Source organism: Cornus florida, unplaced genomic scaffold, assembly GCF_030987335.1.
Source record: "Cornus florida cultivar Cherokee Brave unplaced genomic scaffold, ASM3098733v1 CherokeeBrave_3.0.0_Hap2_Chr02, whole genome shotgun sequence".
NCBI classification, from domain to species: Eukaryota; Viridiplantae; Streptophyta; class Magnoliopsida; order Cornales; family Cornaceae; genus Cornus; species Cornus florida.
The window spans coordinates 89489065-89561153 of record NW_026775572.1 but is presented as its reverse complement, the minus strand read 5'-3'; the positions used below and the strand labels follow the sequence as shown (position 1 = coordinate 89561153).

The window sequence follows — 72089 nt, the reverse complement described above, 5'->3', positions numbered from 1 at the left end:
TTCGATTCCAACCGATTGGAATCTCGTTTTGGCCATTTCTTGAGTTCGTGTTTGAAGTCAAGTTGTGTTTTTGATGGGTCTTCCTTGGGATTCATGTTCGTGGTGTTGTCCCCGACAAAACCTAGGAGTTTTGTCGGATTCGGAGCCGATTTATTTTGGTGGGGATTTGAGATTTCATCTCAAATGGAGGTAAGGAATGTTTTAGGCTTTTGTGTGTGTTGTATTGAGTGTTTAGTATGATTATACAACATATATATGTGCCTTATATCAAATCTAGAAAGTTAGTAATTTTTATTTCTTTGTATAAGATTTAAAATTCATGATGATATATAACTTTGATTTGAATTGTGGCATGATAGAAACTCTTATTTTAATATGTTGGTTAACATATATTAATTTGGGATTAATTAAATAAAAATTGCTCTTTTTAATTCATATTTATCTTTTGTGAAAGATTTGAGTTCATGGCCATACCTTGCATGGAATTGAGTTGTATTATGCTTCTAAATTAAGTTTTGGCATGTTTGTTAACATACTTTAATTTGAGAGCATTTGGTTGAGTTTGGAAATCTAGAGACTTTAATTAAGGGAATTAATTAAAATCTATTTTGGTGGTTTCATGGGCCTAATTAAGCTTGTGTGTGAATATATGTAATGACCATGATATGCCTATTAACATATATTAAATTGGGGCCAATTGGAAATGATTTAAAATTTAGAGAGTTTAATTATTTTGATGTAATTAAATTCTATCTTGTGTATCCATGGATCTAATCATGTTTTAGAAGTTGTTTCTATTTTAAGAACATGGATTTAGACTTCTGATGTATTCACTAGATTGTGTTATATGCATTGAATAGCATTGTTGTTAAGTTTATATTCATGAGAGTATGTTTCTAATATGAATATATTGTTGGCTTGTGAATTCATAGCATTATGGATATGAAATACTTATTATGCACAATTGAGAGTTATAATGCTTACTTGTTACTATGTAGTAGTAATGTGTATAAGTTGTGAACTTATTTGGATTATTTTGGAGTTGCTTGGGACATTGTTAAGCTGTGATGGCTAGGGTTTGGCTCTAGTACGGGGACAAGAGTCCTCTAAGTTAAAAGTTCGCGCGTTGAGTTGGCTGCCTGGGGGTTAGTAGCTCTAAATTAGCCTTATAAAGTTCGTGCGTTGGGTAGGTTGCCTGGGGGTTAGTAACTCTAAATTTTCCTTGTCTCGGCGGAAATCTGAGCTTTGATGTCCAAGTCTTCCATTATTTGTTTTCGCATTCAATTCCAAGTTGATAATCATGTTTACCTTGTTGACTTGTGGTTTTGGCTATTGGCGATTTTGATGTTGTTAAATACAGCCATACTAAATTGCTATATTTAGTTGATTACACACTTTTAGATTTCTAGTTGATAACATAAAGAATCAATGTCTTGATGTGTGGTATTAGATATTCTAATTATGCTAAATTGTTATATTTAGTTGATGTTGCATTTTAGACTTTAAGTTGATAACCTTGAGAATCTATATGTTGTTCCCTTGTATAAGCATGCTTCTATGTTGTTGCTATATGTAAGCATGACCCTATGTTGCTAAAATTGCATGAATGAGGTGATTGATGCTAGAAATGATCTTAGGTAGCTATGATGCTCCTTGAGTCTCACCTTTGACATAGACATTAGGTGGAATGAACCACTATAATTAAATCATGCAAACTTGTAAAATATAGGTCGATGCATGCTTATTTCCTACGAGTAACTTTATGTTACTCACCCCTACGATACTGGGGCATATTTCAGGTACAAGAATCAAAGTTGAGGTTCTCATTATGCTTGGATAGTTTGTGGACTTGGAGACTTCCATCTTTGTGAAGGTTGGCTCGGAATGCCAATTGTAGTCTTATATGTCAACATGTGTACATTTGACTCCATATATGTAATGTGTACATGATTACACTCTTTACAATGTATTTGACATGTATGAGATGAGGCCGGAGGCCAATGACATGTAATTTGTATCCTACGTAATTTTTGACTTCATGGAGTATTATGAAAGTATTGAAAAATATTGAGTTTTTGCTTCACCATGTTTGCATTGGGTGTAGGAATTCCATTTTGATTCTTCCATTAGCATTCATTAATCATGTATGAAGTATGGCCAAGGGCCAAATGGCATTTTTGAAACCATCTCATGATTTTAAATTCCAAGTTTTCATTTCAAACTTCATTTATGGCATTTTGGCCGTTGGGGGGTCATATTTTGTATCGGCCATATTTTTGGGCCATGGACCATTGTAGCACATCTTATTAGGTAAGTTACGTTTGTGTGCATGGTCGTTTCCGGGTAAAGCTTTTTCTTTGGTGAAATGAGGATCCTACGGACTCATTTTACACTTTTGTTGCATAATCTGACCTAAGGGTATTTTGGGAATTTTCTTTGGGAAATAAATTCCGTTCTTTACATGGTCACTTAGAAAATGTGATTTTAGGGGGGGTTTCTTCTTTGTGTTTTTTCAGAAAATGTCGTTTTGGCATCGGAAATCGATCCCAAAGTTCAGCTTCTGTTTTTCCATTTAGCAGCTTTTTGGACCCTCTGGACCAATTTTTTTGGGAGGGCATTTTAGGCATTTCACATTACGTATTTTTCGATTTTTCATTTGAGTCACATAGAAAACTCGATTTTGAGGGGGGTTTCTTCTTTGTGTTTTTCCAGAAAATGTCATATAGGCCCTCAAATTTTTATTTTTTCCGGAAAAACCCCTGTTGCCAGGTTTTTGGGCTGCCCATTCTGCCTCCTTCACATGTAAACGGTTAGAAGGGGCTTCGTAACCGGTTACATGTGCATGGGCAGTGTTTTGGTCGAAAATTTTGGTCTCCTAACCGGTTAGGAAGGTTTGGTAACCAGTTAGATGTTCTTAGTTGTCACCTTTTTGACCATTTTGCACCTTCTTCTTCCATTAGCCATATCTTCTTCATCCGGACTCCGAATTAAGTGATTCTTGAGTCTAAATTCATTAATTTTTCGTTGTCTTTCCAATGGTGTGCTCGGTGGCACCCACTTTTAAGTTGAAAATGATAATTTTGCCCCTAGGTTCATTCTTGTTCGTTTTTGAAACGCTGCTTCCGCATTTGATTCATTTGGCTTCTGTGACCTCGTTGAGGGTCATAATGGTATCTTAGAGCCATGTTGTATCTCTAGAGACCGTTATTTTGTCTTTTGCTTCCGCATTTTGGATCCGTTATCGGGTCATCTTTCGGTTCATTACTGACGTACCGGGTTGAAAAACTTGGGCCGTCACATTTTGTATATTTATGAATTTTTAAATTCAAAAAGAAAAAATAAATAAATAAATAAAACAAAAAATAAATAAATAAATAAAAATTGTTAATGGGTAGTGTAGGTTGATGTTTGATTTTATTTCTATTTTATTATTATTACTATTTTTTATTTTTATTATTATTATTATTATTTTTATATATATATATTTAATTTTAGGGTATATATTTCCTTTTAGTTTTGCTTTATTCAAAAACAAAAAAATAATAATAATAAAAAATAAATAAAGAACAAGTAAAAAAAAAAAAAAAAAATGAAAAAATAGTATTAGTTCGTATAGGTTGCTTTGTGATTTTATTTCAATTTTATTTACGATTATTATTACTACTTATTTTTTTATTTTTTTTTATTTTATTTAATTTTTTCTATATTTTATTTTAGTGTATATATTCTTCTTAGTTTTGCTTTAAATAATAATAATAATAAAATAAAAAATAAAAAAAAAAACAATTGATCTCCCATTGTATATATTTAATTTTATTTTAGTATATATATATATATTCTTTTTAGTTTAGTATATTTTTCTTTGTTAAAAAAATAAAAAAAAAAAAATGAAAATTGGGGAGATCAATCCCATTATTGGCAGAGAGCAACCCAAAAAATGCCCAAGTGAATCGATCCCCCATCATTGTGGATTGATCCCATTTTACTAGGCTTTCTCATTACACAGTGAAAAGGGAATTTTTTTTTTTTTTTTCTAAAATCATCGATCCCTCAGTAAAAGGGATCGAGCGCCCCTTACCCTTGAATCCCCAAATACCTTCCTCTTTTCAATGTTCGCAATTCCATTCTTCTCCTCCCCACGAAACCCTTCACCCACCTCTAGTCCAACCCTTACGGTTCGCTCTTCTCTTCCGCGGTATCGAAGGCGTCAAATTCCGGCGCCATGGTTCTGAGTTCTTCTCCGCCGACGGTTTGAGTTCGCCGTTTGCTTCGCCTTTTATTTTTCGACGTCGCGGGTAATGTTTTCTCCAGCGATTTCGGCTGGATTTCGGCTGGTTCTTCTTCAGATCGCGGCTGTTTCTTTTCTAGCGTCGTTTCCTTCCTGGGTCGTCTTCCGGCGTCGCATCTGTTCGTCTTTCCGGTGATTTCGGCTTGGTCTCGCCGGCGATCATGGCTGGGTTCTTCTCCGGCCACGATTTGAGACTCGGCCTTCGCTTCGCTTAAACTGTAAAACGCTGAGATTTCCGACGATTTGGATTCTTCGCTTCGTTTCTCCGGCGCTTTTGACTGGCTTTTCTCCGGCGAGTTTGTGGGTAATTGCTGATTTTATGAGTTGTTGATTGGGTACTCAATCAATTGAATCATGTTCTGTATGTTGTCCATACTGCAAATGCAGTGCATCATGAATCCGCTTGGTTACGGTAGAATTTTGCTCATGCAGGGAGCTTCTGAATTAGGCTTGAGCTCGTCTCTTTAGTTTTAAAGATTTAACAAACAAGCTTGAACTAGTGGAGTCATGTGTCAATGAACAGTCCAACTCTTTTTAGATGTAATCATTGTGACTCTAATTCTAATAATTCGGGTAAGTGATGATTCATGGCTGTTGTTGGCAATGGTCATTGTAGATTGATTTATTGATTGAGTTCCCTTGCAATATAGGTTGTAGTTTTTTTAAAAAAATAAATAAATAAAATAAAATTGCAGCAATGTTACAATGATTTGAAATGGGTTGTTAATAATTTGGTTGTAATTGAGATTATTTGTTTTGGATTTGGTTTGATGATTACAAAAGGTTCCCAAAAAAAAAAATTTGAATTGATGATTAAAAAAAAAAAACAAAAAAACAAAAAATTCACAATGGCCGAATTGGGTGTTGGGTTGTGGTTGTTGAATTTGGTTTGTGAATGGGGCTTAATTTGATTAATTGTTTAGAGTTGAATGGGTGATTGGGGAAGTTTGGTTATTGAATTTTGTTAGTTGATTAGTACATTTTGCAGTATGGTTGCTAAAAATAAATAACAATAAAATAAAAAATAATAATAATAACCAATTCAGTAGATTTTGTAGTAGGTTTTTATTTATTTATTTTTATAAATAACAAAAATAAAAATTGTAAATATTATTCCGTCTTGTAGAGATGTTAAATTTAGCCTATTTTTTTTTTTTATTATTTTGTAGGTTACATATATATATATATATATATGTTCTTTTTCTTTGTTTCTTTTAAAAAAAAAAAAAAAAAAAAAAAAAAATTCAAAAATATGTGTTACCGGTATGCCCTTATGACTGGTTATGAATGTTTTCAGATTTTATCAAGGGTTTCATTTCATATCTTTTTGCATTGTGTTATACATTATTTTGAACTATATGCATTGCTTATCCCATGTGATATTTGATGTGAGTTTGTTAGTATGGTTATACAGATAGGTTTTTGCATCCAAATTTGGGGAAGACATCTTTCTTACTGGATCATTGCCGGACTTCATAGTCTTTGCCATCACGGTATACTCTTTCCATAATTTTTATTGTTCTCATTGCACATTGAGGACAATATACAGTTTAAGTTTGGAGGTAAGGTCATCATGATTCATTCTATTTTAAGTTGAGCTTTAAATGCATGATGAGATTTGAAATATATTTGGCAATGATTTCGAACTTTTGAAGCATAGTGCATTTGAAAAGCAAGTTGTTAGAGTCTAATACTTCTTGTATGCTCTAGGATATCATTTAGGGGTAAATTTTTAATTTTTGATATCATGTTTACTCTTGTGGTACACATCATCTTGTTGATTGAAAATGCTTTAAGAGTTAATTCTAAAATTCTACACTTGCACTTACGCACACTAACATTCAATTTATGGGGTACATGCTTAATTGATTATTGTCTTGGTTCATCCCAATTGAGCTAGTATGCTTTGAAAATTTTCATTCTTGATAAAATGATCTTGCAAAGAAAAGAAATAAAAGCACTCACCAAAGATGAGGAAAAAAAAAAAAAGAAACTACATTCTTTCAACATGTCAACTGATTAAAAAGGAAGACAAGGAAAGAATGTAAGATGTATGATTAGTTTGAGTTCATAACCTAGCCATTCCGAGTCATTACGCCCTTAGGAGTGTTTTACACTTAACGCCTTAAGACCATCTGGTTTGGGAGTCGTTGGCTTAACGCTTGTTACATGGGTTGATTAGAGAGCTTAAGGAACTTGAACATTGCACATAGTCATACATTAAAATAAAAAATAAAAAAAAAAAATTTGATTGAATAACAAGGTTCATTCAATGTCTTGAGGATTGGTACTATATCTGTATACTAGTTTATGGGTAAGGCTATACCATTACTTTGATTTACTAAGATAGCGACACATTTTGATGTCGGTTCACTTTAAAAGGATGATAGAATTGATTCAATTTGCATGATTAACTTACTTGATGTGTGGAGGACCATTTTTGTTTACATGATATTGAAATGTTGAGAATAGTTTAAAAATGGCAGAAATTTGCATACTTCAAGTAGTATACTTTCAACACTTGTTTGATATGTGTTGTTACTTCTCAAGTAAGAAAGAGTTGTTGATGTTTGTGGGTATCATTTCTGGAAACCCTCACGAGACTTCACTCATCCACTAGGGGTTTAAAAGGCTTGTTACATATGCTAAATGCAACCATGATCCCTACGAAAGTGGTGTTATCTTTATTTGCTTTATTAGTTCATAGTTGTATATATGTTTGTTTCATTCTCATATACTGTAGTTCATTGCTAGGGACTAGCAATATCTAAGTTTGGGGGCGTGATAAGTGCTTAAATGTTGCACATTTCAGCACCTAAATTAGGGTATTTTAGTCATTACATCTATCTTATTTTCATGTTTTAGTTCGAATTTAAGTTTTTGTCAATTTCAGGTCAATAAGGTTCAAACGGACTAATTTTGGTTTACTAAAGCCTTTTTGGAGTCAAGTAAAGACATTCAGAAAAAATTTAGAAAATGGCAAAAAGAGGTCGCAGCCCATTGCTCGTATAGTGTGTTTATTCTTCAAAAGCGGTCAATTTCGGGCCTTTGATGATGTTCCCAAAGATGAAGAAGCAAACCAATTAGCCTGAGGCCAAAATGGAGCTAAATAAGGCTTAAAGAAAATTTCCAACTCTAAGGGATCGATCCCCCACTATTCACAGAACTAAAAATGCCCTTGGGGGATCGATCCCAAAGGCTGTGGGATCAATCCCCCAGTACCTGGCAGCATTACGGGATTTTCTTATTTTGGGCTTATTTTTGTAACTTATGGGCTTTAATAGGGTTTGTTACTTAAGGCCCAGTGAGCCATTAGTTTAGGGTTAACCTTGTTTATTATGTTATGACCAAAATCCTGTTTATTATGCTTTAATAAGGTTTGTTACTTAAGGCCCAACGAGCCATTCAACTTTGTTTATTATGTTATGACCAAAATCCTGTTTTGTACTCCTAATTAATTTGCATCTTTCATGTATTTCAGACCATCTTTGTTAATCTTATGTTTAATGTGTAAGGAAATTAAGAAGAAAACCTTATGTTTAATGTGTTACTGGAACATAAACAAGACTCGAATAGAGACAGGTTTACAACATAAAGAATACTATGTCAAGATGCAATTCAAAATTTTGATCAGCTTCTTTTGAGAATTTTGATGTCATAAGTTGCCTCTCTTAGTTGAAGTTAAATATTTGTCAATGTATGGCGTAGAGAGCAAGAACTGAATCTATTATGTTCTTAAATGGTATAAACACGATAATTTTGTATGGATATATCTAGCTTCATTTGTATGGCATATGTTGCTTTTGTCATATATACACACACGTACAAATATATATATAAATATATATATATATATATATTTATATATTTTCCCTGGCAAGATAGTTGCAGTTATCATACTTAGCTGCGCATTTATGTTCAAATTGATTTTTAAATTTATTCATCAAAATAATTCGAAAATTACTATGCGGAGTTATGGAATTTTCATAGGGAAGATGAAATGGCCAATAAGTTTTAGTTGTTTGCAATGGCCATCAAGTGTATGGAACTGGATATATATATATATATAAGGTATATATAGTTGGTAGCATTGACTTGATGAATAGATGTTGATGGTGAGCAATGGAATATCTCTAGAAATAACAAAACTATTTTAAAGTGAAAGTAACAATTGACTTGGCAGAATCTATTACCTTACAGTTTTACGTACACTTTTATTCCTTTACATATTTACTAAATGAAAGTAGTGTCAAAGGAGGCTTTGAAATTGACTAGGCAGAATCTATATAAATGGTAGGTGTAACAATTGACAGAAAAGACTCACTTGATAAATATATAAATAAACAAAGGACACAAATTGATGCTTTGAACGTGATTAAATTAAAGTGATCTTTAATTTCGTTCAAAATAGTCTGCTTCTAACGATTGGGCATAAATGAGAACATTTCAGGATTTATAAATTACTGGAAGTTTATGGAATCAGTCAAACTAAACTGACGTAGAAGTGTAATTTTTGGTTGCTACTAATGGAAGGTGATGCAGAGGTAAAGTTGGAAGCATTTAGTAAATGTTTGAACTCTTTGCAGAATTTCCTAATGTTGGAATTGAATGAGTCCTTCAATGAAGCACTAAGGTTGGTCACTTCGAGTGTTTCCTGACAGGTAGCGTGGAGCGTGATAGATATTGTACTTCAAGGCTCAATTCTGCGGATTCAGCTTGTTATGTTGCCTAGTACGAAAGTATTTATTCATTCTGAACTCTCTGTATCCACTATTGTTTTGATTATCATAGTTAAATCACTGCAACCTCGAACATAATCCTAGATATTGATGTTGGGAAACGTACAAGTTTTAAAAACTTTTTGAGGGATTTTGATTCATAAATCTTGATACATCACATAGAGACAAATTTTATGTAAAAATAAAATATGATATATCATTCAATTATAGATTGAATACTTACATCAAAAGTCTGAGTAAACTTTTAAATTTTTCCTCTAAAGTGAATATTCTCACTTATTGTAAATCCCTTAACAAGATGCCTTCTCCTTGGATCTCCATCTTCTTGATAATTGTTTTGCCTTTAGGAATTACTCATAAGCCGCCTCCATGAATGACCTTGGAAAATTAGGCTTGTGGGAGCCCCCATTAGATGATAACATTAACCTAATTTTCTAAAGAGAGAAAATAGATTCCTTTTTCCATCTTCCAAAAATCACCCCCTAAAATATACATAAACCATGTATATATATAGGTAAGATAAAGATAAAGAAAAGAAAACAATAAATCATTCTCAATCTCTAATTCACATGTCTCAAATCTAATAGGATTCCAATATCAAGTTGGGCTATGAGTGAGAATCCTTTGGGTTTATTATTTTATTGGCTACAATGAATTAATAATTGGCCCGGTCCATGGACCCAATTCAATTAATTCATAAATTAATTTCTACTCCACTAAAAGAAATTAATTGAACTCCAATTAAATAATAAATAACCTCTAAGTCAATGTTGCACTTTGACCCCTCTATACATAATTAGTTTTTGGATAAATAAAGTTATCAATTCGACTACTTAATTAATATATTTATTTTGGTACCATTGATTATTTCTGACTCGATCACAATAAAACATTTATTTAACAAAAATAATAATTTAAATAAATAAATATATAATAAATTATTTTATCTAAAAACACACGAAGGCCTTCGAATTTACTTTGTGATCAACCATAATCAATACAATATAAATACAAATAGCAATGATGCAAATATTAAAAATATAACTCTCTAACTATAAATTACATAATTACCCAAAGTACTGGTCTAAGGATTCCGAAAATTCCACCGAACAAATCAAAGTAATTGCTAATTAATAAAAGAGTCTATACTTCTCTCATGTTTAAGAGTCAAATACCATGATGGTGATAGGGAGTAATTGCATACGACGGATCTTGCAATATATCTTAACCAACGCGGATCCAGTTCAAGTCTTAATTAATTATGAGTCCATCCATAATTACTGATTATGAACAATTTATGATTACTATTTATATTCATGTATTGATCGCCATCACATACATATATAAATATCTCTTATAATCAAGTGGACACTATCAATTCTATAATGAATCGAAACATAATACATTGAATTCACCAATTGTATAAAGTATAAATATTTCAGAAACGTCAAAAACATATGTCACTATAATCCAAATAAGAATTTGCTATGCCAGGGCCTATAAATCCCAACAATTGAGTGAGCCAAGTAAAATAAGTGTGTTCTTGTTGTGTTTGTTTGATCTTTTTCTTGTGTTTTTTTGTTTAATTTCACAACAATTCCGTTGCCAAATTATCATTATTTTATTTATTCTATCCTCAAACTTTTCTAATATGCCAGTATTTTACGATCCTCTTCCTCTGGTTCCAATATTGATGAATTGACATCCTTTGCCTGAATGCAAGCGCATGAGCTAAACTCTGTACCTTTTGGCAGCACAAATCAATATTGATGCATTGACATCCTTATTATTGTTGTTGTCTTAACTATGGTGTATTTCAACATATTTGTGCAGTTGATTGTTGTTAATTTGATTGCCCGTTCTGTTTTTGTCATTCATTTTCTTTTTCTTTATTTCTGGCTTCAGATTTGGGAGATTTGTTAGCACCCCTGAAATTCTCGAGAGATTTGTTACCAGATGGGTTTGGAGATGAATGATAAGGAATATGGCTCATAGTTAATAAAAAAACATAATTATAAAATCATCAAATATGACACGTTAGGTGAAGTTAAATATCACCAATAAAGATTTTACAATATATCTCCCTACTTTCCAAAATGTAAAGTTGGGAGTTCAAATCTCCTTGGAGACAAACACGGTGTGGAAGTTTACTTTTCACGAAAAATAAAAAAAGAAGTACCAAAAAATAATAATAATAAAGAAAAAAAAAGGTGGTTTTAAACAAAAGGAATAATTGATTGAGTTAATTGTGTAACTAACTCGTTGGGAAAGCTGCTAATTGATTAAACTGTGATCAGTGTTGTTAAAGGCGTGACTAGGCTCGAGGCTCAGGTTTAGCGTCTGTTGTCATCCCAGGCTCACTGATGTTTATTAGGCGCACACCTCGGTTGCGCCTCGTCCTGTTTGTGAGGTGCGCCTAGGCGCGCCTCATTGATATTTGTTCAAAAAAATACGATTGTTCTATTTCTTAAGCCAAAAAGGGTACTTTTGGCAACTTAATAAACAAAAAAGAAAGCTCAATCATACGATATAAGGAACTTTTGTTCAAAAGAATAAAAAAATAAGAAAGCCCAAGAGTCAAAGTGTTAACCTAACAACAATAGAATGAGATTGTGAAACGAAGACAAAGCCCTACGTGCAGACATGAACGACGAAACCACGTTTTTTTTTTTTTTTTTTTTTTTTTTTTTTTTTTAGTTCTCTCATCTCTTCTTATCTTTGTTTACATCTCTCTCTTCATCTAGTTCTCTCATCTCTCTGTCTTTTTTTTTTTTTTTTGCTCTGTTTTTTTTTTTCTTTTTCTTTTTTTTTTTTCTTGTTAACAATTTTTTTTTTTTTGTTAACATATTTATTTCTTTTTGTGCTTTGTTTTGCCATTCAAAAAACACATTTTGCTTTGCCTTTCAAGAAAACAAATTTGTGCTCTGTTTTATGGTTGTTGGATGCTTGTATTGTTGATGGATTTACTTTTTTTATTTCATATTAATTTTTAGAATATTGATATGACTTATGAGATATGAATGTTATTATAATAGTTTAAATTTTCAATTGTGCGCCTCACTTCACTCAGGCGCGCACCTCGCCGTGCACCTTGCACTTAGGCTCCATAGGACCTCTAGCGCCTTGGTGTGCCTTGGGCCTTTAATAACTATGACTGTGATTAACACTTTAAATGATCTAGAGAGGGTGAATAAGTCAACTTGTTCAATTTTTGTGATTGATTAAATTACCCACAATTATAACCAATTAAATATCAACAACCACAAAAATAATGACAGTAAAGTAAAACAAGTTAAATAGAGTTTGAGAGATGACACCGAGTTTTTAGCGAGAAAAACCAATTAGAAAAATCTTGAGAATTTTCACGTTGTCCCAATCGAAAAATCCATTATGTTTAAAGCAAAGTACAGTCGACTCTGACCCGGGCTCACACCTTATCGCTCTACCAAAAATCAATTGTTTACAATCCCTGACTTTGAAACTCCCCCGTCCAACAACACTCGACTTCAGGTATAACTCTTGATCTTTGTAAAAAGGTCGCCGGTAGATCAACCTGTACACACAAAATTTGTATCTGCAAATAAAAGAACGAAATATTAAGCAAATAAGTCTTTATTGATTTACCAAAAAATTGAGTACAATTCTCTGAAGTGTTCTTTACAAAAGAAAGAAAATATCATCTGATTCGATCTCCTTTGTTGGTTAGATCCAAGGGCTGTTAGAGCTTGATTTTGAATCGATTTGCTGACAATCTTTTTCAATTTGTACTTGAGGATGACTGCTGATGATTTCTGATCGAGGGCTGACGAAACTTGATTTCAAACAATATTGTTTGGTAATTCTTCAAAGTTGTTGAATCACGAGGAAGAACAACACAATTTCGGATGTGCTTGTTGTTCTTCGTTTTCAGAGATTTTGTTGCATTTAAGGAAGAACGACACAATTTTGGATGTGCTTGTTGTTCTTCGTCTTCAGATAATTTGTTAATTTGAGGAAGAATGGAACGACTATAGATGTGCTTGTTATTCTTCTTCATCAAGACTTGGGTATTGAGAGAATGTTGGGTTTAACAGAGGTTTTTGGTGTGGACCGGTTGCCGATCACAACCAAAGTGCAAGGTGGTGTGATGAAATTTGGTCAAGTTCAAATTTGTAAAATGCCACTACCACTACTAACTACTAACGTAGCAAGAGTAAGTAGGGATCGTCCCAAGGGATAGGTACGGTATTTCAGAATCAATGTTGGATTAGTAGGTCGAATGATCAAAAGAGGGGTTTGTTGGTTAAATTATACTACAATTTAAGCTAAAGCAATGCAATGTAAAACAACTAAATAAATGAGATATAGAGAATGAGAGAGGATTCTTGGGACATAGAGTTCACCACTAAGCATTGCTTTCCTAGACATTCAATATTTGATAGATTAGGGGGATTATGTGTTGTAAAAGAAAATGTGTGCCATTAATTGAAATATTAACATGGATAGCCAAGTAAGCATATATTGTCTAGTCAATCTAGTGAACAATACAACATATCAAATTAAGCCATTAATCATTCCATAAGCCCACAATTAATGCAGATTCAAGAAACTAGAGAAATATACTACTTGTATTCATAAACATAGAATATCAAATAATAAGAATGGATTGTCTACCTATTTAGGAAATTACAACAATTATACTGCAACTATGCTAATGACATGAAAAGTAAACTAATTAAACTAAAGAGGTGGCACAATCCATCAAGAAATAAGCATGAACCATTAAATAAACCACAAGAGTAATCCATTTAAGCACCATGCATTGACCATCACTAGATTCATAATATCAATACACATAGACATGCATCAATGTCATAAAATCTAGAGAAAAACACATGAACATTCATCCTAGCATACATAGACATATGGATAGAATTAAATGATCAATTGGAAGCATTAAACTACACAAATCATGTAGAAACAAGATTTATATATATAAGAGGTCAAAACAAGAATTACAACGCAAATCCCCATTAATTTCAAAACATCAAAGTCTAGGAAGCATGCTTAGGGCTATCTCTAGCCCCAAAAGAATGGTTTAGCCACACATTGATGTTATCATCCAACCCTCAAGGGCTATCTCCATGGTAGAATTTATCATCCTCCTTTGGTGTTCTTGGTAGAAACCCTAGATAAATGGAAGAACTTTCCCAAAATGTATGTTTCTCTCTCTAATCTCTAACCAATTCCATTTCTAACTAACCAACTTCTTAATAAAAATGGCCAACTTCCTTATATAGGTAGCTCAAATGTTGCACCCAATGGTCAGACCTCGTACACTAGGACCTTCAAATGATTACACCACGAGCACACCTTCAATTTGGCTTAAAATCTATTTTTCACGCAATTTGAGGCAGTTCGATCGATCATATGGTTGCTTTGATCGATCGAAGTATGGCATCGCACTTTTTGGATAAGGACAAGGCTGAGATATTTTTAGGAAAAGGAAAAAAGTGATTGGTGAGAAAAAGATCAAAAGGTTCGATCGATCGGATAAAAGGTTGGATCGATCGAATGGGAAATTTTCCTGAGGATAAGGATAAAAGGCTTGATCCATCATGGCAGGGTTGGAACAATCACAGCGTGATTGCTCATAGCTTGGTCCGATCGATCGTAGAGGAATTTTTCACCACTTTACTTCCACTAGATTTGAGATTGTTTTCTAATTCAGCTGAATTGACTTATAATGGAGATAAGTACCTGAAAAGGGAAATAACATGAAATTAGACTAAAACAAGAAAATAAGATAGAATATGGTCCTAATATATTCAAAATTAGGGAGTTTAAATGCGCATTTTTCTGCGCTTATCACACCCCCAAAATTAAACATTGCTAGTCCCTAGCAATGAACTACAAAGAAAAACAAGAAACCAATAACTATACAAAAATGCACTAAAAAGTAATAAAGAGATAAGGCCACTTTCGTAGGGAACACGATTGCATTTAGCACATGCAACAAGCCTTTTAAACCCCTAGGTTACCCCTAGTGGACGAGTGAAGTCTCGTGAGGGTTTTCAAAAATGATACCCACAAACATTAAGCTCTTTCTCACTAAAGATGCACCAATATTCCAAACAAGCATTGAAAGAAAACTACCTCAAGTATGCAATTTTTCAACCATTTCTAAGAAATCTCCCAAAATTTCAACATCAAACAAGCAAGTATGGTCCTCCACACATCAAAACAATGATTATGCAAATCAAAACAACTCTAGAATCCTTTTTAAGTGAACCGGCATCAAATATGTTATTATCTAAGCCAACTAAAAAAATGATCACATCCGGTCTCAAGCTTGCACACAAATCGAGTACCAATCATCAAGATAAAGAATGGACCTTTTATTATAGTTTTATTCAACTAGGTGCACTTATTCTTTTCACTCGATTTTTTTTTTAACCCTAAGGATCAAAGATGGAAGCATAGTGTAATGTGTTAATCTATTAAGTTTTCTAGCGATCCATAAGGTCAAGCGTTAGGTCAATGACTCCCAAACCGGATGGCTTTAGGGTATTATGTGTTTAAACACCCTTAAGGACTTACAAGCTCGAATCAATTAGGCTACAAATCAAAACAATATCCATATAATCATTTACCACTTCTCACCTTTTAGGAGAAGTCCTCACTTTTTTATTTGCTTTTTATTTATTTATTTATTTATTTTTAACCTAGAGTTTGGGCCCTCTACCTTTCGGCGCGAGAAATTCAATGCTTGATAAAGTTAGAATCCCGGCTACTTAGTAAAAGGGTTTGTTATCCACCTTTATCAAGAATGAAAGCTTTCAATGCACTACTAGCTCAATTGGGATATAACCAAATCAATAATCAACAAAGCATGTACCCCACAAATGAATGCTAGTGTGCGCTTGTACTAGTGTAGAATCTTAGAGTGAATCTCAAAACAATCACAAAATCAAGATGATATGGACCACAAGTGCAAGCAAGATATCAATCTTTCAAAAAAATTACTCCTAAATGGCATCCATAAGACATACAAAGAGTATTGGACTCTCAAGTCAAGTAATTTTTAAATTCTAAGTAACATAGACCTTAAAAGATCAAAATCATAGCCAACATGGACCAATCATAGTAAATCTCTCAAATACACAAGGCATGCTTAAAATTTTGAATTGAATGCAAAGAACACACATTACCCCCAAACTTAAACCGCACAATGTCCTCAATGTGCAATAAGAACAGAAGAAAGATGAAAGACTATACTAGTGTAGCTATGGCGATAAATGTGCGGGACACAAGTATCCAAAGTGGGTGGTATAACCCCCCCAAACTTGGGATTAACTGTGGTCCTGAAAAGATAGTACTAGCTATGGCGATGAATGTGCGGGACACAAGTATCCAAAGTGGGTGGTATAACTCCCCCAAACTTGGGATTAACTGTGGTCCTGAAAAGATGGCACTTGGGATAAACTCTCATCAAATAACAAAATAGGATAAATAATGGTGCACAGTGGGCATGCTAGTGTAAGTGGGATAGTAAATAAAAGAGAGAGAGGGATAAGAATGGTCCTAAAAAATATGGGCTGCACCTGATAATCAAAATATAAACAGGACATCCAAAATATCCAAAAGTAATGAAAATATACTGTACATCACAGATACCAAGCCAACAGATTGGCCACAAAGATATAGTAAAAGTATCATAAAGAACAGTCTAAGATCAGAAATATAAGTATGAGATAAAGAGGTTAGGCAAAAGATGACGGTCTGGCGGAGCGTAAACCCCGAATCTGACTAGATATGTCTCCTAGCGCTGTCATGACATCTGTGCGGAGGGTGGCCATATCTGCCCTAAGTGAAAGGACTGCGTCCTGTAATGCTTGAAAACACTCATCTCGCATGTTAGATTGAGCTTGAGTGTCAGGAATGAATGGGTCATCCCGACGGTGCAATCTCGAGTCATCAGAAGATTGATGTTCGTCCTGGCTCTGGGAGTGGTGGCTCTGCTCCTGTAAAGGGTATGGTGATCCCACTAGAGGCTCCTGTTCTAAGTCAATATCAACTCCCGCTGCTGCTACTGCTGCTGCCTTCTCCTCCTCTACCTTTGCATCCTCCGCTGTCTGGGCTACCTCTATTTCCAGACTCTTGATAAGAGCATTGTAGCTTTTCTTCCAGTCCTTCCATCGGTAATGGCATGTACCAAGCTTGGTGACCTCCTCTGGATCAAATGGGTATTGTTGGTCCCTGAGGAGCTGTGTAATTAAGTGAACATAAGGGAGGAACTTGGGCCGCTACGGGTCACTCTTGCTGATGAACTCGTCATATAACTTCATTATAATACTCCAGAGGAGTGTAGGAACTGAAAACCAATGCCCTGTATCAATGGCATATAAAACTATTAGAAAGTCTGCCTGCCGCTAGGTCTTGTGCCTTGCCATATATACATTTTGGTACAAGACCGAATTAAAGAACCACATGCAGTCCTTGCTGATGGCATAAGTGTCGGCGGCAATGATGGTGCCATGAAGGGTTGTGGCCATGTTGGCATCTGATGGCCTCTGCAAAGTCGGGTAATTAATCCCCAGAGGACAAGTATGTGAGCACTGAGAGGCTGTCGATAGTGTCTCGACAGTAATACGGATAAGGTGCCCATCAATGCTAGTCCGCAACTCTGCTAGGTTACTCGGACTCGGCCTAAGGTTCTGGTAGAAAAGCCGAACTAGTCTCGGGTAGACTGGGTTGGTCACTGGGGCCAAAATGGGAGAAAAGTGGCGATGGTAGATCTCGTCGTACGACCACTTGGCCGTGATTGCCCGTGCAAAAATGTCCTCATCAAAAATGGACTCATGCGCCACTGAAAGACGTGCAAACTTTTGAGTAACCCTGTCTCAGACTATGGCTGGTTGTGCCGGCAGTGGCACTAGAGTAGGTAATGGAGGTGGCTCGGGCGCACTCTCTGAAGATGAGGAAGAAGAGGAGGAAGAATGCTTTGAGTGTGCAGGAGCTGGCTCCTCAGTCCGCTGCCTCACTCGACGACCATAAGTCCAGTTAGCTGTAGTCTTGAACCTAGTCATGGCCTGCAAAAAAAAAAATGAACACTTGCAATTGTAGTGAGTAACAGGAAATGGTGTATAAGATACATAAATGAAAGCATGAAAGATAGAAACATGCTTGTCATATTAAGATAGACAACACGATGTTGAAATGAAGCATATATCACAGTATAGAAGCACATAAATTTATTTATGCAAGTGGTAATGCAAACCAAGTATATACAATGAATGAACAAATAAGGGTATACTCTTATTCATCAAGTATTATGAAACATACTAGACATGACAAGTAAAGAATGTAACCAATGTGGAAAACACAGGCATTGGGCATAGATATGATAGCATGAAACACAGGAGAGAGTACAGGAGTATGAGTATGAAAAACAGTGAAGTTCGAACGATCATGGAAAAATGTGATCAATCTCATGTTGGATCGATCATGACATGAATTGGGTCAATCGTGCTCTGAACGATCAAAGCTCTAGTGTGATCGATCAAACTTGCTGAAAGTTAAAAAGTCACCCATTCGTGACATGGAAGACACGGGGCGAATCCCAATGGTCACTTCAAGGCTCGTGACCCCCTATACACCTCAACAATGCAAAAATGGTCACTTAAAACGGCACGCGACCCCCGAACCCAATTCGGAAACAAAAACAATATATACAAATATATACATATGCTTATAATTCCAAAAATGGAAACAAAATCAACATGGAGAGCTTCGAATCTAAGCATGGCAACAAGATAACACATGAATCAAAATAAAAATAGAAAATAGAACTTGAACTTATCGAGATCTGAGGAGAGAAGGGAAGAGACAAAAGAGATGAGGTAGGAGATGGAGAATTTGACGCTTGGAACCTCACCAGAATCTCACCGGGGATGGGGAAGATGAAGGAAAGCCTTGGGAGAGAGAAAAGGTTTGTGGATCGATGAAATGAATGATCCAAAGGACCCTTGGATCTATTTTTTAAAAACTGTTCCCGACATGTGTGATTGATCACATGGTCCATCGGATCGATCGAACCTAAATCAATCATGAAAGTGCTCAGATCGATTGAACATGCAAAACAGCAAACGATTTTTGAAAATTTTTGAATTTTTGAGAAGATTATTATTTTATTATATATATTTTTTATTTAGAAAGTCAAAGTTAACAAAAAGTCAACAGGGAAAACTTTAAACGATCAGAGAGAATTTCGAACGATGGGACAGAGACCTGAAATATACAGAGCTTCAAAAATTTTCTAAGTATGGAATTGAGATCGATCACAGGGATATCCAGATCGATTGAGGTGCCCTTGGAACGATCGAACAGAAAGTTTGAACGATGGACAGAGACCTGAAATTCTGTAGAGAATCTCAAACGATGGGACAGAGACTTGAAAATCTGCAAAGAATTGACTGCAGAGGTGTTCGATCGATCGAATGTGCTCTTGTGATCGATCGAATAGGCACTAAATGCTTAATTTGGAGATTAAAGTGCACACATTCCCTATCAAAACCTCAAAACAGAAATAGATAATCAAATATTGTATCTAGACAACGCAAGAAAAGAAAATAAAAAGAAATAAGGGAGGAATAGGGTTGGAAAACCCTACGAAGCACTAGTGTTTAACATCTCTAGTAAGATGTTAGGCTCTTTTAGCCCGAATCAAAGATCTTGGTAAGCATCCCCTTCTTGATGGGGTGAATGGAACTTTGAACCCCACCCAACAAACTATTCCCTAAGGAACTTGTTGGATTTGGTTCAAGTGAAATTGATAGCCCTTGATTAACAAAACCTTTGGGCTTCCATGCCCGTTCAACACTAGGATTGAAAACATTTTCTTTTGAAGGAAAACCATTTGATGTTTCTACACCAAGCAAAGAGTCATTCTTTTCAAATTCATTTGCAAAACATTTTTCAACAACACATACATCTTCATGTTTGTCCATAGAATTGGGAGTTGGATTAAAAATGTTCAACTTCACTTTCATGTGACCAAATGAGATTTTCATTATCCCCATCCTACAATTGATGTTGGCATTAGCGATAGCCAAGAAAGGACGCCCAAGGATAACGGGAATTTAGCTCTTGGGATTTGGGACCAGTTTTGTGTCAATGATAACGAAATCAATTGGGAAGAAGAACTTCTCAATTTTAATCAAAACATCTTCGATGATACCCCAGGGCTTCCTAATTGATCGGTTGGCTAGTTGCAAAACTACCGACGTCAGTTTCAAATCACCTAAGCCCAATTGAACATAAACTGAATAGGGGAGAAGATTCACACTCACTCCTAGATCCAAAAGAGCCCGATTGATAACATGATCACCAATAGTGCATGAAGTGGTGGTGAACCAGGGTCTTTGAATTTTGGGAGGGTGTTGTGTTGCAAGATAGAGCTCACTTGTTCGGTTAAAACAACTTTTCTCGGTGCTTGACTTTTGTTTTTCCTTTTAAGGGTGCAAAGATCTTTCAAAAATTTGGCGTAAGCCGGAATTTGTCGAATTGCATCCAAGAGAGGGAGATTGTTTTTTACTTGCCTAAACACATCAATGATTTCATTTGCCTTACTTTGTTGCTTTTCGAGAAAGGTGGATGCTTTTAAAGGATCTGGAAATGGAGCCTTAGGTTGAAAAGCTTTTTCAAAAACATCATTTGAAGTATTTTCAACAATGGATTCTTTAGATGATAAAGATCGATGCATTGAATTTTTACTCATACTCTCATATAAGCGCTACACATCATCTTCATGCCTATCAAGATAAAAACCACATATAGAAGCATCAACCATACCTTTATGGTTTTTCGACAAACTTTCAAAGAAGAATTGAACTAATTGCCATTTAGGAATGTCATGGTGTGGACATTTCCTAAGCAAATCATTCAATTGCTCCCATGCCTTATGAAACATTTCCCCATCCCCTTATGAGAATTCACGAATTGAAGTTCTCATTGCATTGGTGTTTGACACCAGATAATACTTTTTCAAGAACTCTTGTTGCATCTCTACCCAAGTAGTTATAGAAAAAGGTCTCAAATTGTTGAACCAATATTTTGCTTTATCTTTTAGGGTGAAAGGGAAGAGTTTTAACCTTAAAACTTCTTCCGGCATGTCTGTGTATTTCACGATGGAACACACTTCAAGGAATTCATCCAAATGCTTATAAGGTTCTTCATTTGATAGCCCATGGTAATTGGGAAGCATTTGGATTGTTTGTGGTTTAATCTCATAATGGTGTGCTCTAAATAGAGGGAGTTGAATGCATGTTGGTGCATTATACTCATTGGGCATATAATGGTTTCTTAATGCAAGGGGAGGATTCACAATTGGTGGCTCTACATGAGCATCATGATTTGCTTGAATAACGGGAGGTGGAGGTGGTACAAAAAATGGCCGTGGCATTCCCATTGAAACTTGGCCTTGTTATTGTGGAATGAAAGGTCTTGGCATACCTAATGGTATTTGAATATTATCATGTTGATGATACATATTAGGGTGAAGAATGTCTTATTTGTCGATGTGACCAATGTCTTCAACATGGTCCTCATTATGTTCCTCCATTGATGAAATGGAGTCATTTGAATTACCCCTTCCCCTTGGATTATGAATAATTGATTCAAGGTTAAAATTCAATGGGACAAGAGTAGGATTCAAATACCTACAACCATGCTTGCACAATCAAAACAAACAACAACTCAACAAATAGCAAGTAGCAAACACTTCTCCTTTGTAACAAGTCAATCAACAATAAACCTCCACATACATTGATCCCATACTCCCATGCTTTCAACAAATGCAAGAAAATAAATTGCCACCACGCGGGCCGATGATAAACAATGAGAAAATAAATTGCCACCACACGAGCCAATAATTTAAGTAAGCAAGAGAGTTAGAAAAGCTCACAAAGGGTCCTTAAGCAACTTCAAAATATCTTTAACTTTTGCCTTGCTTTACTTTGCAATTTTTTTTATTTTTAGCTTTTTATGCTTTGCTTAGCATAGCTTCTTTGCTTTAGAATTCCTTTGTTTCACTTCCCTTGGCTCCAAGTACCTAGCCAATCAGGAACAAACACAATAAGTAAACAAAGAAAAATAAAATAAAACAAGATCGAAGGAGTACTAATTCCTAATTAATTCCAAAATATGGCGTTGCCAAATCCCCGGCAATGGTGCCAAAACTTGGTGTGGACCTGTCACCGATCACAACCAAAGTGCAAGGTGGTGTGATGAAATGTGGCCAAGTTTAAATTTGTAAAATGGCACTACCACTACTAACTACTAATGTAGTAAGAGTAAGTAGGGATTGTCCCAAGGGATAGGCATGGTATTTCGGAATCAATGTTGGATTAGTAGGTCGAATGATCAAAAGAGGGGTTTGTTGGTTGAATTATACAACAATTTAAGCTAAAGCAATGCAATGTAAAACAACTAAATAAATAAGATGTAGAGAATGAGAGAGGATTCTTGGGATATAGAGTTCACCACTAAGCATTGCCTTCCTAGAAATTCAATATTTGATAGATTAGGGGAATTATATGTTGTAAAAGAAAGTGTGTGCCATTAATTGAAATATTAACATAGATAGCCAAGTAGGCATGCATTGTCTAGTCAATCTAGTAAATATCACAACATATCATATTAAGCCATTAATCCTTCCATAAGCCCACAATTAATGTATACTCAAGAACTAGAGAAATATACTACTTGTATTCATAAGCATGGAACATCAAACAATAAGAATAGATTGTCCATCTATCAAGGAAATTAAAACAATTACACTACAACTATGTTAATGACATAAAAAGTAAACTGATTAAACTAAAGAGGTGACACAATCCATCAAGAAATAAGTATGAACTATTAAATAAACCACAAGAGTAATCCATTTAAGCACCATGCATTGACCATCACTAGATTCATAATATCAACACACATAGACATGCATTAATGTCACAAAATCTAGAGAAAAACACATGAACATTCATCCTAGCATACATAGACATATGGATAGAATTAAATGATCAATTGGAAGTATTAAACTACACAAATCATGTAGAAACAAGATTTATATAAATAAGAGGTCAAAACAAGAATTACAACACAAATCCCCATTAATTACAAAACATCAAAGTCTAGGAGGCATGCTTAGGGCTATCTCTAGCCCCAAAAGAAAGGTTTAGCCACTCATTGATGTTGTCATCAAACCCTCGAGGGCTATCTCCATGGTAGAATTCATCCTCCTCCCTTGGTATTCTTGGTAGAAACCCTAGATGAGTGGAAGAACTTTCCCAAAATGTATGTTTCTCTCTAATCTCTAGCCAATTCCCTCTCTAACTAATCAACTTCTTACTAAAAATGGCCAAATTCCTTATATAGGTAGCTTAAATGTCGCACCCAATGGTTAGACCTCGTGCACTAGGACCTCCAAATGATTGCACCACGAGCACACTTTCAATTTGGCTTGAAATATGTTTTTTTACGCAATTTGAGGCAATTCGATCGATCACATGTTTGCTCTGATTGATCGAAGTATGACGGCACACTTTTTGGATAAGGACAAGGTTGAGATATTTTTGGGAAAAAGGATAAAAGTGGTTGGTGAGGATAAGATCAAAAGGTTCAATCGATCGGATAAAAGGTTCGATCGATCGAATAGGAAATTTTCCTGAGGATAAGGACAAAGGGCTCGATCCATCATGGCAAGGTTGGAACGATCACAACGTGATCGATTATAGCTTGGTCCTATTGATTTTAGAGGAATATGTTACCATTTTGCTTCCACTTTGCTCATTTCTTCCACTAGACTTGAGATTGCTTCTTTTAATGCTCTATACAGTTGAATTGACTTATTTTGGGGATAAGTGCTTAAAAAGGGAAATAACATGAAATTATAGTAAAACGAAAAAATAAGATAGAATAGGGTCCTAGAACATTCAAGATTAAGGGGTTTAAATGCGCACTTTTCAGCGCTTATCATAATCTCTCCGAGTCTTCTGCCTCTGAGTCTTGATTTCTAGATCTCCTTCTTCCTCACTCTATGCCTCTATTTATAAACTTCTTGGATGAATAGGATGATGACTCATGTCCTTTCTTAATAAATACACATCATAATAATATGTATTTTTATTATTATAGTGTAATAATTATCCATTAATTCTCCCAAATATATTTTATTGGGAATAATTATCTTTTTATTTGACTAATTGGGCTGAGCTAGTTAAATAATTTAAATTGACCGAGGTTGGTCTAATTAAACAATTTAAATAAACTTAAGACCCATATTTGATGGCCAATTTGCCAAGGGAAAAACCCATGAAATTTTAGTATCTACACAACCAACACTCAAAAAATGTCTTGATCCCTTTAAAGTATGATTGAAATTCCCTTTTCCTTCAAATCAGAATTTTGTGAAGATTTGTCAAAAATCTACTGCTTTAATACTTGTAGTCTGATGTAAACTGTGAATGTCCCATGTTGATCATCAAAAGAACATCGCCCTAATCACTCTCATGTTAAGTGTGTGCTCTAAAAAATAAACAATCAGATTTTTCTGAAAATTTGATTAGCGCTGAAAAGTGCGTATTTAAACCCCTTAAGCTTAGGTATTCTAGAACCTTTATCTATCTTATTTTACCGTTTTGTATTGATGATCGGTTGGTCAATTAACATCAACCTTCGCAATAGCACGAATCATTGTAAAATAGGGCTATTGGTCGGGTAAGTCGAACCACAGGGACTGCGCTAGTCTAATACAACCTAAATGTCTAGAATCATTCTTAGAATGATGAAGGGTGGATAGAGGTTTTGTTGGATGTCACTTAAGCTAGGAAATTAAAAGTGCATAAAACAATAAATTGCAAGAATTCAAGGGAGTGAAGTACAAGTAAAGAAGGCTAGGGAAATGAATCCACCTCCATCCCTATACACATGCTAGGTTAAGATTAATTTAAGGGGAAAACAACATATATGATAGTCATGATACATAACAATACTAGGTTGCTATAATATCCTTAAGAAGTTCATTTAATTAGAAAGGCAAGAATAAACCATCAAAGGTTCACATGATCAACTACCTAAACTAAAATGTAGCTTAGAACATGCTTACTAAGCCAAGGATTATCAAGCCCTAATTTAAATGGTGAATGCACATAAAGCTAAGAATCAAGTATAGCCCATCAAAGGGAAACCCTAAGCCATGAACTATCTAGGTTCTCCAACTCCATGCCATTAAAACCATTCCATGATCTAACTTCCATTGTCACCATGGAAGTGCAAGCAATATGATTAAGAAAAGCAACCATCCAAGACAAGATGAATAACTCACAATAATCATTTAAAACATTCAACATTCATTACAACAAAAATGAGGCTCTTGACCATGGAAAGACTATCAAAAATACATTGTAATCCCCAAAAATAAACTATACTAACACATGCTTACAAGGGAGGGGTTTCATCACCTCCCTAGATGAGGTTTAGTTACCCATTGGTGAGCTAGAAGAAGGAAGAAGCATCATCCTCATCTCCATTTTCGAGCTCCTACTGTAGCACTCAAGAACACCCTTCTCCTTGCTCTCTTCTCTCTCCTTTCTCTTGCTCAAGATAAAGCTTTTTCATATATGTGGCCTTTGGGTAGCCTTTTATGCTCCAACAATACCCTCTCTCCTCCAAGGAACACCTCCAACCACTTCATAAAGAAGGAAGATGGCATTGAGGAAACCAATGTGCAAGTGGGCTGAAATGAGCCATTTCCGAAGGGCATTCTGCCTGATTTTCGAGCACACGCTTGGTGACCTCGAGCACTCTAACTTAGTGCAATGTGCAACATGCTCCTCTTGCTCAGTGCTGACCTATTTTGGGAAAACTGCTATAACTTTGTGCCCCGAACTCCGAATGACAATCTGTTTGAAGATTTGGAGAGCTGATTCAGTGCTTTAAAAACTTCATGTTTTGATGAAGACCCAATTATCAAGTCTGGTTGGTCGAAAATGGGGAGAAAGGCAGTACATCAGTGCTGCTAGGCAGTTCTGCGCACCTCTGTTGTGAAGATCATAACTCTCTGCTCTGAACTCCGAATGATGAACCACTTGAAGATTTGGAAAGCTGATTCAGAGCTCTAAATCTTTTATGTTATGAGGGAAGTCCAGTTCTCGAGTTTGGAAGGTCAAAATGGCAAGCAAAGTCCAGGCTCTACTGCTGCCAGAATTCAGCATTGGCACCTTTTGTTGCTCAAGATTCCACAAGGCCTTATTCTTGTTCCATTTTGGCCAATGAACCTGAAAATGCATAAAAACATAGAAATGGAGTTAATCTACATAAAATAATTAATAACTGGACTTTGTTAATGTAATTTAGGGCGCTTGAATATACATTATTCGGCGCTTATCACACCCCCAAACTTACATTTTGCTAGTCCCTTAGCAAAACTACAATGAAAAACATAAAGAAAAGACAACCATGGGCATGCTACTACAAAAATATCCTCCATGGTAAAATGAGATAGAAACATAGCTCAAATACAACTTGAAACAGACAAAAACTGGAGATGGGGTCATTGGGAAAACTACCTTGCATATATGAAGCATTGATACAAAAAATGAGAAAAACCATTTCAACATGCATGCATCAACATCATAGTCCATATAAATAATTCAATTGTCATCTCTTAAATGGAAATAACTCAAACTCCAGTGAAAGTGAATTGGATTCTCACATGCGGCTTTTACTTTTTTGTCCAATTCCAAGGCACAAGTTTTCAAATCAATGAATTCCCTTTTACATGAAGTCCCTAAGGCATGATTTTATTTTCAAGACAACTTTTGTTGCTTGTTAACAATTTATTTCAACACATAAGCGAAACATAGAATGGTTGTGCAATGCTGAAGTCCATTAAGCTTTCTAACCAACTTATGTAGCAAGCGTTAGGCCAACAACTCCCAAACCAGATGGCTTTAGGGTGCTAAGTGTAGAGACACTCCATAGGGCTTAATAGCTCAAGTTGGAAAGGCTACGAACTCCAACGAACCATGTTTATTACTAGTTTAATTTTTTTTTGAATGACCGTGCAATGTTTAAGTCCCTTAAGCTTTCTAACTAACCCTTGTAGCAAGCGTTAGGCCAACAACTCCCAAACCAGATGGCTTTAGGGTGCTAAGTGTAGAGACACTCCTAGGGCTTAATAGCTCGAGTTGGAAAGGCTACGAACGTCAACTGGTCATTTTTTTTTCTTTCTTTCTCAATTTTTTTTTTTTTTTTTTTTTTTTTTTTTTTTTTTTTTTTTTGAATAGATACATGCCAAAGGTATCCATCTATCAGGTTCATCAAATCAGATTAACTAGGCCAAGGTCAAGGTCAATCAAGTTACATGCCTCACAGTTAAGTTTCCAATGTGCATCTGTGCATTGTGAAGCTTATAAGAGTGTAAATTCAGCAAGAATCTAATTGAGGCATTTATACAGACTACATTGTATTTACATGATCATTTCAACTCAAATTTTTCTTTATTTTCAAAAATTTCAATTGCTTCTATACACAAGGTATTAAACATATGTTTCATCTCCGACAAGTGTCAAGTTATACTATCATTGCTTAGCAAAAATTATGGAACCAAAAATATGCCAAGAATGCTTGATGCACCCCCAAACTTAAACGACACAGTGTCCTCAATGTGGGACATGGATGCAAGTTAGAGACAAAAATGACAACGAGTATAAAAGGAACAACAATACCCAGGGGGAGGGAACGGCATTTTGAGACAAAAACCCCCAAACTTGAACTGGACTGCGCAACCTGGAAAGCAACATGAAGAACCAAAAGAAACAACCACAAACAGCATTAATAGCACAAGCATAAAGACAGAAAACGAATGTATCGAAAGTTAACAGAACATAAAGAACTTGCATTGCAAAAAGAGTTTACATGATGACAAAAAGAACTGTACAGGGATCATGTCGACCAGAGCAACCTATACATAGCAAATTCTTACAGTTTAAAAGGAAAACAAAATATACAAGAGAAATAGTTACAGATGAAACAAAAGAGAAGGTCCACACGCGCAACAAGCTACTGGCCAGAAGGTAAACGGGCGAGGATGGAATGGAGGAGAGATTGAGTCTTACGCCGTTCAGCGGAAGCCAAACGACGGTCCTCAGCAGCGACACGGCGGTCTTCAGCAGCAAGACGACGATCTTCTTCAGCACGTGAAGAAGACTCACACAGAGCCTGAGTGCACGCGGACAAAGAATGCTCAAAACGATCTAGTCGCGCATGAATACCGGCAATGGAAGCCCGGATGAAAGCCTGGTCCTGGTGAGAGTCGACCGAAGGCTCTACCCTCGCAGTGGCTGCGGCGGTGGAAACTGCCTCAGAAGGAGGAGGAGGTGGAGCGTGGATGAACAGGGGGGCAGGAGGCGGAGGGGTACTAGAATGGGTCAGAACATTGATCCACCGGCGCTGGGTAAAAATTTTAATTTTGTCGCCTTTTGGTTCGTGGGGAGGAACAACGAAACCCTTGTGCTGAAGGAGTCGAGTGATGAAAAACGGCAAAGGCAATTTCCGATTTTCAACTCGCGGAGCCCGTGCATTATGAGCATCATGCCAAAACTTCATAAAGGTGGACCAAATGAGCTCTGGGATGGAGAACCATTGGCCTTGGTCCATGGCATATAAGGCTTGCAGAAAGAGGCCCCGACGCTCAGTGCTATGCACCAAAGGGCAAACATTGTGCTTGAAGACAGTGTCAATGAACCATAGGCGTTCCGGAAGATTGGTTTTGCGGATAAAAGACCGGGGCCGAGTAGGATCGTCAATAGGGCAAATGGCAGCGGCAATCTGCACCACAGTTAATGTATCCGGCTCCTCATATAAAGGGAGATTCTCACGATTAACAATGTCATCAGGGCACTCAATGGGGCAACCAGAAACCTGAATGATGTCGGTCATAGTGAAAGCATAGGCGGTGCCATCAATGGATGTAGTGAGAGAAATGGGTGGCTCTTCAGGGCAATGGAGATTCTGGTAGAAGATGCGCACTACACGGGGGTAGGCAACCCTGGCAAGGGGTGCGCAAATGTGTTGCAGACGCCGGTTAGTCAATTCAGCTACAGCCCACGAAGTTGTGGGTAGAATGTCAAAGGCATCCGTGAGCGGAAATGAGAGTTCGTAGTTGAGTTGTTTGCGATCCCAAGGATCACGTGGTCGCTCACGAGTGACAGCACGGGCACCTGAAGAGGGTCGAGGAGGGCGAGAAGGACCGGCACGAGACATTTAGAGAGGTGGACTTGGTTGAGGAATTTCAGCGAACACCTGGCGTGCACCACAAAAAGGAGAAGATGAAAGTGAGTGGGATGGAGGAGCAAACCCAAAAAATTTGGCAAGATAACAAGCTCTAGCATAGAGCAACATCAACAACAAGCAACCCAAGCATCAACAAAATCACCGACATGCAATCCCATCCTCCTTATGATGAAATAAAGACAAGGAAAGGAGGAAAAAAAAAGAAGCTCACATACCTTGGGACAGAATAGGAAATGGGAACTGCAGAGATGTAGGGGTGGTGGCAATGTGGGTGGGCTGGTGGTGGATGAGAGATGGATTGGGTGTTTGGGGTAGAGAGAGGAAGTGGTTGCATGCATTTGGTGCATGGAGGGGTTGGTGGGTGGGGGGCCGAGAGAAAGGTGGTGTGAGGTGGTGAGGGTGTGGGAGTTTGGTGGGTTGAGAGGGAGGTGAAGTGGGGAGGTTGGTTGGTTGGTTTGGGGAAGGGGAGGGGCCGAGAGAGAGGGAGGTGGTTGTGAGGTGGAAGAGGGGTTGGTGGTGGTTTTGTGGGTTGAGAGGGAGGGAGCTGCGAGGGAGAGAAGGGGTTTTAAAAGAGAGAAAAGAGAGCTTGGTTCGAGCACTCGAAGGCCCACTTCGAGTGCTCGAAATTGGGGCAGAGAGTTGGGTGATGGGCTAGGGTGTTGGCATGAGGAGTTCGAGCACTCGAAGCTTGGTCTTCGAGTGCTCGAAAGTGGAGCAGTGGGTTGCCGAGAGAAGATGGGTGTGAGTTGGTTGAGGTGCATGGCATGGTGAGGGTTGATGGAGGTGGAGGGGTGGTGAGGTTGGTTGTGAGGGTTGGTAGGAGGGTGGTGGGACGCATGCATGGGTTTGGCATGCATGCATGGGGGAGGTGAGCTGGGTGGTGAGCTGGGTGGTGAGGGAGGTGGGTTTGGCATTCATGCATGGGCGTGCATGCATGCATGCAGGGTGGTGATGTGTTGCATGGCTTTGGCATGCAAGCATGCAGGAGGTGAGCTGGGTGGTGAGCTGGGTGGTGAGGTGAGAGGTTTGGTGAGAGGTTTGGTGAGAGGTTTGGCATGCATGCATGGGCGTGCATGCATGCAAGGGTGGTGAGCTGGGTGGTGAGCTGGGTGGTGAGGGAGGTGGGTTTGGCATGCATGCATGGGCGTGCATGCATGCATGCAGGGTGGTGATGTGTTGCATGGCCGAGAGGGTGATGGTGTGCTGCGAGGATGGGAGTTGGAGCACTCGAAATGGCCTTTTCGAGTGCTCGACATTGTGGCAGAGAGTGAGGGTTGGTTGGTGCATGGAATTCGAGCACTCATACCAGAATTGAGAGTGCTCGAAATGAGGGCAGTAGGTTCGGCAGTATGGGTTGAAGAATTTGGAGCACTCAAATTGGAAGCTAGAGTGCTCTAAATGAAGGCAGTAGGCTCATGGAAACTTGGTTAAAGCCTTGGAGCACTCGGCAGTGAGCATGGAGGTGGAGAGATGAATTGTTGCATGCCTTGTAACATTATGTGCTTCATTCTTAGGCATTGTGAATGTGAATATGATCAACTAAGAGCTGAAGAATTGATACAACCTTGAAAGATGCTTCCAAATCAATGCATGGATAGAATAGTTGCACCTAGCATGCATGGATCGAAAGTGAAACTTGGCATGCTATTCTAATGCACTGCAGGGATGGACTTGAGGGATGGAAAAATTGCCAAGCTCGAAGCTTCAATGCAATGCATGGACATGTAGAACAAATTTCAAATCGGGCAAAAATCTTTTTTTTTTTTTTTTTTTTTGATGAGTGTATGGATGATTTCAAGAAGAGTTCCCAACTTTTGCAACCTCACATAATGCATGGATGATTTTGAGAAAATTTTCAAGCTTTGGAACATCTCGTCAATGCATGGATGAGATTAAGAACATTTCAGAAATGCATTAAAAATGAGAGATTGCACATGAGTTGCATGCCAAAGATCCTATGAAATTGCTCGAAAGCGATGGAAATTTCCGGGAATGAAAATTAGAGCTGAGAAGGTCTAAGAGGCCAGTCTAAAATTGCGAAACACAACTGAAGACCATTTCAGAAAAAATCAAATTTTTGGCTTATCTAATCCGTTTCCCAGAAAATTTTTTTTTGTAAGGCACGAGCAATTTCAAAGAGAAGGAAGCTTGGAACATCGAAAGAATTTATTCCCTTGCTTTGCTAAATTTAATGTCGATAGCTAGACCAAGCTAGAGCAGGCACTACTCCTCATAAATGGGGTCCGTCAAGGGGACTTCCTCAACTTTTCGGGTTAGAATTGTGCTGTCAATGCAAGGCTTAAGCCTTTGGCCATTTACCTTGAAGAGTGATCCACTTGCAGGATCATGAAGTTCGATTGCTCCATGAGGAAAGATGGTAGTGACAATGTATGGACCATCCCATCTTGACCGGAGTTTACCGGGAAAGAGCTTCAAGCGGGAATTGAAAAGCCAGACCTTTTGTCCCGGGGCAAAAGACTTTTTGACGATGTGTTTGTCATGAAAAGCTTTAGTCTTTGCCTTGTAAATTTTTGCATTTTCATACGCGTCATTACGCAATTCCTCAAGTTCATTTAATTGCAACGCACGATTAGAGCCGGCTTGTTTGAGATCAAAATTGAACCTTTTTACGGCCCAATAAGCACGGTGCTCTAATTCTACCGGGAGATGACATGCTTTGCCAAAGACAAGTCGATATGGTGACATGCCAATGGGTGTCTTATAAGCTGTCCGGTAAGCCCAAAGTGCATCGTTTAGCCGTAATGACCAATCTTTGCGGTCCGGTCTAACCGTTTTTTCTAAAATGTGCTTAATCTCCCGGTTAGAAATCTCTACTTGACCACTCGTTTGAGGGTGGTAAGGTGTAGCAACCTTATGAATGACTGAATATTTAGCAAGGACGGATTTGAGATAACGATTTCGGAAATGAGATCCGCCATCACTAATGATTGCTCGGGGTGTACCAAAACGACTAAAGATGTGAGATTGAATGAAATGGATCACGACTTTATGATCATCGGTTTTGGTAGCCGCGGCTTCAACCCATTTAGACACATAATCCACCGCTACAAGGATGTACTCATAGCCATAAGAAGATGGAAATGGTCCCATGAAGTCAATCCCCCACACATCAAAAATTTCAACAATTAAAATGTTGGTGAGGGGCATCATGTCTCTTCGGGACATGGATCCAAGTTTTTGACATCGTTCACACGATTTGCAAAAATGGTATGCATCCCGGAACAAGGTAGGCCAAAAGAATCCGCTTTGAAGGATTTTGTTAGCGGTCTTTTTGGCACTGAAATGGCCTCCACAAGCAAGAGTATGGCAAAAATTTAAAATGCTTGTGGCCTCGGTTTCAGGAATACATCGCCGGATGATTTGGTCCGGGCAATACTTGAATAATTCCGGATCTTCCCAAAAGAAATGCTTGACTTGGGAGAAAAACCGGTCCCTCTCTTGTTTGGACCAATGAGCTGGAATTTTGCCAACCGCAAGATAATTGACAATATCCGCAAACCACGGAAGAGTAGAATGTGAAACTTGAAGAAGTTGCTCATCCGGAAAGGAATCACGGATGGCTGCAAATTCTGAAGATTTCTCAATAAGTAAGCGAGAGAGATGATCGGCGACAACATTGTCGGTCCCTTTTTTGTCCCGGATGTCAATGTCAAACTCTTGAAGTAAGAGGATCCATCGAATTAAGCGGGGTTTTGTCTCTTTTTTCGCTAACAAATGCCTAAGAGCGGCATGATCTGAAAAGACGATGACCTTGGAGCCAAGAAGATAGGAGCGAAATTTATCCAAGGCGTACACCACAGCTAGCAATTCTTTTTCAGTGGTGGTGTAGTTCAATTGGGCATCGCAGAGAGTTTTGCTAGCATAATAAATGACATGCGGAAGTTTATCCACACGTTGGCCCAAAACCGCCCCTAATGCATACTCGGATGCATCACACATGATCTCAAAGGGAAGAGACCAATTAGGGGGTTTCATGATCGGGGCAGAGGAGAGGAGAATGCGAAGTTTGATGAAAGCTTCCATGCAAGCGTCATCAAAATTGAACGGAACATCCTTGGCTAAGAGATTACACAAGGGCCGTGAGATTTTGCTAAAATCTTTGATGAAGCGACGATAGAATCCGGCATGGCCAAGAAAAGAACGGATCTGACAGACGGAATTCGGAGGAGGAAGATTAGAGATTAACTCAACTTTTGCCTTGTCTACCTCGATTCCCCGCTTAGAAATGACATGTCCTAAAACAATGCCTTCTTGGACCATAAAGTGGCTTTTCTCCCAACTTAGAATGAGATTCGTCTCTTTGCATCTTTGGAGCACAAGAGATAAATTTTTGAGACACGAGTCAAAGGAGGAGCCAAATACGGAAAAGTCATCCATGAAAACTTCCAAGAACCTTTCAACCATATCGGAGAATATGGACATCATGCACCTTTGGAACGTTGCCGGTGCATTGCATAGACCAAAAGGCATGCGTTGATAGGCAAAAGTACCGAAGGGACATGTGAATGTTGTTTTCTCTTGATCTTGGGGGGCGATGGCCACTTGGTTATAGCCGGAATAACCATCAAGAAAATAATAGAAGCTTTGGCCGGCTAACCTTTCTAGGATTTGATCAATAAATGGGAGTGGGAAATGATCCTTCCTAGTTGATGAGTTGAGTTTACGATAGTCAATGCACACACGCCACCCGGTGGTGGTTCGTTGTGGCACGAGCTCGCCCGCTGAATTTTCAACAACGGTGAGCCCGGATTTCTTGGGGACAACTTGTGTGGGGCTCACCCACTTGCTATCAGAGATAGGATAGATGATTCCCGCATCTAGCAATTTGATCACCTCTTTCATGACCACTTCCTTCATGTTTGGATTTAACCGGCGCTGGACCTCTCTAGTAGGCTTTGCGTCATCCTCCATATGAATGCGGTGCATACAAATGGAGGGGTCAATTCCTTTCAAATCTGCCACTGTCCAACCAATAGCTTCTTTATGCTCTTGGAGCACCGCTAAAAGGTTGGTCTCTTGGTCTTTTTGAAGGTCCGAGGCAATAATGACCGGAAGGGTTTGCTTTGGACCAAGGAACACATACTTGAGATGGGCCGGGAGCGGCTTAAGCTCAAGTTGTGGCGGAGATAACAATGATGGGACCGGAGGAGTGGTGGAAAGTTGGGGAAGTGGTTCTTTTGGAATTTTCCAAGGAGGTACATCCATGATAGCATTAATATCAAGCAAGGAATTGACTTCTTGAATGGCTTGATCAACATCAAAGTTTGAGAAGTCAAAATGAGACATGCAAGTTTCAAGGGGATCTTTGCTTAGGATGAAGGGGAGAGATTCTTCGACCACTTCATCAATGACATCCACAAGAAAACAATCATCCTCATTGGAGGGATGTTGAGTTGCATGAAAGATGTGGAGTTTGACTTGCATGTTTCCAAAAGCAATGTCCATCACCCCGGTTCGGCAATTAATTGATGCATTAGCCGTAGCTAAAAATGGTCTACCAAGGATCACGGGAATGTGCTTTTTTGGGTCATGGACTGGTTCCGTATCAAGAACCACAAAATCTACCGGGAAGTAGAATTTGTCCACTTTGATGATGACGTCCTCAAGAATACCTCGTGGATGCTTGACCGATCTATCGGCAAGTTGCAAAACCACGGAAGTCGGCTTAAGATCGCCCAAACCAAGTTGTAGGTAGACCGAGTATGGAATTAAATTCACACTAGCTTCTAAGTCAAGGAGGGCCCTCTCGATTTTGCTGTCACCAATGACGCACGAGATTGTGGGGGCACCCGGATCCTTATACTTCGGGGGAGTGCTGTGCTGAATAATAGCACTAACATTTTCAGTCAACCTCACTTTTTTTGGCAAATGATTTTTAGAAGTGCGCTTTTGAGTGCACAAATCTTTGAGAAATTTTGCATAGGGAGGGATTTGCTTGATAGCATCCAACAGGGGCAAGTTAATCTTCACTTGCTTGAAGACTTCCCACATGTCTTGAATTTTACAATTCTTGTTCCCAAAGTGTGTCGACTCTTGAAGACGTTGAGGAAACGGAGCTTTTGGCTCATAAGTAGTTTCCACATTTGGGGAGACATGTGTGGGATATCCGTGAATGGTATTGGGACAAGAATTTGGATTAGAAGAGCTTGAATTTGGATTTTTCAACGGCGAAACTTCTTCACTTTTGTCTCCATCGACCTTGTTGTCCACCACTCTACCACTCCGAAGGGTGGTGATAGCTTGAACTTGTTCATGAGTCGGCCCACTCGGAGGAGGGGTTTCGTCAATCACATGTATTCCTCTAGGATTTTCAAAAGGTTGAGAGGGAAGCTTGCCCTTGTCCTTTTGAAGCAATTGATTCACCGAGTTAGCTATTTGGCCCACTTGATTTTCGAGATTAGCTATGGATTGAGTATGAGAGTGAACCATTTGGAGAGTAGGCTGCAAGGATGTCAAGAGTTGCTTGTTGGCATCCATTATTTGCTTATTTAATGATTCCATCATTTGCTTGTTTGCAGCTACTATCTCGTCAGTTGGACACACAGGAGGTTGATTGGAGACATTTGGATTGTAAGGAGGACGGTAGCTTGAAGAGGCTTGGAAAGGTCTACCTTGATACTGAGAAGAGGGCTGATTTTGCCGCCCTTGGTTTTGGAATTGGGAATTCTGTGGGGCTTGTTGCCGCCATGAGAAATTCGGATGATCACGCCAACCCGGATTGTAGGTGTTGGAATATGGATTGTTCCCGGGCCGCGAGAACATGGCATTAGCTTGCTCTTGGTTGGGACTCGGAAATTGCTCCGATGTGGGGCAATCTTCCGAGAGATGGAATGGACTAGTACATGAAGCACAAACTGAACTTGCCGAATTTTGAGACAATGAAGGAGGAAGATGTGGTGCCATCAATTGATAGAATTTATGAGCGATGGCATCCACTTGAGATGATTCCTCCCTTATTGACTTTGGTTGACAAGGGTTGGTGTTGTTTGGAGTGGTTGCGGTCGGAGCCCTACGAGAATTGTGTTGAAGTGAATTTTCACTCAAATTCTCAAGTAAGGTCCAAGCCTCATCCGCATTCTTGGACATGAACATCCCACCACAAGAAGAATCAACCATGAATCTATGGGTTTCGGTCAAGCCGGCATAGAAAGCTTGCACTAATTGCCATTTTGGGATCAAATGATGAGGACACTTCCGAAGAAGATCTTGTAACCTTTCCCAAGTCTCGTGGAGTTGTTCTCCATCAACTTGAGAAAAGCTTAGAATGGAACGCCTCATTTGGTTGGTTTTACTCACCGGATAATACTTCTTAAGAAATTCTTGTTGCAATTGAGCCCAAGAAGTAATAGAGTTGGGAGCGAGGGAGTTCAACCAATATTTTGACCTATCCTTTAGGGAGAATGGGAAGAGATGGAGATGAAGTGCATTGTCCGGAAAACCTCTCAACCGGATGGTTGAACAGATTTCAAGGAACTCATCAAGATGCTTGTATGGATCTTCATTATCAAAGCCATGAAATGATGGAAGCATTTGAATGGTACTAGACTTGATCTCATATTGAGCTGCATCGATGTTTGGCATCACTATGCAAGATGGAGAAGCATAGGTGGTAGGGATGAAATGATCTCTAAGAGTCATTGGCTCGATATTAGGAATTTCAGCCCTTTCATTCCCCGGATTTCCTACGTTATCCCCCATTATATTGAATTCAGTTTCAAGGTCCCTTGTAAGAGTGGGTTCCCTAAGGTTCCGTCTAAGAGTTCTTTCAAGAGAATTGATATCAATGGGCGAATCGATTGTGGGTAAGGAAAGTGACCTACGACCGAACATCAACAACAAAGCATATACTCAACAAAGCAATTCATCAACCACAACTCCACATACGATGTTCCCTTTCTCCTCAATTATCAAGACGGAAAATGTAAATGGCCACGACAAGGACCGATGCTTTAACACAAAATTTAAACAGGATAAGAGCCTCAACAAGGGCTTCACAACTAAACTAAAACTAAATTTAACACATGCACAATATTCACAACTCGAAACTAGAAGTCACGAGACTTACCTGGGGTCCTCTAGACTTACAATTTGCTAGCATTCCCACGGCGAGCTTCGAGTCCCTAGAATCTTACAACACTTAAAACACAAAGGTGGTCAAAACACACAAGGAATATTCACAAGACACAATATTCACAATCAAACTAAATTTAACCCTAGAAACTTCGGTTGCTAAACCGTTTGCAGTCCCCGGCAACGGCGCCAAAAATTGATCGGTTGGTCAATTAACATCAACCTTCGCAATAGCACGAATCATTGTAAAATAGGGCTATTGGTCGGGTAAGTCGAACCACAGGGACTGCGCTAGTCTAATACAACCTAAATGTCTAGAATCATTCTTAGAATGATGAAGGGTGGATAGAGGTTTTGTTGGATGTCACTTAAGCTAGGAAATTAAAAGTGCATAAAACAATAAATTGCAAGAATTCAAGGGAGTGAAGTACAAGTAAAGAAGGCTAGGGAAATGAATCCACCTCCATCCCTATACACATGCTAGGTTAAGATTAATTTAAGGGGAAAACAACATATATGATAGTCATGATACATAACAATACTAGGTTGCTATAATATCTTTAAGAAGTTCATTTAATTAGAAAGGCAAGAATAAACCATCAAAGGTTCACATGATCAACTACCTAAACTAAAATGTAGCTTAGAACATGCTTACTAAGCCAAGGATTATCAAGCCCTAATTTAAATGGTGAATGCACATAAAGCTAAGAATCAAGTATAGCCCATCAAAGGGAAACCCTAAGCCATGAACTATCTAGGTTCTCCAACTCCATGCCATTAAAACCATTCCATGATCTAACTTCCATTGTCACCATGGAAGTGCAAGCAATATGATTAAGAAAAGCAACCATCCAAGACAAGATGAATAACTCACAATAATCATTTAAAACATTCAACATTCATTACAACAAAAATGAGGCTCTTGACCATGGAAAGACTATCAAAAATACATTGTAATCCCCAAAAATAAACTATACTAACACATGCTTACAAGGGAGGGGTTTCATCACCTCCCTAGATGAGGTTTAGTTACCCATTGGTGAGCTAGAAGAAGGAAGAAGCATCATCCTCATCTCCATTTTCGAGCTCCTACTGTAGCACTCAAGAACACCCTTCTCCTTGCTCTCTTCTCTCTCCTTTCTCTTGCTCAAGATAAAGCTTTTTCATATATGTGGCCTTTGGGTAGCCTTTTATGCTCCAACAATACCCTCTCTCCTCCAAGGAACACCTCCAACCACTTCATAAAGAAAGAAGATGGCATTGAGGAAACCAATGTGCAAGTGGGCTGAAATGAGCCATTTCCGAAGGGCATTCTGCCTGATTTTCGAGCACACGTTTGGTGACCTCGAGCACTCTAACTTAGTGCAATGTGCAACATGCTCCTCTTGCTCAGTGCTGACCTATTTTGGGAAAACTGCTATAACTTTGTGCCCCGAACTCCGAATGACGATCTGTTTGAAGATTTGGAGAGCTGATTCAGTGCTTTAAAAACTTCATGTTTTGATGAAGACCCAATTCTCAAGTCTGGTTGGTCGAAAATGGGGAGAAAGGCAGTACATCAGTGCTGCTAGGCAGTTCTGCGCACCTCTGTTGTGAAGATCATAACTCTCTGCTCCGAACTCCGAATGATGAACCACTTGAAGATTTGGAAAGCTGATTCAGAGCTCTAAATCTTTCATGTTATGAGGGAAGTCCAGTTCTCGAGTTTGGAAGGTCAAAATGGCAAGCAAAGTCCAGGCTCTACTGCTGCCAGAATTCAGCATTGGCACCTTTTGTTGCTCAAGATTCCACAAGGCCTTATTCTTGTTCCATTTTGGCCAATGAACCTGAAAATGCATAAAAACATAGAAATGGAGTTAATCTACATAAAATAATTAATAACTGGACTTTGTTAATGTAATTTAGGGCGCTTGAATATACATTATTCGGCGCTTATCAATTGATTTCGTGTTATTTCCATTTTCTGGTACTTATCCCCAAAATAAGTTAACTCAGCCAAATAAGAGCATAATTGAAGCAATTCTGGGATGATTCAAAGAAAGGAACAAAATAGAGCAAAAGGAAGTAGATGGTGGAATTTCAGCAACTTCCAACGATCTCAAGAAAAGTTCGATCGATCCAACTTTTATCGATCTCAGCACTTCAAGATGGATCTGAGCCATGTTTGTCCCTGTTCAAAGATCTCAAAAAGTTTGATCGATCCAACTTCCTTCTCCGATCGATTGAACATTCTTGTCCTTATCCAAATGATTGATCTTATCCAGTTGTACCACCCTACCAACCGCTTTTGCCCTTTTTCCAAAAATATCTTCAAAATATCTCAAATTTGTTTTTATCCAAAAAGGTGCCGCCATCATGGATCGATCCAGCCTAAGTTCGATAGATCTCAGCCATGTTCGATCGATCCAAGTCCAAGGTTCGATCGATCAAACTTCTTCCAGTGCGAAAAAGTTAAATTTCTAGCTCACAAAAAGTTGTCCTTTATCCAATCATTGGGGAATATTTGTTGTACGACCCCAGCTCATTTTGGGTGTCATTTGACCTACTTATATAAGGATAAGGATTACTTTTTGTATCACATCATAGAATATCATATCATACCTTAGAGAACTCTTAGGAAGGAAGAAAAGAGGAGGAGGAGGCTAGAGACACCGTTAGAGACTCTTCATCAACCAAGGAACAGATTTCTTCCATGGAGTTTGCCCTTGAGGGTTGGAGGACATCATCCATGAGTGGCTAGACATCCTCTTGGAGCTAGAGTTAGCCCTAAGCATGCTTTCTACTTCTTGATTTATGTATTTTTGAGGGGATTTGTTTTGTGATTCATGTCTTGACACTTTTATATATATAAATCTTGTTTATTCAATGATTTATGTGGTTTAATGCTTCCAATTGATCATTTCATTCTATCCATATGTCTATATATGCTAGAATAGATGCTCATGTGTTTGTCTCTATTTCTTGTATTATTGATGCATGTCTATGTGTATTGATGCTATAGATCTAGAAATTGTCAAGACATAGTACTTAATGTCATGTTCTTGTGGTTTATTTGATGGTTTATACTCATTGCATGATGGATTGTACCTCTTCCTTAGTTTAATTAGTTTAATTTCATGTCATTAGCTTAGTTGTAGAGTAGTTGTTAAATGGGAGGACAATCCATGCTTGTTGTTGATGTTCCATACTTATGAAAAACAAGTAACATGTATCTCTAACCTTGTGATGTGTTTGGATTGTGAGCTTAAAGAAATGATTAATGGCTTGATTTGATATGTTGTGCTATCCACCATGTTGTTTAGACAATATATGCTTAATTTGTCATCTATACTTGTTGAATCAATCACACACACACTCTATATTGCAATACATGTTCTTCCCCTCATTAATCATGCATTAAAGGTGTAGAAAAGCTATGCTTAGTGGTGATCTCTAAACCGCAAGATCTCTCTTTCTTTTATTCTCTCTATTGCATTATTTCTTACCTTAGTTTAATTTGCATCTAGTTTAATTCAACCAACCAACCACTATTTTGATCACTCGACCTACTAACCCTAATTTTGATTCCTCAACCTAATGGGACACTTAATCCCTTGGGACGATCCCTACTCACCCTAACTATATTTTTAGTGAAAGGTAGTAGTGGCAATTTCTGAATGTAAAACTTGGCTACATTGCATATAAACTTTTGGGTTTGCGACGACGGCACGCACAAAAATTCTCTCAAATCACTTCAATGATGAGTAAAGGATCAGAACTTTGATTTTCCAATTGAAGCCACCAAAACCTCTCTCTAGGATTTTAGAAAGATGTTACATATATAGTAGAGAGTCCTTATTATATGAGAGAAGAGCTTTTAAAATCGTGCAAAGACTACCCTACAAGTTTGGGTAAATACAGGAAACTAAAAACTTACCAAAGATTGTTTTTTCGCACATTCAGGCAAAAACAACTGGTTTAACTTCAAAGTGCAACTAGTTCCATTTAGAAATGCAACCGATTCCAAAAATCCTAAGGGCTATATTTGCATAGAAAATGTAATCGGTTATAAAGTGAAGTGCAACCGGTTGGACTTTATTGAATGTTATTTCCAACCTATGCTCTCATACCCAACATTAAAGATACCCATAAGTGTTCCTCACTCAATTACCTATTCTAGATGATGTTCTCAATGGATTCAACAGCAAGAGGCACCTGCACTTTAGCTCCAAAAGACCAAGACTCGAGGTAAACAAAAATTACAACTCGATCAGAAAGTTTTGACTTTGAAATTTGTCAACATTACAAAGTTATATCTCACAATCTCCCCCTTTGGCAATTTCAAGACAAAACCAACCTTGACAATTTGTAACCTAACTAACAACAGAAAAAGTCAAATTACATTTTGTTAAAGATAAAAAAAACAAATAAATAGACATTCCATTGTCTCTTCAAACATACGAAGCTTCATCACTTGCAGTTTCAAACATGCAATCTGCATATCAACTCAACAAAAATACTAAACAAGAGTATAAAAAGTAACCAAAACTACAATGCTCAAAATGCCAATGCAATGCAAAATGCAATGAGCGTGTGCTCTCCCCTAAGATACAAACATGCAAAAATCTCTCTCCCCCTGAATGGATAAGTTCTAAACTCTCTCCCTCTTTTTGTTAGAAATTGATAAGGGTATGACATGAAGAAAGAAAAATAAAGAGAAGGAAGCAAACCACCATATAGAACTTGTATATAAAACCCAATAAGAGTATAGACTCTACAAGACTATACGAGTAAGATAAACAGAACTACAACCAATTCCTTATAATTACACAAACTTAGTAATTGTAGTAAAATCACCACCAAGTTCCAAACATAAATAATTTGTCAATTGTTTAGATTTAAGACAATAGATCAATGATATCACATATTCTTAGAAACTAAACAATCAACATGTGCAAAAGACTTGCATTTTTTTTTTTTTTTTTTTTTGTCTTTGTGCTTCATTTTTATTTTTTCACATATATGGCGACTTTCACGCTTATGGGTAGGCATCTATTTCCCTTATTCCCTTTGTTTATACTCAAAGTAGTTACGGACAAATCCCAAAAGTAACCTTCTCCATCTCTTAAATTTTTTTTTTAAACAACAAAATTTTTAAAATTTTCTTTTTTTTCCAAATTGCTTTTTATTTATTTATTTATTTTCACTCTTTTGGTTTACAACACATAAAACAAGTTTAACATTCAAGATAATGTTCTATCATGTCAACATCTCTTTAACCAAACAAGTTTAACATTCAAGATAATGTTTTATCATGTCAACATCTCTTTAACCAAAACAATGACTTAAAATTAAGTAAATATACTATCAATAATTAATTTACTAAGCAAAATAAATAAGCAAAAGTAAAAGCAAAAGCAAATTCCTCAATTTATAGCCATTATCAATAAGCAAGACAATTTCAACACTTCTTTTATAAAGTCGTTATTATCAGATATAGTAACATTATATATATTAAAGGATGCTATTGTGAAATTAGCAATACAATTGTTTAAAAAAAATATAACTACTAAACAACTTGGAAATAATTTAATGATAAAAAATACTTATTATAATGTGTCACCAAATACCTAACATAGTTTTCCCCAATAGCAATATTTTGACAGCTCTAGTGGCAAAAAACGTTTTGTTATTCTAACAGCACCGTCAAACGAGCTCTGACAAAATTGTGGTTTCTAGAGGAAACTATGTCATTTTTTTGAAAGTAGAATACAAAACAAATGTAATGCAAACATCATTTACCAATTGTAATTTTTCCAAAGACTAGAAGACACTTTGAAAATTTTGAGGGACCAACTTTATAATTTTTGAGAAGTTTACATAAAAAAATAAAAATAAATAAATAAAGGGTAGAAGTATCAGTTGTTGGGAGCAAGTAAATATACCGGGGGAGTTTTACCAAAGTTTAATGGAGGCATTACAAAAGTTTTAGCAAAATCGCAAGTATTTAATATAAATCAGGCGGTATTACTAAAGTTTTAGCTTAATGCTCTATTCTTTTTAAAATAAGTGTTTCTCTTTGAGAATCAAACTTTGTAAAAATGATAACTATTTTATTTTTATTATATTAGTCGTAAATGAATTACTAAATTTACTAATCCACGGTAAATTGATGGTTTAGTACTTTTTATAGCTTCAATGCAAGAAGGTTAAATTAGTAATAATACAAAAATAGTATACTGACTTTTTAAATGGGATACTTATTTTGGACGGATAAAAATAAAAGGCAACACTTATTTGAGGACAAAGGGAGTAAAGGGATGGCAACGGGGTGGAGTTGGGACGGATTTGGCTAAACCCTACTTCGCTCTGTTAAAACATCCGTCATACCAACTCCACCCCTACTCTGAGACGGGTTTTTAGTTGGTATACCATCCCCGCCTCTACTCCGGCAGACAAAGTATTGACTTCGCCACACATACTCTGTTTAATTGTGGGGTGGGGTGGGGCAAATTATGTCACTTTTATTATTTAGTATAAAAAAAAAAAAAAAAAAAAAAACTAACCCAATGTGCTCAAACTGGATTAATAAATACACTAGCCAAGTTTTTAAATTACTAAATAATAAATATTAATATATTAATGGACATTTCCAGCAAAGTAACAAGAGTTTTAACAAAAATAAAGATATATATATATATATATAAGCTTTTTAAAGATACAAATATAATCGGGGCGGGGCAGGGTTGGTTCATCACTAAATTCGTTACAGCTCCAAACTTGTATCGAGTATCAATTATTTTATTATACCCGTCCAAGTCCTATTTAGGAAGTTACCAAATCTATCTCATTAGAAACAGAACGGGGGACAAAAGCCTGTGAGGTTGTAGTAATACGCTTAATTTCTTTAACAAGGAAGGAATTATTTATATTCCATATTCATATACACACCACAGCATATGCATGAGTGTGTACCTATGGCAGGAGGAGGCATGTACAAATTACAAATTGGAGGCTAAAGGCTTTTAAGATAAACGATGGGAATGGATTTAAAATCAATTATAAAATAATCATGAAAAAATGTATTCAATATATATATTATCATTTAAATTATTGTTTTCGTTAGAATTTTTTATAAAATATTATTGTTAAAGATTACCAACCAAAAAAAGAAATTCCTATCTCCGCTATTGCTTGCTCGGACCAAGTCCTAAAATGATATGACATTTCTTTTCTTTTTAATTAAATGGAAAAATCTTATTGGCTTGTTATTTGACAATCGGCCTAGAGGGTGACATAATTCCTCATTATTATTACTGTTATTTATTTTTAATTCAAGTATATTGTATAGAGTAATTAGTAATTACAGCATCTGAATAAGTGTTTGGGCTTGGGGAGGAAAGGCCCAAAAATATCTACTTTAACTAAAAATATCCTTGTTAGGGTTTGGAATTAAGGGGACAGGCCCACAACGACACAAACAAGGGCTAAAAGAAAGGGAAAGGAAGCATAGTTGACGGGTTTCTGTATTAACCGCACTTCTCATAGTTAGATTCGAATTATAGTCAACCTGTTTAAGTTTTACCTTTATAATGCCTACAGGGATCGATAAAGCTCCAATTATGTCCAAATTTGAGGTTTGATGTTTTATGAGCCATCAAGATCCAAAAAAAATTAGGGTTTGATGTTTTAACTTACTAATGATTATAAACTCAACGCAATAAAACAATTGGTTTGTTCTCTGATGTTATGTTTGGTGTACAAAAATGAAATAGAATGCACATTCTAACCATTATTTGGCTTGGTGTGCAATTTAAAGTGAAAATAACCATTCCATTTGACTGAAAATCCATTCCACAGCTTAACATATGAAATGACCATTCCATTCCTAAGTAATTATTTTTAAAAAATCAAGTTCCTAAAAAACTCTAACACTTCAAGTCCAAAAACCACCACCACCACCTTCCACCACAATCACCGCTGACTTTCCCCATCACCACCACCTCAATTGTCTTCCACCACCATCACTGCCGCCACCACCATTATTGCCACCTTCAACCAGCACACCGTTGCCACCTCCACGACCTTTAGCCACCGCCACCTCTATTATGGCCATAACCACCACCGATTTCCACCAGTATCACCTTCGACCACCACCACCGTCACTGCTTTCCACCATAGTTACTACCACCACTGCCGTCACCATTACCACCACCACTGATGAGCACTGAAAAGTGCGCATTTAAACCCGTTAAGCTTAAGCATTCTAGTACCTTTATCTATCTTAGACTTATTACGTGTTATTTATATTTTCAGGCACTAATCCCAAAATTGAGGTAACTCAGCCAAATAAGAGCTTAATTGAAGCAATCCTGAGATAAACCAAAGGAGGGAGCAAAGTGGAGAAAGAAAGGAGCAAAAAGGAATTAAGTTGTGCAGCTGAAAAGTTCGATCGATCCAACTTAGAGTTCGATCGATCGAACATCTATGATCGATCACAGTACTTCTCGATAGATCCAACCTTGGCCTTTGCTGAAATTCCAAGTTCGATCGATCCAACATCACCTTCGATCGATCGAACCCTATTTTGTCCTATTCAAATGATTGATCTTATCCACAGCTGTACGCCTACCAACCACTTTTGTCCTTTTCCCCATAAATATCTTCGAAATATCTCAGCCTTATCCTTATCCGGAGGAGTCAAACCACTTCAATCGATCCAAGATGCAGTTCGATCGATCGAACCCATCTTCAATCGATCCAAGTTAAGGTTCGATCGATCGAACTTCCTCCAGCGAGAAAAAGTTAAAGTCCAGCTCATTTATTCCGTCCTTCACCCAATCATTGGAGAATATGCCCTGCACGACCACAGCTCATCATAGGGTGTATTTGACCTACCTATATAAGGAATATGATACACTTTTTGGAGAGGAGTCTAGAGTCTCTTGTCACACATTGAAAATCATCTTGGAGGCTATTCTTGGAGAGGAAGAAGGGAGGAAGCTAGAGCACCATTGGAGGAGATCTTCACCAACAAGGAGCAGCCATGGAGTTAGCCCTTGAGGGTTGGATCATCACTACCATGAGTGGCTAGACATCTTCTTGGGGCTAGAGTTAGCCCCAAGCATGCTTTCTATACTCTAATCTTGTGTATTATTGAGGGATTAGTGTTGTATGATACATCTTGATATTCATGTATATATAAATCTTGATTATTTCATGGTTTGTATGGTTTAATGCTTCCAATTGACTATTCTATGCTACCCATATGTCTATGTATGCTAAAGTAGGATATTCATGTGCTTATCTCTAGATTTAGTGTTTTTGATGTATGTCTATGTGTATTGATGCTATAGATTTAGAGATTATCAAGATGATATGCTTAATGAATGCTATTTTGGTTCATTTGATGGTTTATGCCTATTCTTGATGGTTTGTGCCTCTCCCCTAGTCTAGATAACTTTATTTTCATGCTAGTAGTGTAGATTTAGTGTAGTGGTAGTATAATGTTAGATGGGAGGACAATCTACTCTTGATGTTTGATGTTCCATACTTGTGAGTCCAAATGGCATATTCCTCTAATATTGTGTTGCATGTGGATTGTGAGCTTAATGAAGGATTAATGACTTGTTTTGATCTATTGTGCTATCCCCATGTTGTCTAGACAATATATGCTCTATTGCTTAGATATATTGTGCTCTTCACATGATGTTTAGACAATACTTGCTTGATTTGTCATCCTTGCCAATTGAATCAACCTAATGCACACACACCCTTATCATATTGCAACACATCCATTACCCTCAATTGATCACTTGTTAGTAGTATAGAAAAGTATTGCTTGGTGGTGATCTCTACACCCAGACCTCTCTCTCTCTTGTTTACCTCATATTATTTTATTTAGTTGAATTCAATTTAGCTTAATCAACCAACCAACCAATTGTGTGATCACTCGACCTACTAACCCTAATTACCATAGTTCACAATTCGATACACCATCAAATCCCTTGGGACAATCCCTACTCGCCCTATCTATATTTTATATAGAGAAATGTAGTAGTGGCTTTTTATAAATGTAAAACTTGGCCACCTCCTAAACACACACAACTCTCAAGCTTTGTTGGTTGTGGCGACTCCATCAAGGAAACCAACAACAAGTTTTTGGCGCCGTTGCCGGGATTTTAAATTGGCAACGTCGATTTGTGAAATTCAATTAGGATTAGTACTCTTTTGATCGTGTCTTTACTTTCTTTTTATTTTCTATTTTTGATTACTTATTAAGTTTGTTCTTCATTAACAAGGTGCATTGAGCAAGGAGCTAGCAAAGAACTTCCAAGCTAAGGAGCAAAGCGAAGCAAAGGAAAAATGCTTAAAATGAAGAGTTGCTAAAATTTTTTTTGCTAAGTTAAGCTTTTAAATTTGGAGTTGAAGTGCTAGAGGACTATTGTGAGACCTTCTTACTCAATCTCCTTAGTTAAATCGGGGGCCCACGTGGAGGCATTTATTTGACATACATTGCATTTGAAAATTGTGGTTGTGAAGTTTAATTGCATTGTTGAGAAAGTTGCTTATTCGTGTTGCATTGTGCATGAATGGTCGTCGTTCATTGAGACCTACTCTTGTCCCTCTTGATTTGCATTTAGAATCCACTATTAGGAATCCAAGGGGAAGAGGAAGTTCACATAGAACCAATCTACCAATGGACGCTCTCAATGATGATCATGTTGAAGACCTTGGTCACATAGACCAACAAGGCATCCTTCACCCTAATGTGCAAAATGATAATATGCAAGTTCCATTAGGCATGCCTAGGCCATACATTCATCAACCTCCTCAACAACAAGGCCAAATTCCAATGGGAATTCCAAGGCCAATATATGCACCACAACCCCCCATCATTAACCAAGCTCAATATAACCAAGGTGTCCATGTTGCACCTCAAGTTGCTAATCCACCACTCGCATTGAGAGATCACTATGTGCCTAATGAGTATAATGCACCCACATGCATTCAATTGCCACCATTTAGAGCACACCATTATGAGATTAAAGCACAAACTATCCAAATGCTACCTAACTTTCATGGACTTCCTAGTGAAGAACCTTACAAGCATTTGGATGAGTTTCTTGAAATTTGTTCTACCGTTCGATACACGAACATGCCGGAAGAAGTTTTGAGGCTGAAACTTTTTCCATTCACCCTTAAAGATAAGGCGAAGTATTGGTTTAACAACCTTAGGCCTTTTTCTATAACTTCTTGGGCAGAAATGCAACAAGAATTTTTGAAAAAGTACTATCCAGTTTCGCAAACCAATGCTATGAGAACCGCCATTAGGGAATTCACACATGGGAAGGGAGAAACTTTCCACGAGGCATGGGAACGCTTCAATGAATTGCTTAGGAAGTGTCCTCACCATGACATGCTTAAATGGCAATTGGTCCAATTCTTCTTTGAAAGCTTATCGGACAATTATAAAGGCATGGTTGATGCTTCAATAGGAGGTTCTTATATAGACCGGCAAGAGAAAGACGTGTGGCGTCTTTATGAGAGCATGAGTGAAAACTCTTTGCATAGAACATTGTCATCTAGGAATGGTAGAAATTCTCAAGGTAGGAAGAGTGTTGGCTTACATCAAGTTGACCACTCAAATGATATAACCGCCGAGATGAAGTCTTTATCTCAAAAGTTTGATCAATTGATCAATCAAAACTTGGCGAATCAAGTGTCTTCCTTTCCTAACCATTCTCCTAGAGCTCAAAATGAATCATGTATGACTTGTTCTAGTGTTCTTCATTCTACTTCTAATTGTCCTCATGGACAAATTCAAAATGAACCCATTGAGCAAGTTAATGCAACATTTGTGAACCAAGGGAACAATCCTTATGGTAACCATTACAATCCCGGTTGGAGGAATCATCCTAATTTTTCTTGGAAAAACCAAGGGGAGGGCTCGAACTCTTCCCAAGGCGGTTTTCAAGGGAAATACATTCCACCTCCACTTCAAAACCAAGGATCCCAAGGTTCAAGACCATATAACTCACAAGGAAATCAATTTGCTAATTCTCATTTTCCTAACCAATCATATTCTCAACGAAATTCTAGAGGTTCCGCTTTTGAGGAAAAGGTTTTAAATGCTTTGGGCACTCTAGAAGCAAATACTCAATTGTTGCATTCTCATTCTCAATCAATTGCCAAGCTAGAAACCCAAGTAGGGCAAATAGCTGAAACACTTAATGCTAGAGAGAAGGGAAAGATGCACGTGAATGCCCCAATCAAACAACAATGTGTTGTAGAAACCAAATCCTCATTGGAAGGGCATAATGTTGAGCATGTCAATGCGGTAACAACCTTGAGAAGTGGTAGGGTAGTAGACAATCAAGTTAAAATGCCTAATGAAGAGAGTGAACCAGTACAACCTCAAGTTGTCACCCGTCCCGTTCCACACACTATTCTTCCTTCATTGCATGTGCATGATCTTGAGAATGAGAAGCCCTCAAATTGTGAGTTGAAAGATAATTTTCAAAGAGATTCATTGAAAACAGTGTTGAAAAATGTGTTTGAGAAAAGTTCTTTGAAAAATGTTATTCATGATTCTTCTTTGAAAAGTGATTTAAAATCCAATGAATCGAACAAGTCCAATACTGAAAATTCTTTGAAAGAAAATGCTGAAAGAGTTTTTGAAAAAGCTCCATTTCCGGACGCCTTGAAAGGGTCCATTTCAAAAGAAAGGCAAAAGACCAAGAACAATGAGATAATGGATATGTTTAGGCAAGTCACAGTTAATCTTCCACTTTTCAATGCAATTAAGCAAATTCCGGCTTATGCCAAATTCTTAAAGGACTTATGCACCCAAAAGCGGAAGAACAAGAGCCAAACATCAAAAAAAGTGGTCTTAACAGAACAAGTGAGTTCCATTCTACAACACAACACTTTGCCAAAGTTTAAGGACCCCGGTGCACCTACAACATCTTGTGTCATTGGTGAACATGTCATCAACCGGGCACTTCTTGACTTAGGGGCTAGTGTTAACCTTCTTCCTTATTCGGTTTATGTCAAAATGGGCCTAAGTGAATTGAAACCGACGTCGGTGGTTTTACAACTTGCCGACCGATCCATTAAGAAGCCTAGGGGGATAATTGAGGATGTGTTGATTAAGATTGATAAGTTCTTCTTCCCGGTTGACTTTGTCGTCATTGACACGGAACCGGTGCCCAATCCAAAGAACCAAATTCCAGTTATCCTTGGCCGTCCTTTCTTGGCAACCTCAAATGCCAACATAAATTGTAGGACGGGGATAATGAAGATTTCTTTTGGGCACATGAGAGTGAAGTTGAACATCTTTAACCCCACACCCAATCCATTTGACAAATATGAAGAAGAGGTTAATGTGGTAGAGGAATATCATGATCTTGCTTGTGAAAGAAATGAGCTTTTGTGCATGAACAATGTTTCAAAGCCTTCATCTTCATCTTTAGCATTGCATGCCAGAAAAGTGATTTCGAACTCTTGTTGTGAAAGGGCGTGGAAGCCCAAGGAAAGTTTTGACAAGGAACTCAAGACGTCTTTTGAGTTTACCCCAACAAGTTCTTCTAAGAACCATTTGTTGGGAGTGACTCGAAACATCTCTCATCCCAAAAAGGAGGGGATGCATTGCAAGATCTTTGATCCGGGCTGAAAGAGCCCAAGGTCTTGCTAGAGACGTTAAAGACTAGTACCGAAATTCGTAGGATGTCAAAACCCTATTCCTCCCTTATTTCTATCTTGCATTTTGATTCTTGCGAAGTCTAGATACTGTTTTTGTGGTTCATATACATTGGAAGGAACTGAGTAAGGGATTGCATGAGCATTCAAGTCATTTTGAGCATTTAGGCATAATTTCGATCGATCCAAGTCTTGGTTCGATCGATCGAACTTTGGTTCGATCGATCCAACTATGGACTCGATCGATCCAGCTCTCATTTTGCACCCAACACTTAGAAAATTTTTGGACCTGCATCCAAACTCCAAAATGCATGCTCTCGGGATCTCCAAATTTTCAAAAGTTCGATCGATTGTAAACCATTTCGATCGATCGAACTACCTTTCGATCGATCTAACATGTGGTTCGATCGATCATGAGTCCCAACACTTAGAAAAATTTTGGACCTGCATCCAAATTCCAAAATGCATGCTCTCGGGACTTTTCAAAATTTTTCATGTTCGATCGATCGAATTCCAAGTTCGATCGATCCAAGGTTCCAACACATATCAACTCTTAAACCCTTAAACTTGTACATTCTTTATCCTCTTCGATCGATCGAAATCTTTCTTCGATCGATCGAAATTTGCATCTCATTGATTTAATTTCCTTTGATTTTTCAACATTCATTTCAAAAAAAAAAAAAAAAAAAAAAGAATCCAAATTTTTCAAAAAATGCCATTAAGAGTGGAGACCTAAGTTCGATCGATCGAACTCCATCTTCGATCGATCGAACTCTGCATATCGTGTTTTTTTTTTTTAAAATATAACTGAGTTGGATCGATCACTTTGGATCGATCCAACTTCAAAAGGAAACCAAACCCTAGTCTCCCTCTTCTCTCAATCTCATCTCAATCCGGCCAACCTCCATTCCAATCATCTTCCCCATCTCCGGCGAGCCAATTCCGGCAAGGTAGAGCCTTATTTTCACCGTGGCTTCGCACCCTCTCTCTCATCTCATCCCTCTCAGTTTTGAGGTAAATCGCGAGCCATTTCTTGATTTAAAAGTTTAATCGATGCATGATTCATGATTTTCTATATTGATTTATGTTGTATGTGTATTAATCATCCATTTTGAAGCATCAATTTCATGATTATGATATACATATTCACACATGCATTCGGCCGAACCAAAATTGGGGATTTTTTATTTGATTTGGCATTTGGGGAGTGTTTGGGTGTTGAGGATGGGATGTTTGGTGTGTAGATGGGCTCACAAACACGTTTGTGTGGGCCCCGTGCTCTAGATCTCACAGATCTGCGACTTCTCAGATTCGGCATTCGCACAGTTCGATCGATCGAACTTGTGCTTCGATCGATCGAAGTTGTGAACTTCATTTCACTACCTTCGATCGATCCAATCTTGTGCGCTTTCATGCTTCGATCGATCCAACTTTTGAACATTTTTCACTTCGATCGATCGAAAATTTTCGGTGATCGATCGAACTTAAAGTTCGATCGATCGAACTTTCAAAGATCACACATACACACTTCATTCATCTCATGTTGTCTTCATGCTATCTTTATATGCACAATGCCTGTGATATTCCACATTGGATGCATTTCATACCTACATTGCTTAGCATGATTCACATTTCATCATCATCCTAGATTCATGTCATCCGTATTTTGTCTATCTTATTTGACATACATGTTTCTATTATGCACTTAAATTCTTATATCTGGCACTGACTTATATTGAAATTTTCTTATCTTTTTGCAGATCATGCCTCCGCGGTACAAGAGTACAGCCAGGAGATCTTCGGGGCCACAGTGACCCCGCAGACATATACGGCCCAGGATAGAGATGGTTGCAGAGGCATCTCATGCTCAGACGGAGCCCGCACAGGCTACTCCCCCTCAGTCCCCATCCCACGAGGCTGAGGAGGGAGCTGACCACATTCCATCTACATCCCAGGCTCCTCCAGCCTTCACACCATCACCTTCTCCTATACGCTATCAGGCAGATGCAGCCGCCATGCCATCACCGCAGCCACCTCTACCGGCTCAGCGCCGTGACCAGTTGCTGCCGAGATATGTAGCTATAACCGTGGCTCAGGAGTCATACTTCGATACTGAGTACTTCTCCGAGTCTATCCTGACCCGGTCTGGCTATCAGGATATCATGCAGCGGGGCCTCTCAGCCATCTTTGCCCCAGTCACCGGCCTTGTATACCCGCGACTGGTGCGGCTATTCTTTCAGCATCTCCGGCCCTCGCCACGATCTACCGCAGAGATGATCACTACACTGGACGGCCACGAGATTGTCATCACAGTTGACACTCTGGCCCGTGCTTGCCGGTGCCCACACCGGTGTCCACCTGAGCTTGCAGAGACATACCCGAGGCTGCATAGGCCTTCATTTTCTGACATGGCTGTCTCCTTGACAGGTCATCATGCCGGTGGTCAGACATTCGCCACCAGGACCTTCTTGCCTGACGACCTCTAGTTCATTGACACAGTTCTTTTCCAGAACATTTACATGGCGGGCCACAAGATCCAGAGGCGTCATGACTACTTGACAGCTCTTTACGCTTTTTACACGGGCTGCTGGGTATCTATTCCAGTCCTCATCTAGAGCGTGATGAGGTTGCTGTATGATTCTTTCATTTCCAGGAAGGACCCTAAGCGGTCCAAGGTCCTGCCCTTCGGACACCTCATCACGCAGATCCTTCTTGACCAGCGCTACAGAGTGCCCCCAGATGAGGAGCCCCTTGCACGGTCTAGCTTCTATAGGAGGAGCGACTGGAATAAGAGCTACAATGCTCTTATTCGGAGTCTTCAGGAGCCAGCTGTAGAGGCAGCAGCTGAACTAGAGGAAAGGGAGGCAGCCCAGGCACAGCCGGCACCTCCAGCAGCAGCAGATATCGCAACGGACGACGCACTAGTCGATCCGGCTACCGATCGCATGGACATTGACCTGGAGCGACCTGCGGAGGAGTATGCTGATGCCGATGATACCAGTGATCAAGCCGCTGCTCAGGAGCGAGTTCGGGAGTCTTCTTCAGAGGCATCTCTGCCTGAGTCTCCAGTTCCCACTCCCGGATTTGGAGCACGCTTACAGACACTGGAGGAGGACGTAGCAGCCATGCGAGCCAACATCACTGCCCATTGAGCTGAGTTCACCTCTTTCAAGGCGGATGTCATGGCTTGCTTTGCCGATCTCTCCAGCCGACTCCCTGCACCCGCACCCGCACCTGCACCTCCAGCCACTGCAGATCTTCACGATCAGGCCTCCTGAGACTCCACTTCCAGTTATTCTATGCTTTCATTTCTTTTATTCTGGATCTGTATTATACTATCACTGTTACTGTATTATACTTTGCGGCCGGTCTGTCGGCTTTATTATTTTATTGATGTACCTGCACTTTATATTCTCTATATATTGCTTTTTGATTATGGATGTCTCTTAGTATCTCATATTTGTATGTTTGACTCCATCAGGTACACCACAGTGACTTCAGTGAGAGAATGCTGCCTAATTTTTCAGGACCACTCTTACACCTCTCTCTCTATTCTCTATTTATCCCATTTTACACTTGCATGTCCACTGTGTACTGATTATCCTATCTTGTTATCTAATGAGTTTATCCGAGTGTAAACTTTTCAGGACCATAGTTTATCCCAAGTTTGGGGGGGCCATGCCACCCACTTTGGATACTTCTATCCCGATCATTCATGTTTAAAGCACTGGTATACTCTTTCCTTTGTTCTCTTCACAAATTGAGGACAATGTGCAGTTTAAGTTTGGGGGTATTGGTGTATATTTCAGTGTTACTTTAAAATTCAAATTTTAAGCATGTCTTGTGTATTTGAGGGATATTTCTATACTTGGTCTATTTCTAGCTATGATTTTGATTTTTTAAGGACTATATATTACTTAAAATTTAAAAATTGCTTGACTTGAGAGTCCAATACTCCTTGTATGCCTTAAAGATGCTATTTAGGAGTAATTTTTTCAAAAGATTGATATCTTGCTTGCATTTGTGGTACACATCATCCTGATTTTGTGATTGTTTTGAGATTCATTCTAGGATTCTACACTAGCACCGGCGCACGCTAGCATTCAATTGTGGGGTACATACTTTGTTGATTATTGAATTGGTTATATCCCAATTGGGCTAGTAGTGCATTGAAAACTTTCATTCTTGATAAAGGTGGATAACAACCCCTTTTCATTGAGTAGCAGGGATTCTTGCCTCATTAAGCAGTGAACTTCTCACGCTAAAAGGTGGAGGGCCCAAACTCTAGGTTAATAATTGAATTCAAAAAAAAAAAAAAATTGCAAAAGCAATAAAAGTGAGGATTTCTCCCAAAAGGCAAGAAGTGGGAAATGATTAGATGGTTGTTGTCTTGATTTGTAGCCTAGTTGATTTGAGTTTGTAAGTCCGTTAGGGTGTCTTAACACCTAATGCCCTAAAGCCATCTGGTTTGGGAGTCATTGACCTAAAGCTCGCTACATGAATCTTCTAGAAAGCTTAAGAGATCAACACATTGCACAATATTTCCATCTTTGATCCTCAATAAAAAAAGAAAAAGAAAAAAAATAGAGTGAAAAGAATAAGCGCACCTAGAAGAATAAAGCTTTAATAAAAGGTCCACTCTCTTATCTTGATGATCGGTACTAGATTTGTGTGCTAGTTTGAGGGTAAGGATGTGATTACTTCTCTAGTTGGCTAAGATAGCAACACACTTGATGCCGGACCTCTCATATGGATTCTAGACTTGTTTCGATTTTCATGATCATTTTCTTGATGAGTGGAGGACCATACTTGCTTGCTTGATATTGAAATTTTGGGAGATTGCTTGGAAATGGTGAAAAATTGCATACTTGAGGTAGTTTTCTCCCAATGCTTGTTTGCAATATTGGTGCCTCTTTTGAAAGAATGAGCTTAATGTTTGTGGGTACCATTTCTGGAAACCCTCACGAGACTTCACTCGTCCACTAGGGGTAACCTAGGGGTTTAAAAGGTTTGTTGCATTATGCTAAATGCAATCGTGTTCCCTACGAAAATGGTGTTATCATTTTACTTGCTTTCCAGTTTATACTTGTTTAGTTATTCATTTCATTCCTTTACTTCTTAGTTCATTGCTAGGGATTAGCAATATTTAAGTTTGGGGGTGTGATGAGCACTGAAAAGTGCACATTTAAACTCGTTAAGCTTAAGCATTTTAGTACATTTTTCTATCTTACTTTGCCGTTTTAGACTTATTACGTGTTATTTATATTTTCAGGCACTAATCCCAAAATTGAGCTAACTCAGCCAAATAAGAGCTTAATTGAAGCAATCCTGAGAAAAACCAAAGGAGGGAGTAAAGTGGAGAAAGAAAGGAGCAAAAAGGAATTAAGTTGTGCAGCTGAAAAGTTCGATCGATTCAACTTAGAGTTCGATCGATCGAACATTTATGATCGATCACAGTACTTCTCGATAGATCCAACCTTGGCCTTTGCTGAAATTCCAAGTTCGATCGATCCAACATCACCTTCGATCGATCGAACCCTATTTTGTCCTATTCAAATGATTGATCTTATCCACAGCTGTACGCCTACCAACCACTTTTGTCCTTTTCCCCATAAATATCTTCGAAATATCTCAGCCTTGTCCTTATCTGGAGGAGTCAAACCACTTCGATCGATCGAACCCATCTTCGATCGATCCAAGTTAAGGTTCGATCGATCGAACTTCTTCCAGCGAGAAAAAGTTAAAGTCCAGCTCATTTATTCCGTCCTTCACCCAATCATTGGAGAATATGCCATGCATGACCACAGCTCATCATAGGGTGTATTTGACCTACTTATATAAGGAATATGATACACTTTTTGGAGAGGAGTCTAGAGTCTCTTGTCACACATTGAAAATCATCTTGGAGGTTATTCTTGGAGAGGAAGAAGGGAGGAAGCTAGAGCACCATTGGAGGAGATCTTCACCAACAAGGAGCAGCCATGGAGTTAGCCCTTGAGGGTTGGATCATCACTACCATGAGTGGCTAGACATCTTCTTGGGGCTAGAGTTAGCCCCAAGCATGCTTTCTATACTCTAATCTTGTGTATTATTGAGGGATTAGTGTTGTATGATACATCTTGATATTCATGTATATATAAATCTTGATTATTTCATGGTTTGTATGGTTTAATGCTTCCAATTGACTATTCAATGCTACCCATATGTCTATGTATGCTAAAGTAGGATATTCATGTGCTTATCTCTAGATTTAGTGTTTTTGATGCATGTCTATGTGTATTGATGCTATAGATCTAGAGATTATCAAGATGATATGCTTAATGAATGCTATTTTGGTTCATTTGATGGTTTATGCCTATTCTTGATGGTTTGTGCCTCTCCCTTAGTCTAGATAGCTTTATTTTCATGCTAGTAGTGTAGATTTAGTGTAGTGGTAGTATAATATTAGATGGGAGGACAATTTACTCTTGATGTTTGATGTTCCATGCTTGTGAGTCCAAATGGCATATTCCTCTAATATTGTGTTGCATGTGGATTGTGAGCTTAATGAAGGATTAATGACTTGTTTTGATCTATTGTGCTATCCCCATGTTGTCTAGACAATATATGCTCTATTGCTTAGATATATTGTGCCTTCACATGATGTTTAGACAATACTTGCTTGATTTGTCATCGTTGCCAATTGAATCAACCTAATGCACACACACCCTTATCATATTGCAACACATCCATTACCCTCAATTGATCACTTGTTAGTAGTATAGAAAAGTATTGCTTGGTGGTGATCTCTACACCCCAAGACCTCTCTCTCTCTTGTTTACCTCATATTATTTTATTTAGTTGAATTCAATTTAGCTTAATCAACCAACCAACCAATTGTGTGATCACTCGACCTACTAACCCTAATTACCATAGTTCACAATTCGATACACCATCAAATCCCTTGGGATGATCCCTACTCGCCCTATCTATATTTTATATAGAGAAAGGTAGTAGTGGCTTTTTATAAATGTAAAACTTGGCCACCTTCTAAACACACACAACTCTCAAGCTTTGTTGGTTGTGGCGACTCCATCAAGGAACCAACAACAACCACTACCACCATCATCGCCACCTTTCACTACCACTGCCGCCTTTTACCACTTCCACCACCGTTACTGCCACCACTACCACTGTAGCTGCCTTCCACCACCATCACACAAGTACCGCCGCCTCCACTACCTTCAATCACCACCACCACCTTCCACCACCACTGCCACCGCCACCACCTCCACCTCCACTTACCTATACCTCTATTTCCACCACTACTATCACTTCCACCGCCACCATATTCCGCCGCCGCCACCGACTTCCATCACCGCCACCACCTTCCACCACTGTTGTCGCCACCTCCACCTCTACCTCCACCACTACAGACACCTCCACCGACTTCCATCGATCATCACCACCACGTACCTTCCACCACCGCCACTGCCACCTCCACCTCCACCTCTACCTCCATCTCCACTGCTATCGACCTCCATCACCTCCATATCCACTGTCACCATTGCCAACTTCCACCACCACCTACATCGCCTTCCACCACTATCACCTTCCACCACCACTTACACCACTATTGTCTTCCACTATGCACGCATTACCACACCATCGCTACCACCACTGTCTTCCACCATCATCACCTACACCATTGACGCCTCCCACCATTACGACCATACCACTGTCATCGCCACTACCACCGTCTTCCGCCACCGTTGCCTTCCAACACTACCACCTACACTACTACCGTTTTACACCTCCACCACCATCAACCATTGCCACCATTTCTTTTAAAAATATATATGATAGAAGAATGTTATTTTGTCAATTAAAATTATTTGTCACTAACAAGGATATTTTGGAGAATTCAATTTGAAATTCATTCTTTTCTCAATTTTACATTAGTCCATCCGTATAAATTTCATATTTGCAACTAAACAATAGAATGAGAATAACTATTCTATTTTCTTCCCATTTTCATTATATTCTTACTTGCATTCCATTCCATTCTTGCATACCAAGCATAACATTATACTTTATTTACTTTTCAACTCTATGGCAATTATAATTGAGATTTCTATTTTGTGGTAAGAGATTTTCCATTTATTATTATTATTGTTGTTGTTAAATATAATGGATCTTAAATAAAGTCTCATAAAATACATATCAAGTCGGCCATAGATAATTTGAAGGAAAATAATTTTTGTAATGAGTAATTGCAGTATATTGTTAGATTTAATGTTTTTAATTAGTCTTTTATGCAACAAATAATGGGGTGCTGTCCTATATTTACTTGTATTTAGTTTGAATAACTAATCAAAAATCATTCGATTAAGTAATTCATTGTAAATTTTCGATGTAAGTATCACTATTCTAATTTTAATATATATATATATATATATATATATATATATATATATATTAACAATTGAAAATATATCTCAGCTAAAATGAAGTGATTGTGGGGAGGGATTTACTCATTAACCTTGCTTTTTCCTCCTCTTGGTCATTTTCTTTCCTTATCTATCCGTTTATGTGTTTTTTTTTCTTAGAGGTGAACTGGGAACATCATGATGATTAGGGTGATTTTCCACCACTTAAAGCCCCATTATTGAAGGACACGTAGATTGATAGTTTGCTAGTTGCCTCCATGTGCTTGCATCGTATTAAAAAAAAAAAAAAAAAGACAATTCTTAATAAAAATTCGAAAAACCTAAGCACAACTGTGATCGTGTAGAAGCTTAACTGTTGGATTACAAAGTTTTGTTTTGAGATCCACAACATTGAATTGGAGAGACGCATTCTTCATTTGATCCATTGAAATGAAAATCACACATTTTTCCTTCAATGCTACCAATAAAAGAAAGGTCTTTTACTCTACAATCGGAGAAATATAATTTTGATCAATAACAAATTGAGAATGATGTTAATTTTATTTAATTTTTTTACTTACGCATATATTAATTTATTATTATTTTGAACTATATAATCCCGATCAACAACTCTTTGGATCGAAATATCACTAATTAGAAATTCTGAGTGTACAAATATATATATGCCGAGTAACATGAGTACATGCAGAACCACCTACGACCCATTAGTTGTATTATATCTACAAATTAGTTAGAGGAAAAGGACATCTTGCTCGACTGGAGTCAATTACGATATGTCACACCGACAAGACATAATTAGGTTCAATTACAACTAACAAAGACCTTAAACCTTTTCTTTTTTCGTCCGTTTGTGAAAAAGAAGAATCAACCACTACCTTTACCTTTTCTTTTGCCGAATATATAAAGGTGTATTTTCAGAATATATATATTATATATTGCCAGTGTTAAAGTTTTGTATTAGAAAAAATTAGTAACAAGTCATCATTTTTTTATTTATTAAATGAAAAATAATTCTATTTGTTTCGTACCAATAAATCTCTTTATATATATATATATTTTCCCATTTAAATCCTAAATCACTAAACTTTTCATTTATACACTTACTAAATTATATACTCTTGCTAAATTCCAAATAAACTTTAGACTCGAACTATAACAAAATTAATAAGAGTATATATATTTAATTTCGTAAGGGTATAAATGTAAGGTTAAGTGGATTTGGGACTTATTTGTTGTAAAGAAAATATATATATATTTTTTTATTATTATTCATTAATTGTGAAAGAGAGCTAGGAACAAAACAGTGAATTGGAGTAGGGTTAGAGAGAGCTTGTTTGTTTTCCTCATTTTAACCGAGTTTTCAAAAATTAATTTCTAATAACTCATAATCAAATAGATAGATATTTCTACAAATATTTTTTCTAATTTTTAAAAAACAAAATATTATTATTTGAAAACTGAACTTACTATGCGTTTATATCTCCTTTGTGGGTGTGAGAGGAGGCACTTGTAATCAAATACTGACGTATTGACATTGCTCAAATTCTCAATATTGTAATTTATTAATTCATTTAGCATAAAAGGGAAAAGAAAAAGAGAAAGCAAAAATTAAATTATTATGCAACAAATTTATTTTCGAGAGATAAACTGTAGTTAAATTTGGAATTGACGGAATTAAAAAAAGTAATTTAAAAAATTAAATTAAAATTATTTTCAATTCTAATACCAAGATTTCAATTCCATGTATAATCCAAGCCCAACATACACCTTAATGTAGGCGTGGGCAAAAGGGTCTGCCCAGGCGAGTCCTATGACTAGGAATGGTGAAGTGCCTCAACCTCCCTTCTTGTTCAGTCAAATAACCATCACAAAGAAAAGCCCTAGAGAACTTATCCTCCACCACTCTATCGACATCATGAACAAACACATGAGTCTCACCATCCTCTCTATTCCTCGCCATCAACCCAGCAGTGTAGATGGCACTCATCCTCCCCGGAGCCGCGTCGTGGTACCCGGTGGGTGCGTCCACCATGATCAGGTCCCACTCCGTCTCGTACACCTCCTTCGGCAGGCCTTTGTGCGCAAGCCCACACTTTGAAACCCTAGGATCACCCACCACCTTACACTCGTCATCTCCCATGCAAATCTTCAGCAGCTGATCAGCCTGGTTCACCTGAGTATCATAGACCACGTGGAATATCGAGTAATCCATTAATGTGGGTAGCAACACCTTGCTGGCTTCGATTTGGTCGATCCACGACTTGTCTTCCTCGAGGAAGACGGTGTGACCGCCGTGGTTGAGCGCCGCCCACATGAGGCTGTCGTGGCCGAGCCCGAACACCAGGAGGTTGGAGGGTGACTTCTTCTGCAGAAGGACTCTCATTGTGACTGAGATCTCGTTGAAAGTCTGTTGCGGAGTGATGTTCGTGGTGACGTAGTGGACCAGAGCTTGGGCGAGAGAAGGTGGAATTTTGGCGCAGGTGGTAGTATCTGTTGGAGAGCAATTAGGGTTTTTTGATTCTTGTGCTTCTACTTGATGATCTTGTGGATCTGATGAGTTTGATACAAGAATTTGATGGGTTGTTGATGATGATGTTGATCTTAGTACCAGGAAGAGAAGGAAAAGAAAGAAAAAGAATACTAGGAGGAGCTTCATGAGATGATTGATGGCTGGGTACTGCGTTAATTTGGATCTCATGTTATTTTCTTGAGATAGAGAGAGGGTATGGAGTTGATCATTTATTTGCCCGGTCCCGATGAAGGGAGATGGGAGTCGGTGAGAGAGTTTTGATGAAGAGAGGGAAACAGACAGAGACAAATAGGTGTGATGTTCACGTGGAGTGGGTCCCAAGGGAGTAAAGGAAATACTGTAATAGAAAATGTTATTTGTATATTACTGTACTAATTTATAATGAGTGACTACTAATACATAACACACTTTTTTTTTTTCCTTTCTTTTTTCTTTTTTTTTTTTTTTTAAAAAAATAATAATAAAAAACACATAATCAGCCTTTGAGTGGGTTAAAGTATGTGGGTTTTGAGGGGCTATGACTAAACGTATCACGCGAGTTTTGGGTGGGGGGTTGTCCCTCGGTTGGGACGCCCTGTCGATGGTTGAGTTACTTATCATGATATAAAAAATAATAATAATAAAGTGTAAAAAATGGAAAAAGGAAAAGAGAAAAGGGAAAAGGGAATGGGAGAGTTTATTATTGATATATATAGAGTTTCAAAGAAATAGGGTTACCACTACTTAATAAATTCAGTGTGTTGTAATAAGTTTGTTTGGTGAGTAAATTTTACGTTGTTTTGCTGTTATTTTGATAGATCTGCTCATATTTGACTTGTTTCTAGCTAAACAGGGTGGATCTGTTATTTTGTCTCTGTCTAGATCTCTGATCTATGTTGGATTTTAGTATCCCGCCTTTTTGTGCGGGGTTTGGATGGTTTTTTTTTTTTTTTTTTTTTTTTTTTTTTTTTTTTTTGTCGGTGGCGCCTTGTGGATGTAGTCTTAGAGTTGTTGCCTATTATCCTGACCTTTGGGTCACTCCCGTTTCTGTTCTTCCCCCTAAGTGGTCAGCTGGTGTGTTTTGACTTGTTTCTCAACAAATCGGAGGTCTGTTCTTCAATTTTTTCTTTTTTTTGCTTCTTAATTTGTTTGCCTTTGTACGGTATTTTATGGCTATGTTTGTAGATATCGTATGACTGTTTTTCTTGCGAGGATTAAAAAAAAAACATTTATAGACATGAACATATACTGTTTATTTGTCAAACTACTTTTACTATTTATAGATATCACTTGCATGTAAGTCATACTCTTGTGAATGTAAATGCCATTATTGTGTAAGAGGTTGCAATATTTTTCTCCTTGCATATATTTTTTATTTGTAAAGGTCACCATTTCACCTCTTGCACAAGAGTGATACTTAAACAAGAGTATTTATATGCACAAAATAATATTTAAAAATAATAAGAGTAGTTTGGGTAATTGAAGAGATTTTTTTTTTTTTTTTTTTTTTTTTTTTTTTTTTTTTTTTTTTTTCATGTCAACTTTTTGGTTAACTCCATTTCTTCTCAACATAATTCTTTTAACTTTATAAAATAATAAACAGGGGTCCAAAATATATGTAATGATCCCAAAGAGGAATAGCATGCTCTTGAAATTAATAATGGACTTGTGAGATATCATCCCTTTTTACCAAAAATGATTAATTTATTGGAAAATGAAATGTATTTCCCTTTTTACCAAAAATGATTAATTTATTGGAAAATGAAATGTATTTCTTTATGATGGGTTTAAACTAACATTAAAGTTTAAGTTAATAATTGTGTAATATTATAGTGAAGGGTAGTATTTCTTTATAAGGTTAGTATTTCTTTATGAGAGTTTGTGATGACTACGTGCATAGTTAATTATCCTTTTAAAACAAAAATTCTCTTCTAACCCACATTAATTAATATATCTTCCATGCACTCGACAAAATTTGGAGATAATTAAAATGGGTTGGCTTAAAGGAAAAGATAGAGAAGGTATTGACTGTTTCTCGATTCTTCATAATTTATTCTTATTCTTTGAAATGAAGCAAAGACACGAGGCTTTTGATGAGGACAAGAGAACAACTTACGTTTCTGACTTTTTTGGTGGTCTAAAGATCTACGAACGTGATTGTTTCTAACTTTCGGGTGAGGCGTGTATTTTTGTTCTGGCACTTCAGGCACATTTTTATTTTCAATTTTACTATGTATGATTTAGATCTTATCGTTTTCGCTTTTACTTTCGTTCTCTTCCACTCGATTCTGTGTAACTTAGATCAAGAAATCTTAAATAAAATAATAAAAATAATAAAGTTATGTTGTTTGGATGGTTGTTAGTGATAACTAAGACACTGCCTCTCAGATAAATTAACAACTTAATAGTATTAAAGTTATGTTGTTTGGATGGTTGGTAGTATATTCTGATAAATTAATTAACAATTTTTGTTTTCAAAAATTAAATTAATTAACAACTTGATAGTAAAAAAGTTATGTTGTTTGGATGGTTGGTAGTGACAACTAAGATACTGCCTTATTCTGATAAATTAACAACTTCCAAGTCAAGTGTGCTGGCTTTGGTTTTATATTAGGAGTAGGATAGAAGATGCAAGAAGTGGTTGAATCCGCTATGAGATCATTAGTTGTGTATATATATATATATGCATAAATTTTAAAAGGTATATGGATAGTGAGAGGAGAAAAAGGTCAATGAAATAAAAGAATAATCTAGTCTTTAAAAAATATATTTTTAAAATTATACAAAAAAATAAAAAATAAAAAATAAAAAATCTATTAATAACAGGTGTTATGATTAACTCGCAACGACGAGTGTTGATGGATAGTTGCCGATAGCTCCTTAGCACACTTTGCGCACGCTCTTATTTTCAATTTCACTATATATTATTTAGATTTTTTTGCTCTCGCTCTCACTCTCGTTTCTTCGTTCGTTCCGCTCCGTATAACTTAGATAAAAAAATTTTTTTAAAAAAAAAATATAATAATAATAATAATAAAGTTATGTTGTTTGGATGGTTGGTAGTGATAACTAAGATACTACTGCCTTATTCTGATAAATTAACAACTTCCAAGTCAAGTTTGCTGGCTTTGGTTTTATATTAGGAGTAGGAGAGAAGATGCAAGAAGTGGCTGATTGTGTCTCTTTTTGTTTTAACAGCTCAATTGTTGTACACTTATTAAGAAGCACGTCTTCTATTATTTTTTATTTTCTGGTATGAAGTACAATCATTTGTGAGACATATAAATTAACATGTTTCATGCTGGACAAATGTTGTAAGTTGATTGGGCATGGCTGAAATTTTCAATATAAAACAAATGTTTTATCTTAATTGGGCATGACTGAAATTTCCAATATAAAACAATTAATATTTTAGGGATACGAATTGTTCAAGTCCGCACCCAAATTATGGGATATCAATCAATTAAATAATATTTTAAAACGAATACAGAATACAAAAAGATAAATAATAAAAGAAATAATATCACTGAAAACTCCAATAATATTGAAAAGAAACTAATTAACATGTTTCGTGAGACATATTAATTAACATGTTTCATGCTGGACAAATGTTGTATCTTGATTGAACATGACTGAAATTTCCATTATAAAATAATTAATATTTTAGAGAAACGGGTTGATCAAGTCCGCAACCAAAATTACGGGATATCAAATAATTAATTAATATTTTAAAACCAACACAGAATACAAAAAGATAAATAATAAAAGAAATAATATTGCTGAAAAGAAACTAAATAATAAATAATTAATCATCTGAATAAATTCAATAATTCCCAAACGTAAATAATATTTCAAAAGACAACTTAGGAATCCATATCGTGGACCCCTAATTAAAACCTCATAACTGAAATAAAAATAAATGTCTAAAACTGAATAATAAAGACATAATGAAAAATCCTACATCGACGATATCGGAAGAGTGATGAAGAGAAGTCTCTGATCTACAGAAGTAACCTCCAATCTTGCTATTGACGAGGACCTGAAAAATATAACAACGAAGGTGAGTTAAAACCCACGAATAAGTCTTTTCTACAACAACCCAACTAGAGACCCGATAAACGATACATATATCCCTAGCTAACTCATACAATATCTACATAGTCGATATACACACACACACATATATATATACACACACTAAAGACTCTCATTCGACTAAGGGCAGACTCAACCAGATTGTGAGTATCTTATGCAAAGCGCATATAATGTGGTCACGAGTCCTCCTTCTACTAGGGCACACACATCCCTATATCTAGCTACCCATCTCAACCGGCAATATACGTCTTGATGACTGCTCAAATGTGATGCATTTTAGCATCTAAGGTAGGGTATTTTAGTCCATTCATCTATCTTACTTTCCCGTTTTAGTTCTAATTTGTGTTTTTGTCTATTTCAAGTCAGTAAGGTTAAACAGACTAAAAAGAGCATTTTAGCTCCTTTTTGGAGTCAAGGAGAAAATTCAAAAGAAGTCAGAAAAACTGCACTGTTCAAGTTTCGATCGATCGAAGGAAGTCCTGATCGATCGAAGAAAGCTACGATTGATCAAAAAGAAGGCGGTGCCAGCTTAATAAATAAGGTTGCAAGTTGTTCAAAATATCTTTGCCACGTCATCTTCGATCGATCGAAGTAAGTTTTGGTCAATCGAAGCCCTCTTCGATCAATCGAAGCAAGTGCTGGAAGTGAGTTGTTTAATTCCCAAGCGCGCCCGAACTCCACCAACTTTTGTAGGTGCGAGATTGCACTAATCAAATGCCTTATTTCTGACTTGTTGCCTACTCAAAGAGGCTTGTATTTAAATTAAATGAACCAATTTGTATAGTGTTGAACAATTTGAGTTCTAAGAATTGTTTTTAGCTTAGATGTTATTCTCTCTCTAGAATTAGGGTTTTTTTGGAGCAAAGCAAAGAGGAAGAAAATGGTGCCTACATTGAGGAAAACCCTTGAAGGTTACATGACCACTACCATGAGTGGCTAGATCCTTCTCTTGAGGTTAGAGATAATCCCTAAGCTTACTTCCTAAACTTTGTATTTTGTAATTTTTGGGGATTTATGTTGTAAATAATGTTTTGACCATGAATTTATATAGATCATGAGTTTCTACATGATTTGTACATATTAATTCTTCCAATTGATCTTTTATTTTTATCCATATGTCTATGTATGATAGAATGAATGGTCATGTGCTTACACTAGGTTTTATGAGTTATGCATGTCTATATGTGTTGAAGTTATAAATCGAGTGATGGTCAAGGTATGGTGCTTAATTGATTACTCTTGTGGTTTATTTGATGGATCATGCTTATTTCTTGATGGATTGTGCTACCTCCTTAGCTTAATTAGTTTAATTTCCTTGTCATTAGTGTAATTGTAGTGTAGTTGCTTTAAATTCCTAGATAGGTAGACAATCCATTCTTATTGTTTGATGATCCATGCTTTTGAGTGCAAATAGTACATTTCTCTAGATCTTTGTGTTTGCATTAATTGTTAGTTTATTGAATGGTTAATGGCTTAGTTTGATAGGTTGTGCTACTCACAAGATTTATTAGACAATTTATGCTTAGTTTGCCATCCATGCTTAGTATTTCAATTAATGGCACACACATTTGTTTTACAACATGAAAATCCCCTTAAATTGACAATTGCTAATGTTAGTAAGGTGAAGCTTAGTGATGAACTCTATGTCCCAAGGTCTTTCTCTCATTCTCTTTAGCTTAATATCTAGATTGATCTTAATTTGCATGTTTTTAATTGAATCATTAGTTTAATTCAACCAACCAAAACCCCTATTTGATCATTCGACCTACTAATCCAATATTGATTCCATAGTACCTTGCAAACCCCTTGGGACGATCCCTACTCACTCTTGCAACGTTAGTTGTAGTAGTGGTAGTGGTTTTTATAAATTTAAACTTGACTAAAAAGGCTTTCTTGAATCGCACTCACTATCACACAAAATTTTGGCACATCATGATGGCTGTGACCAAGTTTTGGCCCCGTTGCCGGGGATTAGCAACACCATACTAGGAATTGATTAGGAACTAGTACTCCTTTGATCCTTATTTTAATTTATTTATTTTGCTTTCTCATTTTATTACTCTTAATTGGCTAGGTACTTGGAGCAAAGGGAAGCAAAGCAAATGAGCTTCAAATCAAAGCAAAGCAAGCAAAGGAAAGCATAAAAGGCTAAAATAAAAAATTTTGCAAAGCAAATGTAACGACCCGAACCCGTAGGTTTGAACCGCTAATCGGGTCTTTACCCGAACCCGAGGTTACCTAAGTCAATGCCATTAAGTCCAATGTTATTACTTAATTATTACATCTTATATATGATCAATGAAGACTCTAAGAAATTTCCCAAGGATTAGGGTAAACTATATCAAAAAGAAGAAGCAAAGTGTGCAAATAACAACAAACCAGTAGACCAAAATGGAGCTTCGGTCGACCAAATTAGCTCTTGTACCGGTCGACTGAAATGGCGATTTCAGTTGGCCGGTTGTGATCTAAACAGTAAATATGGCTACTGGAAGTTTCAGTCGACCAAAATGCCCATTTCGGTCGGCCGAAATGGCCCTGCGAGCTGAGGAATTCCTGCTGGACTGCTATAAACATGAAAATACACAAAAGCCTATTATAGAACTTTACACTGAATGAATCTTGCCCAAACACATATGAAATCATAGAATACAACCTTACAATACCTAATATCATTATAATACATGATCCATTACATAAAGTAATAACCATAATCAAAATATTTAAATTAATATCAATTTACAGGCCATGAAGCAAAACTCATAATATACAAAAGAACCATGATTTACAACATTAACAAGTGATACTTAAGCTTTACAATAAGAACATGGTTTGTATCACTATATAAAAGACAACAAAATGCTAGTCCCGATCCTGTCTAGAGTAGTGGTGGATTGTCGTTCGTCACTTCTTTTCCCGAGCCTAAAAAAAAATGTTAATAATAAAGTGGTGAGCCTAAGCTCAGTAGGAAATGTCTAAGACATATTTCTTATGACCCTGTGAATCCACGCAAGAAATAGGAAAATGTATAGGGGATCATGTTATAGGGGATACATGTCAATAACCACAACAACAAACATATACATAAATGTCCACCAATCACAAATGCACCATGTATGCTAATGAAATGCAAATGCCAGGCCAATGTCGCTCCCCATTTTTCAAAACAATTCATTTTTACCGTTCCAAGCCGTTAATGCAATCCGGCGCATAGCACCTCTATGGCGCCAGGAGGGAAGGATTGGCTAGCTTTCCCCGACCACATTGCACCTCCATGGCGTCGTCTGGGCCTAGGTAGCTCAACCCTACTAGAGTCTCTCTCTAGCTCCCTCTAGATCACATCAACACCACGGACCACTAGGCACCTCCTAGGCATCCGGTTTTCACAAACACTTTTCAAAAACCATTTTCCTAAAATAATTTCATTACTTTCAAAACACTTTTCCCTTTTTCTTTACCAATGGATGCATGAATGCTTCATGCTTCTATTCATCAATTTAACCATAGAATTTCACACATGCTTTCCAAAATAAATTTCTATGATATGTAATTCATGCTTCCATTCAACATTGATCTTGTATAGTGATGGTTCGGTATGCCGCTCTACCACCAAGTTTGAGAGTGTGATATTTAAGGCGAGGGCTAAGAGTTTTACATTTATAGAAGCCACTACTACCTTTCACTATAAATATAGCTAGGGCGAGTAGGGATCGTCCCAAGGGATTATGAGGGTCGAACAAGTTTGTGGAATCGCTATTAGGGCTAGTAGGTCGAGTGATCAAACAATTGGTTGGTTGGTTAATTAAAGAACAACTAAATTGAACTAAGTAATAACAAAAGAATGCAACTAAGAGTAAGTAAGAGAGAGAAGAGTCTTGGGATTTAGATATCACCACCAAGCAATGCATTTCTATACCGTTGACAAGTGACTAATAAGGGTAAATGGTGTGTTGCAATATTGGTGTGTGTGTGTTTGGTTGATTCAACAAGCAAGGATGACTAGTTAAGCATGTATTATCTAACATCATGTGAAAGGCACAATATATCTAAGTAATGAAGCATATATTGTCTAAACAACATGTGAAAGGCACAATAGATCAAAATAAGTCATTAATCCTTTCATTAAGCTCACAATCCAAATACAATACAAGGTTAGAGACATATGCTACTTGTATTCAAAAGCTTGGATCATCAAACAACAAGCATGGATTGTCCTCCCATTTAACACTACACTACAACTACACTACATCTACACTACTAGCATGAAAATAAACTAGGGGAGAGGCACAATCCATCAAGGAATAAGTATGAACCATTAAAAAAATCACAAGAGCATTCTTTTAAGCACTATGTTTTGACAATCTCTAAATCTATAGCATCAATACACTTAGACTTGCATCAATAACACAAAATCTAGAGACAAGAACATGAACATCTATTCTAGCATACATGGACATATGGATAGAATGAAATGATCAATTGGAAGCATTAAACCACATAAATCATTGAATAAACAAGATCTATATATATCCAAGTGTTAAAACATTAATTACAACACTAACCCCTCAATAATACACAAGATTAAGATATAGAAAGCATGCTTGGGGCTAACTCTAGCCCCAAGAGGATGTCTAGCCACTCATGGTGATGTTGCTCCAACCCTCAAGGGCTAACTCCATGGAAGAAATCTGTTCCTTGGTTGATGAAGAGTCTCCAATGGTGTCTTTAGCCTCCTTCTCCTCTAAGCTTGCTCTCCAAGAGAATAAACCCTAGAATTGTATATTGTCTCCCCCTCAAAAAATGCATCATATTCTTTTTATAGGTAGGTCAAGTGACACACAAAATGAGCTGGGGTCGTGCAAAGAATATTCTCTAATGATTGGATAGAGGACGGATTGAACAAGCTGGCTTTTTAACTTTTTCGCACTGGAGGAAGTTCGATTGATCGAACCTTAGACTTGGATCTATCAAACTTGCTGAGATCCATCGAACTGAGGCTAGATCGATCCAACTAGTTGAGATTTTTAGGAAAAGACAAATCCGAGATATTTTGAGAGATATTTTTGGGAAAAGGAAAAAAATGGTTAGTGGGTGGTACAACTGTGGATTGGATCAATCGTTTGGATAAGGACAAAAGTGTTTGATCGATCGAAGGGTGGTGTTGGATCGATCGAACTTTGGACTTGATGCTTTGGGTCAAGGTTTGGATCTATCTTGAAGTACTGAGATCGATTAGTATTTGATCGATCGAACCTTGAAGTTGGATCGATCGAACTTTGCTGCTTCCCACCTTTGGCTTCATTTGCTTCTTTCTTTCTCCACTTTGCTCCTTTCTTTGTTTAATCCTAGAATTGCTTCAATTAAGCTCTTATTTGGCTGAGTTAGCTTATTTTCCGGATAAGTGCCTGAAAATGGAAATAATACGAAATCAATTTAAAACGGTAAAGTAAGATAGATAAAGGTACTAGAATGCCTAAGCTTAAGGGGTTTAAATACGCACTTTTCAGCGCTCATCACACCCCCAAACTTAAATATTGCTAGTCCCTAGCAATGAACTAGAAAGTAAAGGAATGAAATGAACAACTATACAAGTATAAATCTAGAAAACAATAAATGGATAACGCTACTTTCGTAGGGAACACGATTGCACTTAGCACATGCAACAAGCCTTTTAAACCCCTAGGTTACCCCTAGTGGACGAGTGAAGTCTCGTGAGGGTTTCCAGAAATGGTACCTATAAACATTAAGCTCATTCTTTCAAAAGAGGTACCAATATTGCAAACAAGCATTGGGAGAAAACTACCTCAAGTATGCAATTTTTCAACCCTTTCCAAGCAATTTCCCAAAATCTCAACATCAAGCAAACAAATATGATCCTCCACACATCAAGAAAATGATCATGCAAATCAAAACAACTCTAAAATCCT

At 37.4% G+C, this 72089-nt stretch overlaps 2 protein-coding genes and 1 non-coding gene across 3 annotated transcripts; all 3 read right to left on the bottom strand.

The window, feature by feature from the left end:
• Nucleotides 1–16769: 16769 nt before the first annotated feature.
• On the bottom strand, nt 16770–35373 carry LOC132296522 (uncharacterized). Its single transcript, XM_059794714.1, has 5 exons — nt 34063–35373; nt 31687–33588; nt 17975–18098; nt 17466–17875; nt 16770–17273 (listed from the first exon to the last, which is right to left on the bottom strand). The coding sequence occupies exons 1-5, from the start codon at nt 35371–35373 to the stop codon at nt 16770–16772; spliced, it is 4251 nt and encodes a 1416-aa protein (XP_059650697.1).
• A 13370-nt stretch (nt 35374–48743) lies between these two features.
• Nucleotides 48744–48852, bottom strand: LOC132298048 (small nucleolar RNA R71). Its single transcript, XR_009479500.1, has one exon. It is a non-coding gene; the product is annotated as a small nucleolar RNA R71 (small nucleolar RNA).
• Nucleotides 48853–61248: 12396 nt separating this feature from the next.
• On the bottom strand, nt 61249–62379 carry LOC132295440 (glucuronoxylan 4-O-methyltransferase 1-like). The gene has a single exon (XM_059793711.1). It carries the CDS (start codon nt 62257–62259, stop codon nt 61330–61332), a length of 930 nt encoding a protein of 309 aa, XP_059649694.1. The 5' UTR covers nt 62260–62379; the 3' UTR covers nt 61249–61329.
• Between the last annotated feature and the right edge of the window lie 9710 nt (nt 62380–72089).

What these genes read in the sequence shown, in the direction of transcription:
- LOC132296522 (XM_059794714.1), bottom strand. Translation starts at nt 35,373, where the DNA reads ATGTGGGAAGTCTTCAAGCAAGTGAAGATTAACTTGCCCCTGTTGGAT. An exon ending in ATCCTGCAAGTGGATCACTC is followed by an intron (nt 18,099 to 31,686) that starts TTCAAGGTAAAT and finishes TTTTTTTTGCAG; the next exon opens with GCCATGACTAGGTTCAAGAC. An exon ending in ATTCGGTCTTGTACCAAAAT is followed by an intron (nt 17,274 to 17,465) that starts GTATATATGGCA and finishes TTAATTACACAG; the next exon opens with CTCCTCAGGGACCAACAATA.
- LOC132295440 (XM_059793711.1), bottom strand. Translation starts at nt 62,259, where the DNA reads ATGAGATCCAAATTAACGCAGTACCCAGCCATCAATCATCTCATGAAG.